The sequence below is a fragment of the Dreissena polymorpha genome, chromosome 6, assembly GCF_020536995.1.
Source record: "Dreissena polymorpha isolate Duluth1 chromosome 6, UMN_Dpol_1.0, whole genome shotgun sequence".
NCBI lineage: Eukaryota > Metazoa > Mollusca > Bivalvia > Myida > Dreissenidae > Dreissena > Dreissena polymorpha.
Genome location: NC_068360.1, coordinates 97,875,073 through 97,947,161, shown reverse-complemented (window position 1 = coordinate 97,947,161; position 72,089 = coordinate 97,875,073). Strand labels below are relative to the sequence as shown.

The 72,089-nt window shown below is 33.0% G+C and overlaps 4 protein-coding genes and 1 long non-coding RNA gene across 10 annotated transcripts in view; 2 read left to right on the top strand and 3 right to left on the bottom strand.

Annotated features, from left to right (window-relative positions):
* The window catches only part of LOC127836662 (nephrin-like), an 11,555-nt gene extending 7,101 nt beyond the window's left edge, over positions 1-4,454 (top strand). Inside the window, exons 5-13 of the mRNA XM_052363349.1 lie at positions 80-376; positions 598-879; positions 1,013-1,312; positions 1,429-1,746; positions 1,890-2,186; positions 2,764-2,871; positions 3,317-3,362; positions 3,488-3,540; positions 3,875-4,454. Of these exons, the coding sequence (XP_052219309.1) occupies positions 80-376; positions 598-879; positions 1,013-1,312; positions 1,429-1,746; positions 1,890-2,186; positions 2,764-2,871; positions 3,317-3,362; positions 3,488-3,540; positions 3,875-4,047 (1,874 nt within the window). The 3' untranslated portion in view covers positions 4,048-4,454. The remainder of the gene's footprint in view (positions 1-79; positions 377-597; positions 880-1,012; positions 1,313-1,428; positions 1,747-1,889; positions 2,187-2,763; positions 2,872-3,316; positions 3,363-3,487; positions 3,541-3,874) is intronic.
* Positions 4,455-16,612: 12,158 nt separating this feature from the next.
* On the bottom strand, positions 16,613-20,141 carry LOC127836677 (uncharacterized). 3 transcript variants are annotated; one of them, XR_008028864.1, is made up of 6 exons: positions 19,902-20,141; positions 19,483-19,777; positions 19,093-19,395; positions 18,384-18,871; positions 17,825-17,932; positions 16,613-16,809 (listed from the first exon to the last, which is right to left on the bottom strand). It is a non-coding gene; the product is annotated as an uncharacterized LOC127836677 (long non-coding RNA). The 3 variants fall into 3 exon arrangements; XR_008028865.1 differs by having other exon boundaries at positions 16,614-16,809; positions 18,574-18,871; XR_008028866.1 differs by having other exon boundaries at positions 16,614-16,809; positions 18,605-18,871.
* An 8-nt stretch (positions 20,142-20,149) lies between these two features.
* LOC127836665 (immunoglobulin superfamily member 10-like) lies at positions 20,150-23,787 on the bottom strand. 4 transcript variants are annotated; one of them, XM_052363354.1, is made up of 5 exons: positions 23,623-23,787; positions 22,889-23,220; positions 22,029-22,328; positions 21,362-21,655; positions 20,150-20,894 (listed from the first exon to the last, which is right to left on the bottom strand). In XM_052363354.1, exons 1-5 carry the CDS (start codon positions 23,667-23,669, stop codon positions 20,887-20,889), a joined length of 981 nt encoding a protein of 326 aa, XP_052219314.1. In that variant the 5' UTR covers positions 23,670-23,787; the 3' UTR covers positions 20,150-20,886. The 4 variants fall into 4 exon arrangements, with proteins under 4 accessions (XP_052219314.1, XP_052219313.1, XP_052219316.1 ...); XM_052363353.1 differs by having other exon boundaries at positions 20,150-20,574; XM_052363356.1 differs by having other exon boundaries at positions 20,150-21,655; positions 22,003-22,328.
* Positions 23,788-29,349: 5,562 nt separating this feature from the next.
* On the bottom strand, positions 29,350-38,157 carry LOC127835926 (hemicentin-2-like). The gene is made up of 6 exons (XM_052362347.1): positions 38,028-38,157; positions 36,992-37,288; positions 36,526-36,768; positions 31,099-31,206; positions 29,863-29,915; positions 29,350-29,385 (listed from the first exon to the last, which is right to left on the bottom strand). Exons 1-6 carry the CDS (start codon positions 38,155-38,157, stop codon positions 29,350-29,352), a joined length of 867 nt encoding a protein of 288 aa, XP_052218307.1.
* Positions 38,158-40,292: 2,135 nt separating this feature from the next.
* Positions 40,293-53,451, top strand: LOC127835925 (synaptogenesis protein syg-2-like). Its single transcript, XM_052362346.1, has 14 exons — positions 40,293-40,300; positions 45,980-46,070; positions 46,207-46,518; positions 46,794-47,120; positions 47,266-47,559; positions 48,105-48,401; positions 48,606-48,887; positions 48,996-49,295; positions 49,402-49,719; positions 49,851-50,150; positions 51,113-51,226; positions 51,714-51,759; positions 51,946-51,998; positions 52,537-53,451. The coding sequence occupies exons 2-14, from the start codon at positions 46,013-46,015 to the stop codon at positions 52,725-52,727; spliced, it is 2,892 nt and encodes a 963-aa protein (XP_052218306.1). The 5' UTR covers positions 40,293-40,300; positions 45,980-46,012; the 3' UTR covers positions 52,728-53,451.
* Positions 53,452-72,089: the final 18,638 nt, after the last annotated feature.

Here is a 72,089-nt window from a genome sequence, read left to right as displayed (position 1 = left end):
TTTTTGCTTTCCCACAATCTTATATAAGCTGATAACCATAAGATATTCTGAACACACTCGAAATGGTATTTACTTACAGATCCGCCGTCAATTCCTAAGTGTGCAATCGGAAATTACTCAATCGCGTTTAGTACTATACGGGCAGTTAAAAATGAGCCATTAACAGTTAATTGCACCAGCCAGAGCAACCCTCCTCCCATGAGCTATACATGGACACTGCCTGCGGGTGTGAAACAGTATGGACAACAACTCACCATACCACAAGTAGTGTCTAGCGGTAATTACACACTGGATGTCAACAATGCCATGAACGCAACTTTCGAACCGCATGTGATTGCTGGACATGCCAATATTATCTTAACACATCACGTATTATGTAAGTTAAACAAACATATATCATCTTAATAGCAATAATTTACAATTCGTAGAAATTGTAATTGTTCGATAATACTATGAACATGTCCAGGGCAAGAGAATGTACATGAATCCGTCAAGTCTTTAGATAAATCAACGTCTAAGACAGAGTTATTTTATTCTGAACTAGAGCCGTAAAAAATATGACGGTGTCGAAATGCGCTGTGCAATAATACATTTCAGATCCAGTGAGTATACGGTCTATTGCGAATACAACCGTTTTGTTGAACCAGGCATTGTCAGTCATGTGCCCTTACACACCTGGAAATCCACTTGAGACCAGTTTCACGTGGATACACGTTACTACATCACGCGAGGTAGGACGTGGGCAAAATCTTGCCTTGCCAAACATGCATATATCAGACGAGGGCCTTTATAAGTGCAAAGTAAACAACACAATGACACCTACAGGATGCTGTGCACAGCAGGCTTATGACGAAACAATGTTTTATGTTGATATACAATGTAAGTTAATGGTTAATACGTGTACTTCTTTTCAAAACAGTTTGCATTATCAACAGCTTTTGTTTAACTGTATATTCTTATACGTATAATTACAAATATTTATGATAATTTGAATGATCAAATTACTTTGTAGACGCCGCAAATATAAGAAGGTTTTATGCCACCGGATTTGAGAATGCACCACATTTTACGGTAAACGAAAGTCAAACTGTGATATTACACTGTGATTCTGAGGGCGACCCTTTGGCCTCTATGTTACTTATAAATAATACACGCGGTGAACAAAATGTACTTATTGAAAAATATTCTAACACAATATCCGTATCGATTCCTAATGCAAGATGTGAATATGATATGGGAGCCTACCAATGCAGAGCGAACAACACGCACAATAAAGAGCAGCCTGTGCGAGAGATTGAGATCAAGATCAGATGTAAGTCAATTTTATATAACACTTAAATTGGTTTAATGTTTCAAAGTACCGGTATAATGTTGATAAGCATGTTTGATTAACTTAATTATTACTATTTAAAATTTCTGTGTTTGAAGGTTCACCGAGACCTTCGCCATTTATGCCTCCTGTACCAATGGTATGGACGAAATCAAACAGTAGTGTAATTCTCACTTACACTATTGTGGCGTATCCTCCTCCAAGCGCTTCAGATGCATTTGTTTGGCGGAAGCAAGTAAACGATAAATGGTTAGCCATCAATGATACCAGCAGACTTCATAGTCACATTTCCGACAATAGACTGCAGACAAACCTTTCAATTTTTAACGTGCAGGAAGATGATTTTGCAACCTATATGATCAAAGTAAACAATGACGTTGGCGCCACGGAGCATACATTTGTTATTCAAGCGAAAGGTAAACCATTATTTCAGTATTTAGGAATTCTGTAATTATGGACATTATTTACTAGTTTGTAGTTGCTTAATGCTTAGCGAACATTTACGCATGCATTCATTACCATCGATATTTAATAGGTATTTTATATCTATAATTTACAGAAAAGCCAGCGATGCCAAAACAATTCAGTGTAGTTGAAGAATTGGTAACAGACAGGTCTGTAACAGTTGAATGGATACCAGGATTTAATGGAGGCGAATATCAATTGTTCGTTATAGAATATAAACAGCAAACGATCGAGTATTGGCTTTACAAAAATGTATCTGAACTTATCAGTCGAATATCTATTGACGGATTGGAATCCGGGACCTCTTATCAATTCAAAATGTATGCAGAAAATTCAATTGGATCTTCAGGGGAAACCGATGTGATAACTTTTTTAACAAGAGCCAAAACTGGTATGTATAATTCAATGTGTATTATTATAAAATGAAGTGCATATCATGCGTGTAGACCATAGTCGGAAATATTTTATAAAAATAAAAGATTTTGTGTGCAGTTTTGTCAAATATAAAGCTACTAAGAATTAAATTATTAATTGAATGTTTTTCATCCTATTTTGACTATATCGAGAACATTAAACACTATATCTGACAGATTATTAATTATGAAAATAATCCACGTCTTATAACATTTAATTGGAATTCTGCATTAAATATTTTTACAGATGCTCGGAGGTGCTCAATTGCCACAAACAATTTGAATAAATTTTTAAATATGTTCAATGATGAATAACATTATTAATTGAATGAATTGATTTGACAGTGTCAAAATAATTACACTCAATATGTATGTTTTGTCTCTTTGTGTTTTACTTTGAGTGAATTAGCTACCGATATTGAAATACCGACATAATTTTGAAACTGTCTGGTTATCAAAACAAAAGACATGCCTAGTGATTTGAGTTAGCACGAGGCTACAATACAACAGCACCGAATATAAGTACCAACTAATAATATGTGTGTATTTAATTAGATCACGAAGCCAATCCATCTGTCGGGGCTGCAGTTGGAGGTGCTGTAGGAGGAACTCTTGTAATAGTCATCTTAGTGGTTCTTTGGAAATGTAGGAACAAGTTTAAACGTAAGTATAATCTGATTTACAATTGATATTATTGTGTGGAATAATAGCATTGCACAATCAATGCGAATATATCGGGTAAATAGTAGGCAAAATGCTTCAATAACATATAACAAACTCAGTTGGGTTACTCTGTATTTCATCTCTCAATCTTATTTACCATCCTATTGAGCACTGGTTCAATGCTGTGATCAAAGTGTGGATCAATCAAATGCTGATATTGAAGTATTTTATTCATCAATCGCCAACATAAATGTATCAGATAATACTAATATACTTTTTGACCACTTTTTAGGAGCGTCGAATCATCCTTTAATTAAACATGTTCAGTAGTGATGGGACTAAAATATTATTTAAAGTATAAGTTATACATGCGCTAACATTTCTTAACTATGGACTCAGCACTGTGTTTATGTCGAAATAAGTGTACACTTTCATACGCTTTCAGGAAATCCTGACGCTGGTGCTCATTACGATGATTTATTCAAAGGACAGTATGTAGTCTTTTTTTATATTTTGCGCTAGTAATGAATTCATACTCCGCTTTCTGTAAATTATTTTCCAGAACTGTACAATTGATTGTAAGCAATTATAAGAATCATGATATTGTTTGCTACAGGACAAACGTCTCTGCGCCCAATACCAGCTCCGAATATGCAGAGTACAAAGTCGGTATGTTTGTATGTTTGTGAATAAGTTTAAAGATGTCATTGATGTTGTTCAAATGTGTTTGCTATGATAAACCTGTCATTTTTTAAATGTTGATGAAAATTCAATCATGTATTAAATTCTTGCCATATCTAAGTGAAAAAATGTTGTCTTTGAATTTAAGCATAGTCCTATGAGATTAATTATTCTGATCATACTATACAAATCTTAATCGATTTCACATACAGTCCAAGAATCAACACCCTACGCCACAGTACTTATATAGATCAATGAAATGCAGTCAGCGCCTTAATAATAATTAACGCAAAGCGGTTTTAACTGAACTGTTTTATTTCAGAATCCCATCACATAAACCAGTACGAGACACTGGCTGAAACTTCATTTCATCAGTATTCGGTCATATCAAGTGGCGACACAGAGGGGATCAGTGTTCTTAACCGTGAATCTGAAGTTCCAGATAATGATTGTGCAGTAGGGAGAGAAGACAGATTCTATGTTAATTTAGTATAATCGAATACTAAAAATTGAACAATGTTGCCTGTTTTATCGCATAAGTAAAATTAGCATATTGAAAACATGCATATATAATTTGAAGTGCCAGTGACATTACGCGTAATGGGAAAATCGTAAGTGGCATTGGGATATATTGTTGATAATTGATATGATATTGTTAAATAAACGCACTATTCATAATGGAACATAAAATCATAGGTCACATGCCAATTGTTATATTATAATTTGAAATTGGACTTGTGTTTTCATACCAAAACACTTCGTTTATTATTTTTCTGAAAAAATATATGTGAACAAAATTGCATTTGCTTGCATGTAGTGTGCCCTTCCATTTATATACTCAAATGTAGAATAACATTGATATTTAAATAATATATCCACACGTGTGTGTATTGGTATTGCAATATAGTGTATGATGTTAAATTAATTTAGCACAATAACAACAAACCAGTTTGAGCTTGTTCGGTGTTAAATTTGGCAAGTTTTTAAAAAGAACAGAACAGATATTTCATTTAATTTGTACATAGTACATCATCATATACACATATTGTTATATGACAATTTATAACATCACGTATATCAGTATAATATATAAACACGAATTAATGGACATTTCAATATAACATAACACAGCATGTAAAGAGGATGATCAGTTTTCATTAACATTTGTAATTTCGTTTCTTATTTCCAAGCTTTCTTTAATATATTTTGCAAGTTTAAACAATACAGATTTGTTTTCAGTTTTCAATAGCTCAATAAATTTGAACATTGATGGTCGTACATAATAATTTTTCTCAATATATTTCTTACGTATATTGCTAAAACAAGGACAAATAAGAGTGAAATGGTACTCGTCTTCAATATCGACGGAGTTACAACATTGACAGTTTCGCTCATTTCTTGGTATTCTATTCCTACCGAATCTACCAGTTTGAACTCTTAAAGAAGATAATCTTATTCTAGTGACAAAGAACCTTAAACTACTTGGCAATACATCTAGATATAGTTCATGTGACAGAGAATCTTGACAATTTTGTAACAAATCTAATACACTACTATTTTCAACAGAGCTATGCCAGTCTTGTTTATAAGTATCAATCAATCTTTGTTTAAATATATGTGGAAATGTTTTACAATCAAGATAATCACCATTTATAAAGCAATCAGCAAAGCCATATGTTTCTAACAATTGTTCAACATTTGATACTCAATTATTATAATCTTTTGAACAATCAGATATACTTTGTCGATAAATCGTTTTCATAATAATATCAGTATTCATTAATTTACACCAATACTTTATTATCCTAATATATCGAGTAATATATAACGGGTACCTTCCTAAGTCACCATATACACCAGCGTTACAAGTACTCATTCTGACCTTTAACACACTTTTACAAAATTTGAGGTGTACACGCTCTATTTCTTTAGATTTAGTTGCGCCCCATACCTCGGCAGAATAATTCAATATTGAATCTATTAAGGAATCAAAGAGCTGGCATTGTAATTTGGGTTTAGTATCATATTTTCTACAATTATACATAAGTAATGTTAATGTTTTTAATGAATTATCAATTAAATGCTCTTGATTCATAGCGAAATTGCCAGTGTAACTAAAAATTGTACCGAGATATTTGAAGTTATTTACAGTTTCTAACAAGTTTTCATGGTAACTCCACTTCTCATTTGGAAGTACTCTGCCTCTTTTTCTAAAAACCATAACCTTGGTTTTTTGAGTGTTTACCTCAAGACCCCAACAGTTACAATAATCATATAAACTATCTAAGCTATTTTGTAAGTCTTCTGGTGTTTTACCCAAAATTGCCATATCATCAGCAAATAACAATAATATTAACAACATATCCTCAAAATATAAACCTGAATCTAAATTACTTTGTAAATCTAGTTCTAGGTCTTCCACGAATAAAGAAAAAAGCAGAGGCGAAATTACCTCCCCTTGACGTAGTCCAACAGCGTAGCTGAAAAAGTCTGAGTACGTATTACAACTGCGAACGCAAGACTTAACCTTTTCATACATATCCTTAACAATACGTAATAATTTACCTTGAATACCACATTTGTATAATTTAAGCCAAAGGCAATTTTTGTTAATACTATCGAAACAAGATTTTAAATCAATAAAACCAACATACAGACGCTTGTTATTATTTATATAGTGTTGTATTACTGAGTGGAGAATAAATATCGCATCAACAGTTGATTTCCCTTTTCTAAAACCGAATTGGGCATCAGATATAACATTATTATTTTCACAAAACGTTTCAATTCTTTTATTTAAAATAGTTGTGAAAAGTTTAGAAAAACAACTAACTATTGTTATTCCCCTGTAATTCTGTGCATTTTTTGTACCGCCTTTCTTATGAACAGGAACGATAACTCCTTCTATCCATTTGTCGGGAAAGAAACCAGACTCTAATATGGCATTAAATAAATCACACAGGTGAGCACACAAGATGTCTATACTTTCAGTAAAATACTCGTTTAAAAGGAAGTCTGGCCCTACAGCTTTGCCTTATTTGAGAGATTAAACAGCACATAAAACTTAACCAGCAGTAATAGGAATATTTAACTCATCAAAGGGGCAATCATCATTATCAAAATTATTTTCTCGGCAAAACACATTTGCTTCTGCATTATAACATACAAATACATCGTTACATAATGATGAGAAGTATTTACAAAAGTCATCTACAGAAACATCATTTCCAACAGATTTCTTATCCTTTTTAAAATAACTCCAAAATTGTTTCGGTTTACAAAACCTAAGTTTTTCCATTTCAGAGCATTTCTTTTTTAAGTAAGAATTCTTCTTTTTCGTACTAATAATTTGTATTCTTTTTTACAAGCGTGTGTATTTACTACAAAACTTTATTATTGCATAACTATGTAGATTTTAAAGCAGATTGTGTAGTCGCCTTCATAGTTTGTATATTACTTTTCATTAACAACCTACACTTGTCTTGAGTAGTTTATAAAGGGGCCCACTGTCTCCACATTCCTTGTTGTTTACCATACCCGATGTGCCGTCTTACCGTTTCATTTACGCCGTGTTTGTATTGCTATAACATTATTTGTTTCCTTGCTTTGCAACACAAGCTTAAACTATTCAATACATTTTTAATTCATACTTTGGCTTGAAACAAGGTAAATCAATTATGTAAATCAACACAAAATAAGCCGCTTTGAAACGATATGTGTATTAATGGGATTAAAGGGCATACGCTTCATGTTTTTTTTTCAAGCCCTTTGGTACACAACGGGAAATATCGCATGAATTACAATTCAGCATATATATATATATAACAATGTTTTAATTGAAAGAAACTACGCGATTTACCATTTTATCAAATCGATCCACCTCATTGCTTGAAACTTTGATCTCATTAATCGTATCTACAACAACAAAAATCGTAATAACAGCTATAAATTGTATCCCTAAAAATGCAACAATCATTATCTTGACTTGCGAAAGGGCATACCAAATATGTTTATTTGAAACACTTATTGTGTGTATTACCCTATAATATACGTAATGTCACTTGATAATCAATGTTTTATTAGAAAACATAATAAACACATTTCATCGCTTTTAATATGCAGATACAAAGCTGAATCGTCAAGTGCATTCCGGTAATATGATCAAGATATAACTAGTTTTATTGTCCCACCTTTTGCACATTATTTATGCTATGCGGTTGTTGTTGTTTCTTTCACAATATATAATAATGGTATTACCAATAACTTACATGTATTGGATATTTAATACATCTGCGCGATTTTGAACAAACATAAAACAATGGGCGTTTGTTATCCTCTTCATGTACTTTTACAGTGTAATGCCAGACACAAATTGTCAATTCAATGAACACACCTAATGGTACAATAGCAAAACCGATATTAAAGTTAAATCATAGTTGTCATGTTCAGCATATTGCATTAAAATAATCGTTCTTTAGCAACTTCCAAACACAAGGAGTACGTTGACGGTTCGAATCCCTCGTACAAATAAAACATGAATAATCATTAAAACAATTGTTTTATAAGCCTTATATGCACATGTATAAAATAAAGAAGTGAAACTCCACTTGCTCCAGCAGTATTGCATTCATATTATACACACGTTTGTGGTCTTTTATTTATGGCAAGTTACCAATTGCTGAAATAGTACGGCACAATACGAAAAAAAAAAATACACACATAGTAAAATAAAGCTGGGGTCACCACCTTGGAACGGTCAATGCTAAGCACTTGGGGTTTAAACCTGTTTTAGAGCGCTTGACCTCACACTTGATCCAGCAATATTCATGACACTTACAAGTATACAATATAATATAAATATAATTTAACCTCATAGCATTGAAACTCAAGTTTAACAGTAATAAAAGGGAATTAAAACGCATTTAATTTAATTACCTCTTAATTACTCAATGGTAGGAACGAGACCAAAGCAACAGAGTTACAACTTTTGTAGGAACGATGAAATGAAATTACGATCAAGTGTCAAATACATCCCTTCTTTTTACAAAAAGATTTAAGAATATAGCATCAAATATTAATATTTCAGATCATTATCGTACCAATACAGGAAGACGCAGCAATATTGGGTGTAAACGATCCATATTGCATAGCTTGGTTGTTTATGTGACTGTAATATACTATGACAATAAATGATAAAGAAAATGAAAATAATACTTAACATGAATAACCGTAAAGACTGAGGCTATACTTTATCAAACCGAAAATCATACTAGTCCTGATAAAAAGCTGCGTGAGCTATACACGCGTATATTATTCAAAATACATCAAACGAAGCTTAAAAATACATCGATTTCGTAACGCCCGTCAGAGAGAAAATATTACTTAAATTGAGCGGTATAAACCCGATGACCTATGCATGTTACATTGTAGCTGAGACAGTAAAAGTATAACGGATTGCGTAATTCAGAAGCGATGACACAATAACAGACCAGTAACGATATCAAATATTAATAAAGGGGCAGTACTGTTAAATCGAATTCCCAATAAAACAAGCTGTGTTAATTGAACATTCTAGAAGCAAACATATACATTTTAAGTGCAGAAATATATATATAATGAATCGAAAGCTTACAAGTATGTGTATTTTTTAAGTACGTCAGCATCATATCCTTTTGATAAAAAGGAGTTAATTAAATTAAACAGTTTAATATAATATTTGCTTTAAGATATTTGCATTTACGAACACGCTTCGAAACACCTCCATAAAATTATGGGTGGGTTAAAAAAACATAATAACACTCTAAAAATGTGATATTCATAATTCCAAGTTTTGAATATTGTAAACATTGCGCTATATTGTTATAATACCCGATAATGTAGCAATATGTTTGATGTAATGTGAATCATATTAAAACATAGAAACATAGGTCGTTCTTTGTGCAACATGTTTGATTTAATTGTGCTCCTACAGGCGTTACACATATGCATACATGTTTTACAATAGCTTATAACAGTCAAACTCGATAAATCTATCGTATATAATTATTTTATTTATTTTTGTTGATCAGTAAAGTCATCGTTCATAACAGGAAAACTGGCAAATTATGTAACTGTGTGCGATCTTACCTCGTGTTACCATGAACAATCATACATATGTAATCGTCTGTGTGCACATAATAATTATCATGGATCTTCCGGGACAGGTTGGATTTGCAGTAGGTGGAACACTAGCGGTATACACAGTTTGTGATTATGATACTTTTAAATAAATCTAAGCGTATGAATCTTTTGGGTAAAATTATGTTTATTCCACTAAACTAGCACTCAAAATAATATACAAATATATAGGTTTATTAGTAAGCGGAATAATTCACTAAAGTAGTTTATGCCTAGTTAAATTACTCTCTATTTGACGCCCCCCTTGCACACCATAAAGTATCATATTACTATCAACATGTGCTTGTTGTGGTCCAAGACCAGTTGTCATTTTTTCCGCTGATATTATTACATGCGACTCAATCAATGATAATTCAGAGAATGCATTTTACAGACAAGGTAAAATAGTTATATGTTGAGGGGAAGATCGTATAAAACAAAGATATATTTTATAATATGCAAATAAGATGTTCGTAAATATATTTAAAAAACAAATTGACGTTTCGTGTATGTGTCCCTGTGCCATAATACACATATGACAACTATGAAATATGTTAATGACGTTTTCCTGATATACGACATACATATTACTTTGTATATTATTTTCAATTAGTATATGCATAGCAGAAACATAACGATGTAATACAAATTGCATAACTGAGTTTATTTTCACAATACTTGCAATGTAACGTTCGTGTCTGTATACACACCAAGAATGTAACATTGTTGCTTAACTCCCTCGTCAATATTCTTGTTAAATACATTGATAATCAAAATTGGCAGCTAAATTTTATTTTCTGCATTCATATTGTTATAAACAATTGTCATATTATATTGTTGATGAATCGTTTATTTAATGTATCAACCTTAAATACATCAATTACATGAATGCACATATACGCATCAATAATATCAATTAGTAGCTAAATAACCCATTTAATAGTCTTATTGTAATACCTTATAGTAGTGTGCAGCACTGTCTCAACTGTTAATTTAGTTGTTTAAACCTTTACATACACCACTAGTATACATTTTTTCATATTAAACACATCAAGAATATAAAACAGTAACTGGAATGAATATCTAATATTACAATTCTTAGACGCGATAATAATATACAACAATGGCTGAACTGTTATTTGAGTTCTGCATACCATTATTCACATTCAACAATTGTGATATTATTTGCAATCACCATTCACATAACACTAAATAAACATGTCACAGTAGATTTGCTCGGAGGGTAATTGCAGCCTCCATATGTCTTGCGACTTCGAATATGCTGGCACATTTGTATCAGACAATCTTTAATAAATAAAAGTCAAGTTGAGGGCAATCGCAACCAACAATCTTTAAACGCACGTTATTAATTGCCATAGGTCGCCATACGTGGAGCAGACAATTACAAGTACACATGTATGCAATTCGTTTTCTATGTTGTAAACATTGTTGTGAAAACAGAACGGACAAATCCTAAACATGCGATCCGTTCAAACAGAACGACCATTGTTTATCTTAATCTAATTACCAGAGCAAAGAAAGATGTATATTGGACAGGAATTGTTCGAACAAGGTAACACAAGTATTTTATATCCAAGCGCTTTCGACAATACGTCCTCTTCAGGGGTGTATAGAGATATGACATTACGATTTGTCAGTGCGAATGCACAACCGCACCCTTGTCTTAAAACCTGTATCTACACGAAAGAGCGATCCGCTGTTTAAACTATATGCTGTAGACTTGCGTCCGGATGGTTTTTGTGTCGATTAGATGGTACAAATTTCACTTTACTTGTTGGTATTCAGTGTTGTTTTTATATGTATGTGTCGTTTAATTTGCTATCCCCGCAAAAAAAATAGGAGGGGATATAGTAATTGGTCCCGTCCGTCTGTCCGTCCGTCCGTCTGTCCGTCCGTCCGTCTGTCCGTCCTTCAATCCGAAACTTTGTGCACAGCATAACCCCAAATCTATTCAATGGGTTTACTTTAAATTGAGAATATAAACAGATGGCAACTAGGAGAAGTGACCAAGAACCATAACTCTATCTACCTTAGTTTTTTAAATATCTCCCTTCATATAATTTCAAAGTAAATTTTTGTCCGGAGCACAACTCTAAATCTACTGAAGAGATTTACTTGAAACTTGAAATATAAACAGATGGAAAGTAGGAGAAGTGCATTGACTAAGAACCATACAGTGACTAAGAACCATAACTATATTTACCTTAGTTTTTGAATTATCTCCCTTTATTTAATTTCAAAGTAAATTTTTGTCAGGAGCATAACTCTAAATCTACTGAAGGGATTTACTTCCTCCGAAAAAAAATCGGACGAGATATAGTAAATGGTCCCGTCCGTACGTCTGTCCGTCCGTCCGCCTGTCCGTCATTCCGTCCGAAACTTTGTCCAGAGCATAACTCTAAATCTGTTCAATGGATTTACTTAAAACTTTGAATATAAACAGATGGCGAGTAGGAAAAGTGCAGTGACCAAGAACCATAACTCTATCTACCTTGTTTTTTTAATTATCTCGATTTATATAAATTCAAAGTAAATTTTTGTCCGGAGCATAACTATAAATCTTCTGAAGGGATTTACTTGAAACTTGAAATAGAAACAGATGACAAGTAGGAGAAGTGCAGTGACTAAGAACCATAATTATATCTACCTTAGTTTTTTAATTATCTCCCTTTATTTAATTTCAAAGTTAATTTTTGTCCGGAGCATAACTCTAAATCAACTGAAGGATTTTACCTGAAACTTGAAATATAAACAGATGGCAAGCAGGACAAGTGCAGTGGCTAAGAACCATAACTCTTTATACAATAGTTTTTTCCCTTAATTTAATTTCAAAGTAAATATTTGTCCGGACCATAACTCTAAATCTACTGAAGTGATTTACTTGAATCTAGAAATATAAACAGATGGCAACTTTGAGAAGTGCAGTGAACATGAACCATAACTCTTTCGATCGTAGTTTTTGAATTATCTCCCTTTATATTTTTTATTTATTTTTTTTATTTTATATTTTATTTATTTATAATTTAAAATTTTAATTGAATTAATTTCATAGTACATATTTTAGCATTTCAATTTTTAATATCTCCCTCTATCAAATTTTACAATTATATTTTAATTTAAACACTGAGGTATTCACTGTAGAATGAATAGATGAGTTTTCATGAAAAATACTGTGATCAAGAACAGTAACTGTTTATAGTCTTCTTTTTTAATTACCTCCCTTTCTTTTATTTCCATATATTTTATTCTGTACAGCAAAAGTCTAACACTATATAACTAATTGATCCTTGAAATATAAATAGATGACACAGGTGCCATGTTAAATATTATTCTACTCTCTAAAATAAATGTCGTCATACAAGCAAACACATTTCGGCGGAGATTTGGTACTTCTGTGACAAGGTCTTGTGTTTATTTATTTCCGAATACTACAATTGTGTGTTAACGACTGGCGCCCGTGTTGTTAATTATATCGATATAATAATAATATAGTAAACTTTGCAGTAAACTTTTTGCATGCAGTCTTGTTCCATATTTATGTGTCGTTTTGTGTTTTTTATTTACGCTAAGTAAAACTGCGTGTTCACACTGAAGCCCGGGATGTCCATTATATCGATTAAACAATAATCGATAAGATGTTAAACATGGATGTGAACTTTTCGCAAGGGTTGTTTTATTATATGTATCGTTTTTATGTTTTCAATGTCGCTGAACAGTGTTGAGTAGGGAGGCGGAAAACTACAACGGGCGAGGCATGGTATGGTATTGCGCAAGGGGGGGGGGGGTTCGAGGGTTAGGGTTAGTGTTAGGGGTCGGGTTAGGGTTTGGGTTAGCCTAAACCCAACCCTAACCCTAACCCGACCCCTAACCCTAACTCTTACCCTAACCCTTTTTTGGGGTTATCACCCCTGACCATGCCTCGCCCGTTGTAGTTTTCCGCCTCCCTGTTGAGTAGCCTTATCCAGTATGTTTCACGAAGTTTTCATGTTTCATCTGACCAGTTTTCGCTTAAATGTGCTGCAACGGGCGATTTGTTAACTTTACGTGTTTCCAATCAGACTTATGCAAGTTTATGGGTTTACTCAAAGCCATTTTTGGCTCACTTGTTGAAAGTGTTTTCGTTGGCGTTTAATCATAGTTCTTAACCATAATGTAAACTTTGTGGAGTTTGTGTAAGTATTCTAAAATGCGTTTTTCATATCGTCTCAGTTTACCAAATACGCGGGATATCGCATTTAGTTATTTCTCCCGATCGATTCTGTTTCCCGCAATTTCACAGAACTCGCTAACTCTGTCAAATTGTCTTTAATGCTACAAGCCGTTTCAGCGACATTAAACAGAATTAAAGCTGTGGTTTTAACCGGTTGAAGGGATCCCAAACTCCACCCTAAGCCCAGAATTAACACATATATGATGATACAACCGACATTTTTATAATCTTCGTATACTTCATTCATAATTTTAGTTTTTAAAACGTATTTAAAACGTTACATGTATGTTATTGTATATATATGTAATTTTGCTGTTTATTCAACGTTACATTTTGAAAACATAAACAATTTGCAAAACACACTTAAAGTGCTGGAATATAAGAGCCAAAGTCTGGCACTAACCGGTGTTTAAGGCATTTAAAAGGCTTAATGTCACCAAAACAAATAACATATTCAGCGTTTTTTGTATTATAATTTCCGCATGAGATCGAGGACCGACTACATGATCGAAATACTGGTGTTGATGTCTTGTATTATTCAATCAAAGGTTGAAGTTATTGGCCATGAGATTTCATGTCGACTTGGTCGAGTAGCATAATGCTGGTGGTGTTGACATAATGGCATGTTCATAAAGAAAACAGTTAAACAGATTATTGAACACTCAGACTGTAACCATTATTTCAACAATTACATACATGACATCCAAATCAATTACATCATATTTAATGAACGCAATGATATTATGAGTAATAATAATTGTACATGGTTCATATGTTTTGATCGTCAAATTGTCACTGGTGCTTGAATAGATTCCAAAGACTAGCTGCACGCTGATGGATTGATTTTGTTTTACGTTTTGTGTCTGTATTGAACGGATAGAAACTTGTCGTCTCACTAATAGAATGATCCCTCGTAAAAATACTATATACATAATAGTTAAAACAAATTTAGTATATGCAGAACATGCACATTAGTGAAAGCACATTACAGTATCTATAAAGTACACTTTCAACAAACACGTGCACATTAATAATGTGTTAAGACCGATCTTAACTTTAAGATATGATTCAAATGGTGTTTAATTAATTCAAATAACCATAACCACCATAGATCTAGTAATATCTTTGAACTACTGTTAATCATTTAATACATGCCGTTCGTGTATATTCATATGGTTTAACGAAAACAATGGCATAACGATATAAATAACATAAGTGTAAAAATATATTTGAGTTGTATCCCTTTAATTGGTAAACGCTTTTATTTTTTAACGGATTTTACTCATACATATGATTACTATATGCAATTAAATATGGTCTGTCCGTTACTGTTGTATTCGCTTGTTTCGTTAAACATTCCACTTAAAATCCTTAACTTATTATTTAACTTTAAGATATGTTCTATGTTCATATTTATAAGAAAAGAGTAGTTATTTCATTAACGAAAAACGGTTTGATAACAACAAGCGTTGACTTGTTGAATTTAAAAGCTGCATTCTTATCGGAAAATTAAATACATGTATGTTTATGGTCAGTTAAATTTATTTCTATATGTTTCAACATTAATAAAAAATATTAAACAAACTAAATTCAAATATTTCCTGTATTAATACAATACACATTCAACACATTCTTCCAATTAACTATCATTAACAATTCTTATCAAACAACGTTCAATGTGTGAATACTTTAATGTGCGCTATACAAAATTTTTGATGTAATCACTCCAATTACACAATGAAACGATATTTATGTTTCTAAAAATGACAAATTAGCATAAGCGTTTTCCTGATTCATGATAGCACGATCAGTTTAGGAAACTTGAGTCACACGGTTCCTTACACTATAATCCTGTTTGCCGCCAGGTGATAACAACGAATATTCGTGGAAAGAAGTTTCAGCCAATGTCTCGTACTCGTTTGTGTGCTGAGATTCTGAAATGAAACAATGGGTTGCATTCATTTCGAAGTGTTTTGGTAGCCTTCAAGTGGTTGGAAACCCAACACGATCGACATTCACTTGTTATTATTTATATTGTGTTGCATGTTTTATCCTGTGTTTAATAGGCAAAGTTACACAACTGTTTAAAATAACCACTATAAATGAACTGTTTTTCATATATTATTATAACCAACACTCTAAAACTGAAAATATGCATCCACAATTTTCATCATTTTATGTAATGCGCGTTCATAAAATGTAATAAGTATTTCATGTGGCCTGTATTTTCGTGGCATAAATAAAAATGTCGATGCTGACATGGCAGAGTCTCCAGTCTATCATAAAGTTCATTGCACAATATTATACAATATGTCAGCGATATTTAAATCTTGTTTGTTTACCAGAACATAGTATAGTGGCCAATATGTGTCTAAGTAAGCGGGTAAAGAATAACCAAATTAGTTATGTATATATTGACTATTCAAATTTAATAACTGTGGAAACTAGCACTGTATGGTGATAACAACACGGGTGCATTAGATGCCAATGCTATTAATTAATTAGTTAATATTTATATAAAAACGCACGATAACGCTGTTCTACGACATGAATTATGATCCATATATTTGTCCTCGCATCAACTACACAACTTATTATCACGAAGATCTTACCGACTTTGTAGGTTGCATATTCGGAACTGGTATTGACAGCAGGGACATTGGCTCTGGAGCAAGACATGTCCTGATTTATATTGCTGCATTCATCACGCAGAATAATAAACAACTTAACTACGCAGAACAATGTTAACGTACAATGCCAATGAGTTGGAAACAAATATTGCAAACTCGAATGTTCATCCAAACAAATACAAAATGTAACGTTCTGTCTATTGAACAGGTCATCGTAATGAGCACCTTTGCCAGGTTTACCTGAACATGTCAAACAAAATGTATATTGAAACAATTACACAATTGGAGCTGAGGCACATACATAAACAATTGGTTTGGTATATGCGTTAACATAAATGAATTACACTGTATGTAGAATTTCCACAAATGAGCATCTTACCCTAAAAGCAAAAAGCTGAACATTATATTCAATATATTAAGCGGATCTGCTAATTTTGTGGTTATTGGGGCTTTCCCGATTCCGCAAATAATTTCTATTAAAATATCTTTAAATACATGTTAAAGCAAACCATGTTTTAATTTGTACAACGAGGGTTTTATCTTAAATTTGTGTTGGGAGATAAACATACTACAATCCATTTTAACACAGTTCGGCAAAACAATCATACAATTTGTAAAGATAACCTGTTTACTACTTTAAACAAATAAATATTGTTTTAGCAGTCAAAGCTCAAAAGCTGCCCATAAAAGACTAGTAAACCATGACTTATTTTTAACATATTTGAACGCGTCCATTTCTTTAAATAAATCAAATTAATTTCAAAAGACATCACAAGTAGATGTTCTTTGCAATATATACCAAGTCGCCATTAAAAGAATTAATACAATTCACAATTGTTCCTTTTATTTGCATTAACAATTTCCTAAAAATGGGATAGTGACTCATGTAAAACAAAAGTTTAAAATGTTGGCCTCACGGTGATTCTCCGCTTCATGTATTGGATAAACTTTAAGTTATTGTTACATAATTATCGCACAGACTTTTTAAAGAAACGGTTAGGAAAAATATTTAAATGACGAACATGTATTGATGGCCGTAAGATAGGTCATTCATTGTGTCCACACTGTGATCAAAGCATGGTACCAGTACTTAGGAGTATCAAACCAAATATTGCGGCGGGGATGTAAAAGGAAGTTTTCACTATGCATTTAAAACCTTATTGAGCCAAGTTACTAACTGTTCAACAAATATATAAATTTTAGAATGCTATTTATTTATACCATATAATCAACGGTAATTCCATTATATACATACGTTTAAACGCTTTTCTCTATTTCCAGAGTATCAACAAGATGACTGTCAGGAGCGTTCCGCTTACAGCACCTCCCGCTGCAGCCACGACAGATGGAGAAGATCGTTGATCTAATTGAATGAATAAGCAATGAATAAGCAAAGCGAGTTGATATTTAAACATGTATCTCCCCCGATTAATCTTTTCTAATACAGTTTCTCGTAAAACATACAATAATAAATGTTGGCCTAAATTACAAATTAATTGCGGACTCGGGAATGTCCAAATAACCATTAATATTGCAAATCCAACTGATGTGTTTAATTCATTGTAAAGGCTTTATTTAAAATGTTCTTTTTTAATGTCTAAATATTACATAAAGCGATATAAATTATTTATTTTAGCGTATTCGATAAATACTTGTATTCTTATGTGTCTAAGCTCATATAGTGTTATATGTTTGGTAAACTTTTTGCCCATCCTTAAGTAAACCTTTGAATATGTGTTTTCACCTCATGAAAATTGTACCGTGTAATTATGTGGTTTATAATTCTTACATGTATTTGAAGTAAGAATCATTACATTTCTGGCTGTTGGTACGATGGCCCTGCTGTAAATACCAGTTGAATATGAAGCCTACTGACACGATATCATCTTAAATATGCAAATGCGTGAAATTGTCGTCCAGTTGTTTATCGCAACAATTTAAAATATGTAATTTAATAATATTTTATACAGATCAAACTATCAAATGCAGTAATTTAAAACGTACCTGAAATAACATACTTTGTTGTCACACTTACATCGGTATCATTCGATTTTCCGATTATATTCTTAAGCATACATTTTTATGTCATACGTGGTGCCCGCAACTAATTCATCAATACTCCATTGAGTAACTGTTGAAACTATGTTAATGTAAGTCTAGATTTCATCTGCTGCCTTTTTGTAACAGATTACGAACCGTTGGTCTTCACCCCCATTAAATCCAGGTGTCCATTGAACTGCGACGGAACTTTCAGTCGCAATGGCGTCGACGACAAGAAATTGTTGCGGCATAGAAGGCGGCTCTGTCAAATACAAGACCATTTTTCTGTTATGTGTCAAGCATCATTACCGTGGACTGTTTGGCAATATTATCATAAAGCGGAATACCATTAACGTTCATAACTTACAAATAGTTTGCAGATACCCTCGTATTACTTGATAGTCTATTCAATATTTCATAAAACCATAGTATCAATACAATTTTAGAGTGCCGTGAACCGAACCAAGAGTTCAATAAGCATACCAAATGTTTGCTCTGAAGGTCCGACGTTATTGTTCACACGGACCTAAAAGTTTGTAAAATTGTCAATTTGAAGTTGCGATATGGAAAGGTTTGTCTGCAGCCTGTCGTTTGATATACTCATCTGAAACCTGCTGTTATTGTGCAGTGATTTCCATTCGCTATCTACCTGCTTACGCCAATCATATGCTGAAGCGTCAATTGTGGGAGGATAGGCCACGACAGTGAACGATAAAATAGCTGTTTCATTTATCCTTCTATATACTGTGGCAACAGGTGCAGAAAATGGTAAAGATCTCGGTGAACCTGATTGTATGTAAATAACAAAAATTATGCAGCGAATTTATATCATAACTTTAGAGATAAAAACTGGAATATAGCAACTTTACGTACATGTTATTCTGATATTTATTGCTTGAACCTGTTGAACTGTTTAATGGATGTTCTCTCCTGTACACTGGTAGACTCCCATATCAAATTCACATCTCGTATTCAACACACGAGCGGATATTGTGTTATTGTGAGCTTCCACCAATAAGAGCTCTTCACTTTTAGTAATATTAACGATTTCTATTTTGGCTCAAGGGTCGCTGTCAGCTTCACAGAGAAGCGTCACAGTCTGACTTTCGTTGAAAGTTATACTAGACTCGAAAACAGACCCGCCAGAATAAAATCTACTTAGCAGGATCTAAAATATAAACACATGTTTAATAAAATATATGTACTTAATATTGTGTTTCGCACTTAAGCCACTGGTGTTATACGCATTCTGTCTATGAGATAATCTCATGTACTAAACTTTTTTTACTTACATTGCACATCCGCGTAAAATGTTGTTTCGTCGTATGCCTCCTGAGTGGCACATACCGTAGGGTTCATAGTGGTGTTGACTTTGCGTTTGTAGTAGCCTTCGTCTGAGAGTTGCACACTAGACAGAGAATGATTTTGATGAGATCCATTTGCTGAAGTATTTCCGCGGAACCATGTGAATCTCGTTTCCGCTGGGTTTCCATGCGTGAAGGGGCAAGTGACTGACAATGTTGTGTTCACTAAGACCGCTGAACAGAGCATATGCTGCTGCTGAAAAGCATAGTGTTTTTTATAGAGTGTATTATTTGCCAAAGAAACAAAAACGATGTTTTACTGACTTTGGACTTTTTTAAATGCAAATTAATAGAACACTATACAAAATAGCAGGCTACTTAAGACGTTAAGATAAAAACTAGACTGATTTGTTCCATTGATAATCCCACTAAATGTTGTGTTCATTTCATTATTGGCAATGCACGTGTAAGTGCCACTTTTTTCTACTGAAGTTGTTGATAGAAAAAAACACCAATTCCACTATTTGCCGGTGTCCATAAAAACGTTGAGCCCGGTTCACTCTTCGAAGTACATCTGCCACAGACGGAATGACCTCGGATCACCTTCAGATCATTAGTTTCAGAATACGTTGCGCAAGTTTGAAAAGTGAATCAGGAGCATCTACGTATACGAGATAGAAGACTTAATGTAATGGCATTATGTAGTGGAAGAGTAAACGGTGAACATGATCTGCAAATGACATACACAAGCAAAATAACCATATAGCATATTCCTCTTTCTGCCATTACAAACTCACAGCTTAATATCCGAGTTATATTCAATATTGTTCTGAGAATCCACTACCGTTTATAACATATGCATTAAGGAAAAAGCTACTCACATTAAACCTCGATGGAAACATTCTTAGATCTTAAAGTGTTCCTCGTTTTTTCCCCAGTTTTTTTGCGTCACAGTCTATGTTGGTAAGCCCTTCTATTCAACTAGTTTATTAAATCCTACTTTATATAGATATTCCGTTCGATTAAGATACACTTTCGAAAGAATCATATTTTAATGCAAGAAGAATATGTAATGCGACTTTTTTATTATTTATGTAATAATTTTTATAAGATCAGTTCAACAATCATTTACTTTCGGATATGTTGCTACGGTAACAAAGCGAATACAATTATTTTTGGTATGAACAGTTACCATAAAATATTGTTTAACACCATATACTTTGATTTCGTAGAATATACGATTACATGCCTCTTTTGCAGAACGTTATAGGGCAACTGCATTTCTTATCTAATTGCATCAATCTTCTGCTAAATTATAATAAAGCGACACATAATACTTGGATTAGTAATAATAATACAATGACGATACGGTCATTACACATTGTACTGTAATGAATATATAAGTTTATAATTACCATATATCGTACATCTTATCATTAAATACTTACTTAAAACATTCACGGTTAACACTGTTGTATTTCCAGCTGCTATCCTCGGTCCATTCGTTGGATCCAAAACACTGGCGGCACTGCATGCTATTTGATCTTTGTCGTTATTTGTTGCAACGTTAAATGTTATGACCGAGCTGCTTATTAGAGAGCCGTTAAATAAGGTCCACGAAAAGCTCGGCTCCGGATTGCCGGACGAGGAACATTTTAGCGTCATAGAACTGTTTTGTATCACAGATATACTTGATGGTGCAAATACCGTGTTGTACTTTATTGTCGGCTTAGTTGGATAGCCTAAAATAATACATGCATTCACACATGGTGTTACTGTTTGTTATTTTAATGCAATGCCCATTACAGAGAATTTACTGAAAGCTATAAGATATGTGTTGCACGTACATGCTCAATTTATGTTTGGGGGTGACTATCACTTGATAACAACATGTATCCCATGACATGTATTGATATAATTTGCAAACTACATTATTTGGATACCATAACAGCATACCACGTTCATTTGTACAGTCGGTGTTAATTCATTATGACAAGCGCATTTTATGAACGAGAAAATGATACCTTACATGAGGAAATATTATACTAAAGACATCAATTACTTTCAGCAAAATGTAAAATACACATACTTTACAATTGATTCTCAGAGTCTTACTGTACATGATTTGTCCATATCCGTTAGAGACGTTACAGTTAATCCTTGCATCATGATAGTTTGCGGAAGGCGTCATTGTAAGATTACTTGTTGTCACATCAGCAACTGTTGAACTGCTGTTATATCTAGTAAGGTTCACACCATTGCTGTTGTCAGAAGGAGTTCTGTTGTCCAAGTACCACGTGATGGTTGGTGCTGGACGTCCTACTGATGATACACAGCGGATGTAGCTGATTTCCACATTGGTTAAAACGGATATTGTAGGTACATCTGGGATCAGGGTTGAATACCCTACGGGAACTAAAACCAATATAGCTTATGAAAGTACCTGCAGTTTTAACAAACAAACGAACAAACAAACAAACAAACAAACAAACAAACAAACAAATAAATAAATTAAATAATTAATTAATTAATTCACTAATTAATTAATTAATAGATAAATAAATAAATAAATACATACATTCATAAATACATAAGTAAATAAATACAATTAATTAATTAATAGATAAATAAATAAATAAATACATACATTCATAAATACATAAGTAAATAAATACATAAATACATAATTAAATCAATATATCAATCTATCAATCTATCAATCAATATATATCTGTATATATATTATTTATTTTATATATACGAAATATTCAAAATATCTGCATTTGCATATACAACTTCAGTTTACTAACATTACCAACTGTCACTAGTTGAAACTTTATTCACATCGTAATACCGATATATATGTTAATATGTAAACAATTTACTTCTGAATCAAAATTTACTCATGTTTGTTCATGAATATGTAAATGTGTGTTATTATTCAAAATAAACGCACAAATAAACATTGTATTTACCTGTTATTATTATTGTTTTCTCATCACTGAATCTTGCTTGTTTGTTTTCTGTAACCGAACACTTCCACTTGTCCCCATTATTGATTATGTTGAGTGGTCTCAACGTGCATATACATGTTCCACTGCACACACAGGTAGTAAATACATCTGGTATGGGCGTTTGAACAAAGACACACTCATTGTTCATTGTAGGATAATTGATGAGGTACTTTCTCCTGCTGGTTGACGCCACCATCTTACAACTGTTGCTGTCAGATGTGTGCAGCTTAATTGTAAGGCTTCGTTTACCTTTACCAATGTTGCGTTGTATGTCAAGACTGGAGTTTGAGCGCCTGGCAAACAAAAACAGTTCAATTTAAACATAGGAATGCCCGAACATTAAAGATAAACATGAAGATCGATATTAGCGATGACATATTTTTATATCAATCTATTAAGTTTATATGTGTCAGATATTTTTTTTTTATTTCGTGTCAATGCATAATTACGCACAGTATCTTATGATATTTACATGTCAGTATATACTTCTGTTATGTTTAAAGTAGTATTTATATACACTATATTTTGCAATAGTTCGTGTGCATCCCACTACATATTTATCATGGTGAAACAAGCGATGTATATTCGTATCAGATCATTATATATCATGCTTTTGATATTATGATAATAAGACATGTTTACGCGATGAATTATATCAACGTTTATGTTGGTATTTGTATGCGTAGAGTTCTTACCAATGTGACTTGCATTTGACAAAGTTGTCAAAATTATCAATCCACATTTTAAACACATTTCAATAAACACGAATCTTAACACGTCGAACCACTCAAAGCTATACACGTTAACCGTTCAGTGTACCAGTCCAAAGATCAAGTTAAATCTTAGTAATCTCATTATAGTTAAATTTAAAAATTCTAACACAGCACAGAAAAGATCATTCGTTTCTATTAGGAGAGTCCGACAATGGTATGAAAATTAAAAAAATCCATAAATTGATGATTTTAGTATGTTCAATGTTTTCATATAAAGCTGTACCGCAAGCAGTTACATTATTTGACAAGTCATTTTGAGAAGCCTGTGGGTAATTTACGAATCGAGAGCCATAGATTAACTTACGACTAGTAAACCCATGACCGAGTAATTACTCATTAGCAAGTTATTGAGTAACGACTCGTAAACAACTGCTTAAGATACACCTCATTCGTAATCAGATGAGATAGTTATGCTTTTTTGCCAGTGAGAGGGGTATAACTCGTAAGCCAGTGAGAGAGGTATGACTCGTTAGCCAGTGAGATATTAATGCCTTTTTAGCCAGTAAGAGGGATATGACTCGTAAGCCAGTGATAGATGTATGACTCGTAAGCCAGTGATATATGTATGACTCGTAAGCCAGTGATAGATGTATGACTCGTAAGCTAGTGATATATGTATGACTCGTAAGCCAGTGATATATGTATGACTCGTAAGCCAGTGATATATGTATGACTCGTAAGCCAGTGATAGAGGTATGACTCGTAAGCCAGTGATATATGTATGACTCGTAAGCCAGTGAGAGAGGTATGACTCGTAAGCCAGTGATATATGTATGACTCGTAAGCCAGTGATATATGTATGACTCGTAAGCCAGTGATATATGTATGACTCGTAAGCCAGTGAGAGAGGTATGACTCGTAAGCCAGTGAGAGAGGTATGACTCGTTAGCCAGTGCGAGATGGATGCCTCGTAAGCCAGGGAGAGATGTATGACTCGTAAGCCAGTGAGAGAGGTAGGACTCGTCAGCCAGTGCGAGATGGATGCCTCGTAAGCCAGGGAGAGAGGTATGACTCGTTAGCCAGTGCGAGATGGATGCCTCGTAAGCCAGGGAGAGATGTATGACTCGTAAGCCAGTGAGAGATGTATGACTCGTAAGCCAGTGTAAGAGGTATGCTAGTAAGCATGTGAGATAAGTATGCCTCGTAAGCCAGTGAGATAGTTATGCCTCGTAAGCCAGTGCGATAGTTATGCTTCATAATTTAGTGAGATAGTTATGCCTCGTAAGCCAATTAGATAGTTATGCGTCATAAGCCAGTGAGCTAGTTATGCGTCGTAAGCCAGTGAGATAGTTGTGCCTCGTAATCGAGTGACATAGTTATGCCTCATTAGCCAGTGAGCTAATTATGTGTCATAAGCCAGGGAGATAGTTATGAGTCGTAAGCCAGTGACAAAGTTATGCCTCGTAAGCCAGTGAGATAGTTATGCGTCGTAAGTCAGTGAGATAGTTATGTCTCGTAAGCCAATGAGATAGCTATACGAGTTAGCCAGTGAGATAGTTATGCGTCGTAAGCCGGTGTGATAGTTATGCATCATAAGCCAATGAGATAGTTATTCTTCGTAATCCAGTGACATAGATATGCCTCGTAAGCCAGTGACATAGTTATGCATCGTATGCCAGTGAGCAAGTGAGATAATAATGCGTCGTAAGCCAGTGAGATAGTTATGCGTCGTACGCCAGTGAGATAGTTATGCCTCGTAAGCCAGTGAGATAGTTATGCGTCGTAAGTCAGTGTGATATTTATGCATCGTAAGCCAGTGATATAGTTATGCCTCGTAAGCCAGTGAGATAGTTATGCATCGTAAGCCAGTGAGATAGTTATGCCTCGTAAGCCAGTGAGAAAGTTATGCATCGTAAGCCAGTGAGGTAGTTATGCCTCGTAAGCCAGTGAGATAGTTATGCCTCTTAAGCCAGTGAGATAGTTATGTCTCGTAATACAGTGAGATAATTATGCCTCGTAATCCAGTGAGATACATATGCCTCGTAAACCATTGTGATAGCTATGCCTTGTGAGCCAGTGAGAAAGTTATGCGTCGTAAGCCATTGATATAGTTATGCCTCGTAAGCCACCAGTGAGATAGTTATTCCTCGTAAGCCAGTGATATAGTTATGCGTCGTAAGCCAGTGAGATAATTATGCGTTGTAAACCAGTGAGATAGTTATTCGTCGTAAGCCAGTGAGATAGTTATGCGTCGTAAGCCAGTGAGATAGTTGTGCGCAGTAAGTCAGTGAGATAGTTATGCCTCGTATGCCAGTAAGATAGTTCTACGTTGTAAGACAGTGATATAGTTATGCCTCGTACGACAGTGAGATAGTTATGCGTCGTAAGCCAGTGAGATAGTTATACGTCGTAAGCCAGTCATACAGGTATGCCTCGCTAGCCAGTAATTGAATTTAAACTCGTAGCCAGTGAAAACATTTTTATCGCACGTCAGTTAATGACCTTAAAGCAAATAATTGAGTCAACCAGTTGGAATTGCCATACCTTAAGATTTTGAGTTTACAAAAATCAATGCAACGTTTCGTAACTTAATTTTGTGTTATTGAACATATGTGCAGTATTTTTTTGCAAATGAAAATACGATTGTCTTTATGCTCATTCCTCTACATTCAACGCCTTTAGTTTTGTTTCTAAATAAATCATTTAAATTTTTGTTTAAAAATTCAATATATCGAATCGAAATTTGGCTATTTTATGTCTCCTCTTGGTTGCCAAAGTAAAAAATGGTATTCAATTAGCTCTAAAAATATACATCTGAAAGCAGGGCGAGTAATTCACCAGTCTACTTCTACCCTTATACGGAAAACTACCTAACACAAAAACAACCGATCGATATGATATTTGCACATTTCCGCACTTTTGCATTCGAATGGTTAGCGTGCTAAAGGCGGAAGAGATATTACCATTTTATTGGCGGTTGAACACAATCATTACTTGATATGATCCGGATTGTTGTATACATTCAATGGGGTGGTTTTAAATGAGCTGGTGGGCCGATAGCAGCCATGACCATGCTTTTCAAACCGTGCAAACTGCGTAATTCGAACACTTAAAACTCTACTATTGTGTTTAAACGAATAGCTCACCGTTAAGTGTGCTTTATTTACCTAATATCAACTGAACAGATGTCCTTAGGCAAGTAAAATTTAAAGAGCAAACGTCCATGGTTTTACAAATTAATCATCAAGGTTAGGATTGCTCATGTATGCCCATAAAATGTTACATAAACGATTTGACGAAATCCTTGATATTCAAAAACAACTAAATATTAAGAATGTGTAAATTAAGAATTTAAATAAAAACAGACAAATGTGTATAGTTATCCCGGGAAAGGGAAATAAGCAGATAATACACTACCTAATGTAAATCTACATTTATCTGCTCCTGATCATATTAGGCATTTATGTTTTAAAGAGAGATGTTCATATATTGAAAAATTAACATTCACTGACAAACAATATTGAATGCACTAACACTTCAAAAAAATACCATACAAATAACATACCGCTATGTTAATTAAAAATCATCAATTGAACGCATTTCTACAAACATGTTTCATATATATTTATTTTGAGTTATTAAAGAGTGAGCCTGACGACCCATATGTACCCGTTAATTTTAATTTTGTTTGATAAATACCGTATTATTTTCGAGTGTTTTTTGTCTAGTTAAAAGTAAATGGATCAATTTGAATAGATCGAATCCAAAGAGTAAATTTAAGAATAAAGCATATGAGAAATGAGCGAAAACGGATAGTATTCCATATGAACACAGTGTAGCTCCAGACCAACCTGCGCATTCGCGCACTTTGGTCCGGAGCTACATTGTCCGCTATAAAGTCACTCAATTTTAAGTGAGCTCATACGCGGACATTAACATTTCTCGTCACAATATACGGATGCAGTGCCATATTTGGAGCTACGCTGTTCGGATATATCCCCATTTGTTTGCAAACAATTTACAATAAGCATATACATATATATTGAGTAGAACATATCATATCGGTATATGACTTGTTCTCTCCACAGAACAGCTAATTGATTACCTACGCAATACAACAAAACAAATTACACGGACTGATATTGTATTCAATCGGGATACTTTATAGTCAAACAAACAATTGTTTCATTGTTTGGAGCAAAACCACAGAATGTAAGTGTTCATAAAGTACTAAAATGCGTTCATACGTTAAACGATGTTTGTTTGTTCCCAAATCTATCATGAAGACAAGACGGATTAGTGTTTTAATATATCTCTTAGACAAGTGTGGTTATTGGTAGAACTTTATAATAAAATATTGTATTATACCATACGGATGTTAATAGTGTATTAACAATACACACTATTTTAGTTTCCCATAATTACAATATACCAGTTTTAAATTGGTTTGTTGAAACTCTCGTGTCAAATATGGTCCCCCATTAAGTTTTAATATAATGTAAGTTGACTTGCACGAGCAGCTGAAAATGATAGCAAGTTCGTGATCGTCCCTGTTACTTTTGAATCGTTGCTTTATTAATTGAAGGGATCTTATATTAATTTAGTTGAAATTAAAAAAAGAACTCGTCAAAGACATTTCCCTGCAGGACTACGGTTTCTTCTGCCGAAACTAATCGCTCATTTATATTTCGCGGAGAGTTTAAAAGTAAGGAAAGTTGAACTATTTTGTTTAAAAAAAAGTCAACTTTAAAATGCATTGCCTATACCTTTGCAAACACAATTAAGCGACAATTGTTCGAGTACCTGCATTTAAATCAATACAAATGCACAGTCATTACCTTGCAAGGAAACTAATGATGACAGTACTGAAGTGTTGTCGATGATGTATGAGCTAGTTTTGTAGGCACATAAATAAGTTATAAATAAAGCATGTTCTGAAATACACAAAATCTTTATTTATTTAATTTTATCAAGACATTTAAAATATGGCAATAACCTTTTATTTTATCAAACGATAACATTCAACACATTATGAAATGTAACAGTAGCCCCTATATTAAGGTTCTAAATTTAATAGTAAATAGCAAAACTTTCAATATGTCCTACTGTAATAGCAACATTTTAAACAATGAAAAGCAACTCTGTCAACCACTAATCAATTGTATTATTTGTCTCCCATTTTACATTAGCCCAAATATTGTTTGTAAGATGCATGTTAGACAAAACATTTTAAATATTTAAATGCAAAAAAGCAACGTATTGACAGTGATTGAAACTCTTATATTTTTTAACAAATTTACGAACATGCAACACACCATAAAGGCGTATCACAAAAGCTTACATAATGATAAGAATCTGTGATACAATTGTGTGTTTTCGTGTAATTAACGTGTTAATTAAATTGAAATGCATTTGTAGGAAAAGCCTAATTGTGATACCATACTCAAGATATTAGAAACGTCATTCGAAAATAATCTCTATATGTTGAAATATAAACAGTACCTGTGATTACCCATTACATACATTCTTATACCAATTACAACCAGCTCATATTCAGAATACATACTTCTCATAGATACATAACACTACATAGGCTATTTAAATATACTTCATTTCTAAGTAGTTAAATAAGATTATAACTACTTTTTCATAATAATTCAAATCCAAGAACAATATGTTACTACGTCTCAGTATTTGATAATACTAAATTCACATAGCTGTTTTCTTCCTTTGCACAATTATTGTCTGCAACAGCAGATGCACGGTTCATGACATTATGTTGTTGTGTGCCGCCAGGTGTTAAGACCGAATATTCTTGAAAAGAAGTTTGAGCGAGTGTTTCGTACTGGCTTCTGTTCTGGGAATCTGAAATGAAAAGCCGGTTTATTTTTTTTTTCTGAAGTGCTCTTCAAGACCCCAAAATGGGTTGCTCTTACTGTACATATGCGCATTTGCTATATTACGTGTCGTGTCGCGGCTTTTTTTGTCTTCAATTCGAAATAGGCAGATTGCCTGAAATCGATTTTATGGTACCACATTGTTCCGATAATTCTTTAGATGTTTCACTATGCCTATTTCTTCACATTTTTCTCTGAGCTATATTGACTTTACTTTGTTATCATTAAAGTTATGTTGTAACATTAAATCATCGTAACGATTTCACCCTGGCATACATATTAAACAAACGTGACATGGCATGTATTTGCTATTTAAAGAGCATACCAACACGGTAGGCTTCATACTCGGAGCTGGAACTGACAGGAGAGACGTTAATCCTGGAGCAAACAATAGCACGTTTCTCGTAGGTTGTTCAAGTCATGTATCCAATTTGTGAATAGAAGTTATATAAAATACATTTGAAATAAGGAGAGGTAATTACTAAACATGATAGTAATTTTAAGTTTATTTTATAAATATCATAGCAAGTTAATGAGAATAGTAAATATTGAATCCAGATGATAGTGATATCTACCGGGAAAAAAATGAGGTGAAACTTATCTGAACCGAACCAGGCTGACTGTTCTGTTTCCAGAGTTGTTCGGACTTTTTCAAGTGTTTTTATTATTAAATATCATTTTCAGTAAACATGTATCATAACCAAACAAATAATCACTATTTTAAGGTTTATAATTGCATATTTTGCATGTGTAAGTTGCACATAAAAAAATTGTTGATCAAACAAGTTCATGTATCCGGATAACAGTCAACAAAAAGTTTAAAATGATCTGTATAGAAATTAGTCTGCATGTATAAATTATACAAAAACACTCATATATTCAATAATGAAGACTTTCGTAGTCATGCACATAAACTGTTAGTTTTGACCACCATAACATATCAAATTTAGCCACTTGCGAATCACTTTAAAGTTTTAATTACAACCACAATAACCATAGGCGAAATGAACTGTGTGGTGCCACGATACGTTACGTGATCGGATAAATAAGTTTTACTTATAAAAGTTATCGAAATTATAACGTGCCAAGTTCATGACATTAAAAAAAATACACGTAGGGTATGTGGGATTTTACAATTGGGAAACGGGGAAAAGTATGGTATAATAATAATTATTGTTACATACTGTGCATTGAATAAGTCATCGTTCTTTGAACCGCTTGCTTGATTGCCTGAAATGTACAAACACTTATTTAGGCAAAACACTCTTTGAGAGGGGATATTTATACTTTGAAAACTGATTTTATTTGCCATATTTTCTTAAAGAAGAATAACTAGTAGTTGAATGCAATGAATTAATAAACTTAATATCGGTTGAAAACGTGTTGTTGCTCCGTAACGTCAGAGTACATGTTTACATATTTACAATTCTATATTACCGTGAGGAGGCAAATATGGACTTATTCAACTTGGTCTATTTACCTTACAAAGTTATTATTATTAATCGATATCCTCTCTTTACATTATACAATGCTATTGCACAAATTTAAAGTTTACACATACCTTTAGATTTCTTCCATAATATAAACATCCCAAACACTATGACTATCACGACAGTTCCACCTACAGCCCCTCCCACTGCAGCCCCAATCGATGGAGAGGATCCATTATCTAATTAAAGAAATAAACAAGTGTATGTACGTTTTCGATGTCGTTTTTAGTAATTAATCATTTGCTATTGTCGGGAGTGGTCTGCAATTGCAATTGATACTTAAACTATTCATTAATTCAAACTTTCCAAACGCAGAAATTGAAGTTCAATAACTTAATAATGTGCATATCTATTTGAATATATATGTTTAATATTACAAAACTGTTTTACGTTTGAAAGGTTGTATTAAACATGACATCTCTGATACTATATTATAGTTTATTTTCGATCGGTTGAACTCAAAATCGACAGGCGTCTTCCTTTCCTTATGTAAATACCATACCAATTGTTAATGTTACATGGTGACATGGCACAGCATTCTGTAGATAGGTGAAAGCAATATACCGCTTCATCTTCGACGATGGCAAAATTAAATTTTATAAATGCATCTAAGCAATAGGCATTATGCAGCATCAGCATACAATTCGAATGATTATTACACCTTTTTTTTAAAAATATAGCTAGCAAAATTAATAATTATTGAAATAAGCAATAATTCAAGTAATTAAACAAGAGCTGTCGACTTGTCGAGTGCTTGACAGTATAACGTAAGCAATCAGGGGTAAATTGTTCAGATTCAATAAGGTCAAGGTAATAGGGTCATATTCTAACTGTAAGAGGACCATAATTCAAACATAATGATCGCTTATGTTTTAAAGAAGTGGTACATTATAGACGATTCTGAATTCAGGAATATTTTCCACAATCTATTGAACATTTGTAAAGACATAAAACAAACTTATAAGATTTTGTTTCAAGTTTAATAGCAATATCTTGGGTGGGAAGGTTGGACGAGCTTTCAAAAATAAAATCATACAAATAAATAAATATATGTTTAAAAACAAAACAATTTATTTTTGTGTGGGGGTGGAGAAGGGGAATAATGCGGGTGTGTGGTTATTAATTAGATGATATTTCAAAAATAAAAAAAATATAACAAAAATATGTATTTTGCCTTGATATTCAATGTCATTCAAACGTCAATGTCAAATTCAACTTGTCAGTTACAGTTCCCTTATGAATGTAAGAAAGTATTTGAAGTTTGAAAGCAATAGCCTTGATGCTTTAGAAGAAAAGTGCATCTAAACAAATAAATTAACAAAATATTCAAAGTCACTAAGTCAAAAAAGGGCCATAATTCCGTCAAAATGCCAACCAGAGTTATGCAACTTGTCCTGCACAGTCCCCTTGTGATAGTTAGCGAGTGTTCCATGTCTGAAAGCAATAGCTGTGATACTTTAGGAGTAAAATAGACCAAAACACAAAACTTAACCAAATTTGCAATATTCTAAGTATAAAATGGGCCATAATGCTGTGAAAATGCCAGTCAGAGTTACGTAACTTTGCCTGCGTAGTCCCCATATGATAGTTAATAAGTGTTGCATGTATGAAAGCAATAGCTTTAATACTTTAGGAAAAAAGTTGACCTCAAAACAAAACTTAGCAAAATTTTCAATTTTCTAAGTATAAAAAGTGGCATAACTCTAAAAATAATGCTGACAGAGTTATGCAACTTGACATACACAGTTGTTTTCTATATATAAAGAAGTATTTTAAGTTTGAGTTAATTATCTTTGATAGTGTTAAAGTTTTTTGACTTTATAAAAAACTTTAACCAAGAACAACGGGGCGAGTAGTATAGCTCTCCGAAAAGACGAGCTAAAAAGTGATTGCTGCTTATTAGTTTTAGTAATATAATATGGCAATACTGTTTTGAAGAACCTTTTTTTTTTTTTTTTTTTTTTTTTTTTATTCAATATCATACATACAATGTAAACATGTATATGAGCATACAACACAGTGATTGTACAAAGCAATAAAGTTCAGACATGTTATACAAGATATGCTAATATATATATATATATTTTTTAGAGAGAAAAGAAAAGAACAACAGAGAAATAGTTATGAACAATGATGAGTTGTATAAAGTCGGAAGAAAGCATACTGGACTTGTGTGTTTTGTTGTATATTCACAATGATCTTGTCCGATTTAGAAAAAAATAATAAACAAAACTATTTTAGAGGGATAAACTAACATTAGAGTGAAATGTATATTAGTGGACAAAACATTATGAGAATTTAATCCGATTCCATTTTTGTTCAAAGATTTGTAATGTGTCATTACTGAGGGCTATTTCTTTCTCAATCTGGATTTTTAGTTTAAGACTATGGACAAAACAATTAAAATTTGGTACTTGTTTTTTGTACTTCATGTTTAAGATAAAATATTTCATCAATATAACCATAAAATTCACAATATTATTACAGTCTATTGATTTCAATGAGTTAATTCCGAAACTTACATCTAAGAAAGATAGTTTTATGTTTAGTTGATGTTGTTCAAGAAAAGATATTAATTGATTCCAAATAGGCTGGATGTGTTTGCACTCCCAAAAAAGATGTTCTATAGTTTCAATGTTTTCACTGCAGAAGTCACACAGATTTGAGTTAGATAATTTGCATTTATAGAGATATTTATTTGTAGCTATAATTCTATGGATGTATTTATATAGAAAATTTCTCAGTGTGCTTTCAATTGTTGCTTTATATGGCATGGTAAATATGTGTTTCCAATTTAGTTCATTTTCTCCAAAAAGGACTTGCCATTTATTTTTGATTTTGGAGTTTTCTGTAGGGTTTTTAATTTGTAGTGTGTAAAATATTTTATTTGTTTTGTTTTTTCTTCCAAGTATGTTTTCTACAAATGTTGTTTGAGTACATGGTGTATTATTTGTATTGATTTCAGATTTAATATGTATAGGTATGCTTTTGATTAGTGTGTAGTACTTCAGAAAATTATTTGAAGGTATTCCGTATATGTAGCATATATTATCAAATGAGTAGAAATCCTTAATTCTGTAGTCATATAATTGGTCGACATATTTAATGCTTCGTTCAAACCAGTCTTTATAGAAAAACGTCTTATTGTTTGACGTTATGTCTTTATTATTCCATATTTTTGAAGAACCTACTGAAAATAATCTAGTGGCCTGAATTTGAATATTTTACGGATTGGTGTTGCTTCCTTAAACAACATAAATTAACAGTATAGTCTGCATTGCGTTTTTATGTATAAATTTAGGTATATGTGTTCATAATAAAATGAATAGTATTCATAATTTTGTTATTCATCTTTAATAAATAGTTGTTGAAAGTCCAGAAATATTATCAGGAGAACAATCTTGTTCCCACCAATTAGTTATATATACGAGATAACCATTTTCACATGCAGTATAGAGAATTAGATACAATACATTACTAAACATGTTTAAATGAGTAGAAAACGTTGCCGGGCCTTATTCATAGATCAAAACCAAAGAAAAAACACAGATATGTTAATGAGCATTAACACATTAGCCGTGTTATTTAAATTAGAGTATTACACTATATGATATTTCTGTTTGAATTACAATTAATATACTGAGTTTCATTATACGGCGATTGTCTACAATAAGTCGACATGTTTTCAAGAATTCGCATTAGGATATTACGTCGGATTCAACGGTATGTTTAAGTCAAGTGCACAAATTCCACTTCAGCAATACGTTCAACAGTATAACATTTAAAATAAGTAGATTTGTCATAGTGAATGATGCCCTTCAAAACCATGCTTGGAAACAGGCAAAGCCCCCACTCGTTGAAAAGGGCTTATTTTCACAAATTCTGTATTATTATTACCATTACATACACATAAACATTTTTCAGCCAAGAAAATATTAGCGCAATGCGTCTAGCAGTTGAGTCCACAAAATAGAAACGGCTTAAAATCGAAACCTGTATGCCTTCCCTTTACGATCACATTAACATGAAGGTGCCTCGGCAGACAACTTGTAAGATAAATCCGACATGCCGATCGTCACACTCACCTAATGTAGACATTAAGAAACAGTGTGCTAACCTAAAAATGAGATTAAAAAAGTAGTATGCATACCAGATTTGGCTCGTGTAGTCATTGTTGTAACATTTGTTTCCGCTGATTTTCCAATTGAATTTTATGCATACATTTTGAATTGATAAGAGGTTCCAGCAACCAATTCTTCAATCGATATTCGTTCGATATGTTCTAATATAGTTTTGTAAGCCCATTTTTCACCCGTGTGTTGTTTATATCCAATAACGAACCATTGATCATCCCCACCGTTAAATCCCGGTTTCCATTCAACGATGACAGAGCTGTCTGTTATCGTATTTTCTGGTATACTGAATTGTTCTGGAATAGCTGGCACTTCTGTTTATAGTTACGTTCAACAGCCTCTTTATGCCCATCTTTAATGGATTAGTGTGTGAATATGCGATCGAAATAAAGGCATTTCAATATTTTAAGTTATAGCAAAAAAAAGAACTACGAAATACATCATATTATTACCCTTCGCTTGAATAACAAATGTCTGCTCTGTGAAGCCAATGCTGTTTTCCACATTGACCTTATAGGTTGCAAAATCGTCTTTATGTACTTGCACTATGGAAAGGTTTGTCTGCAGTCTGTCTTGGGAAATTTGAGTATTAATTCTTGTATTATCATTGACAATTGACCATTCATTGTTAACTTGTTTCCGCCAAACCAATGCCGATGAAGCTCTTGGAGGAGGATACGCAACAACAGTATACGTGAGAATTACACTACTGTTAGTCTTCGTCCAAAATTTACGTAGCGGGGGCAAAAAAGGAGAAGCTGGCGGTGCACCTTTAAACAATAAGATGTAACATTGGACGACATTAATTTAATTGCACTAAGAGAAACACATTAGTTTATATATGCCTTATCGCAAACGCTCATATTCATAACACAAGTACGTATGTTTTATAATATTGACTTACATCGGATGATGATCTCTATTTCTAGAACCTGCTGGACGGCGTTGTGAATGTTGTTCCCTTGGCATTGGTAGATACCCTTGTCAAATTCGCATCGCGCATTTTCAAGAGAAGCAGATATTGTGTTATTATATGTTTCAGTTAGTAACTCGCGTCCGTTTCGAGTATTATTTATTAGAAACATGTTAGCCACAGGTCTGATCAAAACAGTAATTCTCACCCCAAATGGTATGAGTATTAAACACACTAAGAAATGATTACCGAATGATTACATAATACCACCACATGATAGTCATATGCATTATGTTAGTGGATTTGGAATAAAGACGCGTAAGGTATATAATTAATACATAGATTTATGTATTATACTTTAATCAAAGTAAATTATACATGCATACAAAGTAAATTATACTTACATAGAATGTTAACCAATAAAGAAGTTGCATTACTATATTTTGTAGTACTTCCGCTTGTTGGCTGCATGTCACTTGTGGCCGTGCAGGTGAGCGTAACTGCGTTCATACTTTGCATACATTTCAGTTCAATAACTCCGTTATAAATAACAGAGCCATTAGTTAATTTCCATGATATGTTAGGCGTTGGATTCCCAGAAGAGGCACATTCCAGCGATACAGAGCTATTTTGTATCACAGTAATGGTGTCAACAATCACATTCTTGTACAGAACTTTTGGTGTGGATGGGGCGACTTTAACGAAGCGAAAGTAAACCGGAAATAGAATAAGAACACAAATATCTGCGCGAACAAAGCATATTTGATTAAATAAAACTTACTTAAAAAACGAAGAAATTTTTAAAATTCAAATAAATGTTAATGTACGTAATAATTTGATATAATAAAAAGTATACACTCAATTATCTGCGTTATGATTATTTTAAACTAACGTTCAAGTACAATACTGAAGAATTACCCAACACGTCACTACGGGGTTTCCTCTCTGATATGATCGACCCGTACCCATTTGAGACCTTGTAGTAAATGATAGCCCCGTGCTGTTCCTGTGAAGGAATAATTGTCAGAGTGCTTGTCGTTCGGTCTCCTGCTACATAACTCAAGCTTTCCTCAGTGATATTTACATCGTCGGTGTAACCCGAGGGTGTGTCTTTGTCCATATACCAAGTAATGATGGGGGTAGGACTACCCTCTGATGATTCACATTTGATGAATTTGATTGGTACGTTGTGTAACACATAAATTGCTGGTAGGTCTGGAATCAATGTAACACTGATCACAGGCACTAATAAACAAATATTATAATTAATTTGTGACGTGCTGTAATTTTTAAACAGAAATGTCAAAGATTATTAAAAGAAAACGGAAAAATGAAAAGAAACAAAAGGAGAGGAATATATTATGCTAAACATATCAAACGCCTAAAGCAATGGTACAATGAGTACAAAGATACATGTTTGCGTCATTTTAACAGTAAACAAACAGAACGTTTTGACCCCACGATTTTCCAATATTGTAACAATATTTTTTCTACATGTTCTTTACAAAACCGGGTATATAAAAGTTGATCTATATTTCTTTTTCGGTTAATTTATCAAGGCAATACACATATGTCCAAAGTTTGATTATTATAAGCATGTATATGTTGCAAAAATAGCCAATCAACATGTTGTATTAGCGTTCGTTATGTCTACATTAACACTATTTGTCGTTCTTATACGGTTTTATTAAGTAGTCAACACAAACAGTTAGCAATTAGTCAACGAGCAAACACAAATCTGTAATTATTTACATTTTTTGCCGGAGAAAATGATATAGGAAATGTGATAATAAATACAAACATGGATTTTTAATAACCTGTTACAGCAATTGTTATTTTCTGACTGTACACAATTGCCTGATTTTGAGTTATCGAACAAATCCATTTGTCTCAATCGTCATTCCGTGATACTGATTTTAGGGTGCAGGTAAACGTGGATCCTGCACAGTCACACCCAGCACACACGTCCGGTAAAGTTGCAGGAGCAAACGAGCAAGCGCTGCCTGCTGATGCAACTTACAGAACATAATCAAACTGACCATCCACTGGCTTGAGCCACCACCTAACACACGTCGCTGTTGCATGAGTGCATGTAAACTTTAATGCAGCATTTGCATCTACGAATGACGCATTTGAACGTAATTCTGGATTTTGAGAACCTATTAAACACAAGCGCAGACACAAACCTTTAAGCTATATTTAAAATGGTAATTTGATACATGAGTGCAATTTGATAAATACGGGTAAATCTTTTTACAAAACAATATCCATGATAACTTATTCAGATTAAATACTAAATTACATTAAGCCAAGAGCTTATGAAGTTTTTTATGAAAGACGGCCATAATTGTAGTAGTTAATAGTTATTTACCTATAATATGTATATATCCAATAAAAATCAAAACGTTTAATCTAAACATGTTTATATTTCACATAGCCGAACACGACAAAACAAGGAAGTCACCCAAAAGCATACACACTTTTACAATTACAGAAAACGTTTGGTGCGGATTTAATAAAGTTGGTTTTCGGATGCTATAGTTGTTTGTTGATATGAGAGTTAGTTATATTTATATGGTGTTGTCGAAAGCTACGGCACAAGGGCAGTTCAACAGTATATTTAATACTTGATTAAGTCTTCTTCTTTGGGCAATTTGTCACTTACTGTCTTCTTATATATATGCAATATTTTAATACTACTGCTAACCTTGCCCTTGTATATATTTATTTTTAGCACAAACAACCAACATGTGCTGCATGTCATTGTAAACAACTAATTTCGACTTCTAATCGGCTAAATATGAGGCTATGCTAGTTTGTAACGTATAATACCAAAATAACGCTCGATGTCACGAGAGCGACTGTGGTGAATGTTTTAGGCGATACAGTTGATGTACATTTGCATAGACCCATACAAGGCAGCGGCATCTTAGAATTCAATTTACATTATACAATGCAAAACCTATTATAATGGTTTTGATACTGAACATATTTAATTTCTTCTTAAACGGATTGCTCAAATGCAAAGTTGTGCAAATGTACCTAATTGGGTGTGACGTCATGCAAAAACATATGCTATATCAAAGAATGTGTATTATTCAATATCCGGAAATTTGGGAACTGAAAAGTATAACATTTTCCGAAGCCACTAATTTATTATTTATATGTTTCGGCTTTTACTCCTTATTTCAACATATCTCTAGTTAATGGTTTATTTAAATATACAACATGTACACCCAAAGTAACACGTCAAACGCATCAAATAAATTGTTAATAAATTCTTTATTTAATGAACGGATGTCATCAATATCGTGAATATGAACATATGAATTATGTTCAAATATCTCCTATAAATTGTATTCGAATAGATCCACGATGCGATTAATTATCATTAAGCGAGAAATATCACTCGTAAATAAAATAATAAATAGCCATATCTGGTTCATCATAATCATTTAAGTCAACTTATTGATCTGATGACAAATTTACACATTTATCCCATCAAGAACTCATAATATTAATTAAATGCCGATAAAAATAAATATTGATTCTGAAACAAGATTCCGTAAATGACAGGTCGTGCACCCATGTTCAACTTGTCACTAGAATGTTTTATAATATTTAGGTAGCTTTGATAGCATAACAAACGTTCTTTATGCAATGTGATACTTTTGTAAGATGTGCCTTGCATGTGCGAAACGAGCCTGTGTTTAATTGCATTTCTTCTGTTAAGATCGACCAGTGTGCAGTCGTTTTATTGTACATACATGCTTGCAAATCAAATATGAAAACACATACGTGTTCGCTCATATTTTCCAAACAAGAGAATAATATAAAAAGAAAAGCAATATTGTTCGCATACTTCTATTTGCACTTGCACCACAAGGAAACTACATCTGCTTGTGATTAAGAAGTGTCAGATCATCATTATTGGTGCATGATTTTCATTCAACCTGATTGAAAATGTTCTCAAACATGCATTTGTGAACTTAACAGTTGATGTAATGAGCCGTTGTTTGAGACATTACATTTATACAAGCAATACATATTAAGTTCCTTTGAATAAAAAGAGACAAGCCTGTGTTAACAGTATTTTATGTTTTAATAATGTTTCTTTAGTTTCATCAATCCTTTATTGGATTGGAGCGGTTTTATGGTATTCATAAATTACAGTTAATACATTTGTGTACTTTAATTGTTTCGTTGGGAGTAAAAACAAAGAGGCAGGTAAAATAATAGTGGCTATGATTTACTTCTCTATGTGATCATTTTATCGTTAAATGTGTTTACTTCACTATAAGTACTACCTATTTAAGGAAAAGCGCGTTTTCGATTTTATAGTTTTAAAACACAAAACAAAACGTATTCGCTTTTCTGTATAACAATCGCATAGCAGAGTTGTCGTTTGCAGATCAACATATACTATGGGTGCGTACTTAAGTCAATATTTGGTTAATGTAACCTTAAGGTATCTAGATCATGCAAATTATTGTTTGCAAAATGTAGTCTACACTTTGTTAATATGAAGGTGATACTTATCGAGGAAGCTAATGATGATTTATAGTATGTGCGTTACAGACTTAATTAGCTCTTAAACTTCAGGAATATACATTAACAAGTTCAATAAGATAAAATCAAAACAAATGTTATGAAGCTTAAAGAAGCGTTAAAGGGGCCTTTTCACGTTTTGGTTAATTGACAAAATAAAAAAAGTTGTTTCAGATTAGCAAATTTTCGTTTTAATTATGATATTTGTGAGGAAGTTGTAATACTGAACATTTACCATGCTCTAAAATATCCATTACATGCATCTTTTGACGATTTGAAAACCTGAAAATTATAAAGCGTTGCAACGCAAAACAATTGAATAATTTGGAAAGTTATGTTGTTGTCGTTATATTTTGTGAAACTGCGATGATTACTTATATTAAGTAAAAAATACATCACCTCATAGCATAAGCACAGATGGCCGAGTGGTCTAAGCGAAACACTTTTTACTCCAGGACTCCAGGAGTCAGTTGTTCGAGCTCAGTCGATGGTTACTTTTGTTCTTTCTTTTATTGTATTCTTGGTTTTTTTACTGGAGATTTTTAGGTCCAATGTTTAAATTTATCAATATAAAGCATTTAATGACAAACTTCAATATATGCCAAAATCTGTGAAAAGGCCCCTTTAACTAATCAACTGCGATTTATGTAATTTTAATTCAACTCCAAGCTATGTGTCGACTTATTTAGCCGCCTTCTCTGTTCCGATATTTATATACTCACTGACCATGGATCATATACTCGGTTATCATTACCCGATAACCACAAACCGTCGTATTGCTTAATTCCTTGCAAGGTCAAAACATGATACCAACAAAAAGGGGTGCCTCTACCCGATATATCAGAATCCGAGACCCGCAAACCGTTTTGCATATACCGACAAGTACACGTGCGCCACATACTGTGGAACCTATAATCGGTACATAAGAACCAGAGACATGCATACCACTTTGTCAATACCAACTTTATCCGAAACGAGGCCTCCTACCCTCATGTCCATATCGACGTTGTCAAGAGACCCACATATTGTTTTACAATATGTTACCACAAACCGGTGAGCGTGTACTCGCTATATAAGGACCCAAGACCCCAAAACCCGATGACTATACCATTTCGATCAAACCCCAGACCTAGATAACCCGTTGATAACTATTTAATTACCCCTGGCCCACATAACCCAATAACTATACACACAATATAAGAACTCGAGACCTACATAACCCGGTGACTATATATGCCACATAAAAAAAACCAAGACTTACATAACCTGGTGACAATACACACTATATCAGAATCAGATATCATATAAACCGGTGATTTTATATACTATCTAAGAACCCGAAGCCAACAGTACCAGGCGGATATACCCACAATATTTATATATATATATATATATATATATATATATATATATATATATATATATATATATATATATATATATATATATATATATATATATATATATATATATATATATATATATATACCAGAGAACCCGATGATTGTGCACACTAGCTGAACCCAAGACCTACAGAGCATGTGGACTATAAACAAAGTATAATAAACCTAGCCCACATTACCAGGGGACCATACATACTACATCAAAATCCGAGTCCAACAGGAGCCGGTTAATACACCTACCATATAAATTATTTAAAGAATTATAACTGTGTTTTCCGATGCCTGATATATACTTTCTTCTTGAATGTACTTATCTGTATGTGTGGTTATATATGCAGAAATAATAACCCCAGATTTATGCAACATTGATCTGTCGTAGCGATAAATCATCTAAAAACCGCTAATTAGACGTGTCAATATTTGAATTTATGAAAAGCACTTCATTTACGATATCGCGACCAGGAAGATGTACCGCTTTTGAATAAACGTAACCTTGGGTTGCGATTGTATTACCTGTCGAAATTCAAAAGGGTATTCTCACCACACTGAAATTTTAACTTAAAGAACGTTAAATAGTAATTGCAGATAACCTCTTCATTTTCTTCATAAATTAATCTTAAAACTATTGCATATATAACTTTTCTTGATTGAGTGTTGTTATGATCAAATTCTATCCCTCAATCGGTATTATTGTAGTAAACATGCGGTCACTGTCCCTGACATAGTATAAACTTATCCATATATGGATATATTGACATGTGCGGTGTCAATAAGTTTTAAAAATGCTAAATCAAAGGGAAATACATCTAGATATCATTCTCTGCTTTAGGTTTCAAGTGTTGTCTGCCGTGGAAATCGCAAATTTAGAATACATTATTTCATGTTTAATACCAATATTGGAATAATTTTTGTGGTAATAAGACATTCCAGGGATGATTGTGTGCCCTTACCATATGCGAATTACCTCCTTGGACCCCCGAACGAAATCAGACATATTATACGGCAATCTGCCAATTCGTTGACCCTACCCCTACCACTTTTCTTCTAAATACCATACACCCGCACTAAACTTGCATCAATGTTTTTTTTTAGTGTCATACACAACGGATGTATTGGGCACAATTGCCACTTGCACTATACACAATGATTTTTGGGATGCACAAGACCTTTATCCTAAATATATGTTGGTTCTAAATATATGCGGAAGAGTATTCAGCCATACCGCACTGATTCGCCACTCCAACACGGATCGTCAGTCCGCCTTTTCCCGTTGTTTATGCATGTTTGGTAAATAGTTTGATCATAGGCCACACAATCCGCACACGATGGTAACATATTTGATAACCGTAATTATATGCAGTGTAATTGAAAATAATATCGAGATTCTCAATTGGTTATACGTATCGATTGTTCGTACATTTTCAGCTAAACGAAACATGAAACGCTTATGGCGAGCTTTTGTTATCATCCTATATTTTGCGTCCATCGTGCGTCGTCAACTTTCTTTTAGCTATTTTTCACTCTAGAGGCAGCAGTTAGATGTAACAGAATATATACCTTGACAATAAATGAGCCGACTGTGAATATGGATTATGTACGTCTAAAACCTAGGTCACCAGGTCAAATCTTAGTACAACATTGTAACCCATATACAGGCCACATGTATCACTCACCATTTATGAAACTTGGTAAAAACATTTCTCTATGCCGGCTTTGAATCTGGGTTGTGTGCGTACAACAGCTTGGCAAATATATCAAATCTTGAGGCCACATTTTTATTTAATTTTGATCAGATATTTAACATTTTTAACTTCTAGATCAAGTTCAAATATGGGTCATCTGCGTCCAAACAAAAGGCAACCCTTTAAAATATTAGAAGAACTTGTCACAATTCTAGAGGCCTAGAAACTTTCAGGACTGTATGAACTTAACGTATCGTTAGGAAATTAATTGTTCTGTTAAGAAATGACATTTTCTGTTTTGACTGAATTATGGTCCGTTGTATTTTTATTATTTGTTGACTAGTTAAAGGGGATTTGTCAGTTTCCTAACTGGTGGTTTGGCGGCATTAGTACCCAATCTTCATGCGATAAGATCATTTGTGGCAATAATATATCGGCCAAATTTTAACTTCATCACATTGTCGAAACCTCGTCACTAGATCAATTTAAAGAAATATGAGTTGAAAACTCAGTGCTACTTATTTGGCTAAATTTAAAACGTGCTGACCTTGTTCTCTTTGTAATAATCTTAAAAAATAGTTAAATCTAAACTTCGTTAAACTTAATTAACTTGTTTGTAATCATGATGCCACATCAGAGTTCGAAAATGGTTTCGATTTGTTGAAAAACATTTCGGCCGTCGGTCTGGGCAGTCTTTCGTTCTGATTAGGCTATAGTAAAACCTTAAAAACACTCTTGAAGTCACGTTGGTTGGTGATATCATCATGAAACTTAATACAAACATGGGTTCTAACGACATCTTAGCAGATTTCAAAAAAATAAGTCTTTAAACAATTGGTCGCCGACGACGGAGTTGTTTGTCTTAAATGGCTATATTTCAACCTTAATAACACTAGAAGTTACAATTTTAGTCCAATCAACATGAAACTTGAAACTAACGAATACCTGTTTAAATGTTATCTCTGCACATTTGGAAATAATATTTTTCCGATGAAAACCATTGACTCGGGGGGGGGGGGGTGGCATTTCCTTATATGGCTGTAGTGAAATGTTATGAATATTCTAAAAGCCATACCCTTCGTCAAATATCATGAAACTTTCTTGGAACTTTTATTCTGATAATATCTCGTCCAAGTTAGAAAATTAGTGTTTCTGTTGAAAAAGAAAATCGCAATAAGTATGGCAGTGTTATAGTGAATCCTACTACGCAATAAAATGTGAGCTTCGCCATCGCCGTCGGCGTCGGCGTCCATGTAATGCTTTGTATATAGTCCACGTACAAAATCTCCAAGTCACTGTTTCTACTACAGGTATAAGTTTGACACAGAAATGTTTAAGGGTCATAGCTAAGGTTAATGAACAAATTAGGTGCAGCATCTCCATATTTCTTTATTTATAACAAATGTTAAAATATAACGTTAACTGTTGTTTCATGTCTTTATGAACATTCACTTACTATGTCCATCTTTTAAGCATGATTCTGCTCGTTTTGTTCTTATAATTCGGGCGTGCAAATTAAAATACAGGTTGATGTTTGCATGAAACATAGCTCTCTAACTTTAAATGAAATTCAAATGAAACATCAGATATTTTGTTTTGGCAATCAGCATGCGAGGTAAACCACAATGCCTATAACTCTGAACTGCAATATCTTACAAGTGCAACTCCTTGGTACGTTGAAAATTATGGTTAACTTCTTCATGCAGTAACTATTTATATTTATGTTTGCTACAAATAGCAAACTGGTGGTTGTGGTGTTGGTGGTGTTGTTGGTGGTGTAGGTGGTGGTGTTGGTGGTGGTGGTGGTGGTGGTGGTGGTGGTGGTGGTGGTGGTGGTGGTGGTGGTGGTGGTGGTGGTGGTGGTCGTGGTGGTGGGTGTGGTGGTGGTGGTGGTGGTGGTGGTGGTGGTGGTGGTGGTGGTGGGTGTGGTGGTGGTGGTGGTGGTGGTGGAGGTGGTGGTGGTGGTTGTTGTTGTTGTTGTTGAAGTTGTTGTTGTTGAAGCTTTTGTTTGCTGATGTTGTTCTATTCGTAGTAGCAGAAGCAATAACAATATAAACAGCAGAGTGCAATATTATTATTCTGGCGTTTAGCAATCATAACGTTTATTTCAATTATATTATTTAGAAGAACAAAATTGAAGTTATTAGGTACTGTATTTACGAGGTTATCTTTTCGTTATATTAGCATCTACTAGACGTCTTATATCTGATATATTTGTATAATTGATTAAGTATGAGCATATCTACATGTATTTGAATTTTTATACACTTAAGTCACTTTGCGAAAACTGTCAACAGGGGCTCAAGATGAAACTATCATTACTGACCATAGCTATGTGGTTGACAAATTCACTACATGTAAAAGGTACGTATGCATTATTACAAAGATACTTATGTGTTCAAGAGATCATTCGGATTATCAGTCGGCACATTTCTGTTTTCCTATATTGGATACACTGTCCATTACGTTTCATTACCGTTTTCTCTTATTTATGTTCCAGAAATCAGTTCCTGTAATATAACCATGTCACCGAAATCGAATCTGGTGGATCTGGGATCTCGTGTTTCTCTGACTTATCAGGTGTGTTCCTCAACAAATTTTATAAATTTTTATCATAATGGATCGCATGTAGCAAGCTATGCGTTTGGGGAATCTAGTGTGGTGAACAAGAGTTTGTATCATTTAACATACGACGCTGTGGAAAGCACGTTTAATCTGACAATTATGAATTTTACACGTTCATCTGTTGGCAATTATTCGTGTTCCATCCCTTATACAACGAACAATGCATCGCTAACTTTAGAACACTCAGGTATATGTTTACATTATAAATTCCAGTCGACTTGCTATACATTTTATTACTTGGAACATAACCATTCGACGAATGTCATTTACCTATGGCTTACACGTCTTAGTGTAAAAAGCTTAAAACTGTTTAGAATTATGGTTATATATATATATATATATATATATATATATATATATATATATATATATATATATATATATATATATATATATATGTATATATATATATATATATATATCGGAATAACATAACTCTATATATTTCCTCCTTATCTATAGTTCCGGTGACATTTGTAACGTTGACTCCTGCCACACCGACGATTTCCGTGTTACAAAACATTACCACCAACGTCATTAAATGCATATCGTCTGAGGGCCGCCCAAAACCATCTATAACTTGGTATTTAGACAAAAACACGCCGTCGGATTACACCGATGATTTAAACCTGACATTACTTAGCTTTAGTGAAACAATACGATACGTAACGATGAGTACTCTTACAATTACCGCTACAATGGCAGATCATGGTTCAAGTATTTATTGCAAAGTCTCAAACGGATACGGGCATATCACATCAAACGCGCGGCTCAATATCAATGTGTTGGGTAAGCGGATTATTGTGAACTGACTGATGTAATCGTAAACAACCATTATTGGTTATTACTTTTTCAATATTTTTGGACACCCATTTTTTGTTTTAGTATCCATTATAACATGTGTAACATCAGTATTTTTTTCTCTTTTTTCAAGTTGTTCCATCAAGGCCGACCATTCTACACAAATCAGTTATTATCGGCGACAATATTTCCGTAACACTCAACAGTACTGTTCCGCTGGAATGTAACTCCTCTGGAAATCCAACGCCAAATATATCATGGCTCTTATCGAATGGTTCCGTAATTAACAAAACATTAATTGAACTTAAATGGGAGAATAGAGTAAACACAGACATGATCACCTGCATGGCCACAAGTGTTATGAAGCCAGCATATGGAACTACACAAACACATTCTAATACAACTGATTTACGGATTAACATTTTATGTGAGTATGTTTCACTCTAATTAATGTTTAACGCATAAATATTAATAATACTTTACCAGTTACTCAATTTGTATCGTTTAAGTGTAATTGTCTCAATGAGATGACTTACTCACTGAAAATAATACAAATATATTTCAAATGTTGTTGAATCCTTCAGTCGTCCTTTTAGGAATATGTATCTGATCTCCCTTAAGTGAAAATTATATAATATAATTATATTTTGTTTGAGTATGATTATTTTGTTCGTGTGATCGCATGATAAATGACGTCTGTTGTTATATTAATATCTGTATTATAAAACTTACGTCAAACCATCAGTATAGGTTCATAACAAAAAAAAAGGTATACCTTATCCAAATTTTTCGTGTAATTAACTCATAGTTATGTTGACTGCCTATTATCATTGTATTAGCTTTAATATCTAATAAATGTTAATGTTAATCCCTTTGGAGGACACACGAATTTACTATTCCATAATTTATTTAAACATTAACAGTATGGATACCATGGATAAAAATACCTTGAACATAGTTGAATTTTTACAGACTCGCCGTCAACCCCAACCTGTTCAATCGGAGATAAGTTTATAACAGTAAATACCATTCGGGCAATAAAAAATGAACCAATAAATATAAACTGTACAAGTAAGAGTAACCCCCCTCCCACGAGCTATTCATGGACACTGCCAGGCGGAATAAAACAAGATGGACAACAACTCTCAATACCACGCGTACTGTTGGAGGGTCCTTACACACTTGATGTCAATAATGTTATTAACTCAACATTGCCACCACAAGTCATAATTGGGCATGCAAATGTCATATTTACACTTGACATATTATGTAAGTTTCAGCATGTATTCTTTGTATATTTATCTTAAAGTAGCATTTAATACACATTCTATGTGCAGAACCATTGATTTCCCTCCTGTTAGTCACATAATAAATCAACGTAATATGTAGAGCTATTATACTATGACTTAGACGCGTCCATGCATGTAACGATGCTACATTGCGATGTACTCGTTGCGTAATTAATCACTTCAGTTCCGGTGGCCGTACATAATATAGAGAATAAAACCGTTTTGAGAAACCAGGCTTTATCTGCCACGTGCCCTTACACACTTGGAAATCCACCTGAGACGAATTTTACATGGATACACGTGAATACATCTCGTGTTGTTGGACGAGAGCAACGACTTGCGTTGCCAAACATGCAGACCACTGACGAAGGCTTATATAAATGCAGAGTAAACACCACAATGACACCTACAGGATGTTGTGCACTACCGGCATACGATGAAACGATATTTTATGTTGATGTACAATGTAAGTGAATGGTAAATACGTATATATATGTACGTAAACGTCTTTTATAGTGTTATTGACGTCTCATATATTTAAACTTTTTTATATTTTGCATTATCTATTTTGTAGACGCCGCCGATATAACGAGGTTTTATGCCAGCGGATTTGAGCATTCGCAAACTATTACGGTAAACGAAAATGAAACGGTGATATTATACTGTGATTCTGAAGGCGACCCTCTGCCTTCGATGCTACTAATAAATAATACTCGCGGTGAAAATGATTTACTGAGTGGAAAGTATTACAACACAATATCCGCATATATTCCTCATGCACGATGTGAATATGACATGGGTATCTACCAATGCAGGGCGAACAACACGCACAATAAAGTGCGGCAGGTGCGAGAGATTGAAATCAAGATCAAATGTGAGTTACTACATGTATTTGTTTTCTGTTTCTACGTAACGGTATTATGTTGCTAACCATTTTCAATTAAAGTATTGATTAATAATTAAACTTTCTGTTTATGAAGGTGCACCGAGATCTTCTCCCTTTATGCCACCGGCACCTAAAGTTTGGACGAAAATTAACAGTAGTGTAATTCTAACGTACACTATCATGGCGTATCCTCCGCCAAGCTCTTCATCGGCATTTGTTTGGCGGAAGAAAGTAAATGAAGACTGGTTTATTGTTAATGATACGAGTAAACGTCATATTCAAATTTCTCAAGACAGACTTCAGACAAACCTTTCAATATTTCAAGTTCATGCAGACGATTTTACAAACTATACGGTAAAAGTGAACAATGACATTGGCACCACAGAACAGACATTTGTTATTCAAACGAAAGGTAATAATATGATGCAGTTCTTTTAAAGTCAAAACTTGAGATATTGTATTTGCGTATTTCAGATCGACTTTTTACACATTATGTCGTTAGAGATGGATAGATAAAAGGTGTTTTACAATTCATATTTGCAGAAGAGCCAGCTATACCAGAGCATTTCCGTGTATCTGAAGATCCGGTAACAGACAACACTGTAATCGTTGAATGGAAACCGGCATTTAACGGCGGGGAAAATCAATGGTTCGTTATTGGATATAAACAAGAAACGGGCAAAAATTGGACTTACAAAACTAAACTTGAAAACATCACTCGAATAGCGATTGAAGGACTGGTTGCCGGAACCTCTTATCAATTCAAAATGTACGCAGAAAATTCAGTTGGAAGATCACAGCAAACAATTGTTTTAACATTGGTTACGCGAGCAGCCAAAGCTGGTATGCATTTTTTTCCATTATCTCTGAATATACACGTGAGGTAAGAATTCCACTATGCATGTCGATTTCGACCTCATTGCTTTGCATTTGCCGTTATAAGGCGGTGACGCAAGTTGAAAATGTTTATGATAATATTAAGATGAAGGCGTTCAATGAATAATTGAGTATAGGTAAATGACGAATTTCGTGTATATAAATTTCATAACGTATAATTGTAGGCATTATGCAGATGGCTATTTCATCAAATCGTATTGTTTTATCATGCAAAATAAAGCTGTAAAATATTATCATCAATGCCACTGCACTTAAAATCTTGGTAAGTGTTTAAAAAATATCGCCGTATTTTACTGATAAAACTAATAAACTAATAAACAACCATATCGTGTTTTATTAGAAAAAATTAATGTGTAAAACAGATTCTATCAATAATGAGTATGCGCGCTAAATATATTTTGAGAAGGTTTAAATAATTACCAAAAATTTATGCCGACAATGCATGTTAAATATTAATGAGATATATATGTAAAAGTTAATTGAACCCAGTATCGAAGAAGCGTGGATATATTTCTTGCACCTCATCGGTTGGTCGATCGGTCGGGTGTTCGGTGTGTCCGTAGACCATACGTTCCCACACGATCCTAAAACAGTTTGCCCTATAACCATTCTTTATGATAAACTGGGGTGCTTGATTTAAAAAAACAATAGTTAATTCATAAACATTTAAAAATGATTTATTACATAATTTATTTCATAATGTAATTAGAAAGGTTAATAATTGCACTTAATAAAATAGTTCAATTGTATTTTTTTCTCTCCGTGTTTATTGGCTACCGATATTGAAACACTGTCAATATTTTAAATACGTCTAATCACCATAACATGAAATATGTCAAAAGATGTGATTTATAATAAGGCTGTAAAAAAACACATATCAGACCACACTGTTTTATGCATTTAATTAGATAATGGATCATCTTCACCTGTCGGGGCTGCAGTGGGAGTGGCTGTCGGTGGAATTCTTATGATAGTCATCTGCATAATTCTTTGGAAATGTAGAAACACATTTACTTTTAAAAGTATGTATGTTCTGTAGTAATTGTATTATATATATATATATATATATATATATATATATATATATATATATATATATATATATATATATATATACATGTAATAGGATTGCACAATTTATGCATGAATATATCGAGTTAACAGCTAGCAAAATGCCTCAATGAGTTATTATATACCCAGTTGACTTACTTTGTATTTGATTTCACAATCGTGTGTACCGTTTTATTGTGCACTGTTACAATGTTGTGATCACAGTGAGGACATATCAGTCAACTGCTGAGATTAAAAAATTTTACTTATCCATTGACCATAATTGTATCGGATAATAATAGTATACTTTTTGATGACCTATTTTGGAGCTGAGCATCATCCTTAAATTACACACTTTAAGTGGTGATAAATAATTAAGTATAAGTTATAGATGTAATACTTTTTAAGTATGTTTTAAGCACTGAGTGTGCGTCGAGTCTAGTGTTTATCCGTTTTCAGGAAAGCCTGATGCTAGTGCTCCTTACGATGACTTATTCAAAGGACAGTATGCAGCCATTTTGATATATTTGATACTGCGCTTACAGTTCATTTTTCTTCAGATTTGAACATAATACTGCGCCTGGTTTTAATTATTCGTCAACATTTAATTAATTCTACGTCTAATGTTAATTATTTCCAGACGTGTGCACTTAATTGTAAGCAAAAATATGAATCATATTGTTTGCTCCAGGACAAATGTCTTAGCTGTCAATACTAGCTCCGAATATGAAGAATGCAGAGTTGGTATGTTTGTCTGTTTGTGAATAAGCTGATAGATGTCATTTATGTTGTTTAAATGTGTATGCTGTGATCAAACCATCAGGTTCTTTGTGTTGATGAAAGTACAATAATGCGTATAATTATTGCCATATCTTATAAAGTGAACACATTATAGGAATTTTTAAAATGTATACATATTTTTATGCATGTCATTTATGTTGTTTAAATATGTATGCTGCGGTCAAACAGTTTGGTTTTATATCTTTATGAAAACACCATAATGTGTATAATTCTTAACTTTTCGTATGAATTGAAAAACAATCATCAATATGATCTGTTTTAATGTATACATATCCATACGAGATGAATTATTCTTGTCATTATATAAAAAGTGTATTTAATGTAATTGATTGCATATACAGAAAAAGACTTAACATACTTCAAAACATTACAAAGATCGATCATTGAAATGGGGTCAGTGCCGTTTTACCAATTTAAATTAAAACCACTTGAGGACTATCAGAACCGCTTGAAATCAATTAAAGCCATTGTTGTATTTCAGAATCCCAGCAGAGGGACCAGTACGAGACACTCGCTGAAACTTCGTTTCATGTGTACTCAGCCATATCAAGAATCGGCACAGAGGGGATTAGTATTTTTAACCGTGAATCTGTAGCTTCAGATAATGATTGTGCAGTAGGGAGAAAAGACAGATCATATGTTAATTTAGTATTATCGAAGACTGAAAATTAAACAAAGTAACGTATTTTCTTGCATTTGTAAAATAACTAAATTAAACAGTTGCATATATAATACGAAGTGCTAGTTACATACGTGTATATGTGAAAAGCGCATTGGCATGGGAGCATATGACTGATATTTGAATTGATAGTGTTGAAAACACGCACTATTTATAATGAAACAAATAAGCAGTGTTAATATAACAATTGTAATATTATATATGTACAATTAGAATTAAGTGTTTTTTTGCAATACACTTCATTTGTCATTCAGAAAAAAATGGCTGTGCACTTGCTAGCATATATTGTGTGTCCTTCTATTTATGTAATGAATTTCAGAATAACACTTAAATTCGAATTATTTACTAAAACTTGTGTATATTTGTAGATGCAAGTGCATGTTTTTAATGACTAGACGCAATTATAACACCGCATCAAAACCTAACCTCTTTTTGCATAAAGTTTATTTTTCTTATGCATGTTGAGCTTTTTATGTTTATTTTTGAATTCATCCACACATTATTTTCCTAATGTTAAGCTCTATCGATAAATTAACACACCATGTGAAATGGATTTTAAACCAGACGCACATGCGGTATCGAATGATAAACAGATGATTGGCATTTTATGTTTCTTTGAAACAGTTTTCTTCAATGTTTGTAAATATAGATGACGAATAGCAAACCATAACAACTCTGCATTGGCATCGTGTGCTTTACAAATATATTAGATTTTTATTTATGGTAATAAAACGTGAATTTATTAAAGATCATTTAATTGTTAATATTTTCAGATTTAATTTCATGGATGCATACAATAATTATATGAATTTACTTTTCAACATGGACGACAAAATACAAAATATGCCCCTATCTCCTATTTACAGGTTCAATTTTCGTCTACATTTATCTGCTGCAAGTTACGTTGAGCTAATAAGACGGTGTGTAAATTGAAACATGGCATAACCTATATAAATAGGGGATGTCATATAATCTTAAATTACCGCGCGATTTTGCCTTAAACTGACAAAAGTCGTTTGTTAAACTCTTCGTATACTTTTACAGTGTAATGCAGGACACAAATTGTAGATTTAATGTAAACACCTAATGAAATACCAGCAAACCTGAAATTGAAGTTTGATCATATTTGTGATGTGTAGCATATTGAATTATCATCTTGTGCTTTAGTAACTTCTAAACACAAGGAGCACGTTGAAGGTTCGAATCACTCGTACAAATAAAACATTAATGATCATTAAAACAATTGTTTTATAAGCTTAATATAAACATGTATAAAACATAATAAATCATGTTTAGACTCAACTCCTCAAAAATATTTAACCCTTTAAACCGATGGTATTGATAAATCCAAGTTTTTAATACTGTAAGCATGGCCTTATATTGTTATTATACCCGTTCATGTAGCAATCTGTTTGATATTATGTGAATCAAATGCATCATATCGTTCGTGAAAAAAATATAATAAACCAATCATTATATCATAAAGATATCGAAAGTCATGAATAAATATATGTTGCATTTATACATTACCTGTAATTAACGCCCTTTTTGTTATAAATAATAAATGTCGATGATTTCCTTCATTTAAAATAATATGTATGTTGTCTGCAATTCAAAATGATATGATCAGTAGTAAACCTGCTTCGTAAATGATAGTACAATTTAGTTAAACACTTGCAATTTATGTAGACGCTGCATTCTGAGGGAATAATAAAGTATGTTTATATGAGGTCAATACACTCTCAATAACATGTTCCAGTATGAATAGAAAATATGTTTAACAACAATGATTAAAATATCGATTATGTTAAGCTTACAGACACTGACCATTGCAATTCAATATATTGTAGTATGTAAATACAAATGCATATGCCCTATAATTATCATTGAGGTTACCATTTCAGTAACAATGGTACGATGTTTATGGTTTCGATTATCACACATTCACATAGGCGTTTTAGTCTCTCACTATTGTGCGTTCATTTACTGAACTTTCAGGGACACGGCTCTTTACATTGTAATCCTGTATACCGCAAGGTGATATAACCGAATGATCGTGAAATGAAGTGTCCGCGTGTTTGGCGTTCTTAAAAGGGATCTTTTCACGTTTTGGTAAATTGACAAAATTGAAAAAAGTTGTTTCAGATTCGCAAATTTTCGTTTTAGTTATGATATTTGTGATTAAACAGTAATATTGAATATTTTACCATAGTCTAATAAAGCCATTATATGCATCTTTTGACGATTCAAAAACCTGAAAATTATAAAGCGTTGCAAGCGAAACGATTGAATAATTTGGAGAGTTCTGTTGTTGTCGTTTAATTTTGTGAAACTACGAAGATTGCTTATATAAAGTATAAAATACGAGACCGATATTTAATTGGCAGGATGGCCGAGCGGTCTATGTGGTTTTTACTAAAGGATTCCGGGGGTCACTGGATCCAGCCCTTCTCCGGGCTACTTTTTTTTCCTTTTTTTAATTTTATTCTTGATTTTTTACTGGAGCTTTTTAGATCCAATGTTTACATTTATCAATATAAAGCATTTAATGACACACTTCAAAACATGCCAAAATCTGTGAAAAGGCCCCTTTAATTTGTGTAAGAAAGAAATTACTAAACACCGTAGCATATTTTTGACACGGGTGGAATAAAAAGGAATCAACTTAACAGTGGTTTCATATGTTTATTCTGAATTTTATGGCAAGAACGCTTTCGTAAAATGTTTGTATTCGTGAACACCTTATGAATATTATAAGTTATATCATTGTTCAATGAGATCTTACCCTTTTATAGAACTATTTTACATTATCTGTAATATCATTCATTGCGTTTCGTGTGATAATATCAGCGGATAAAAGGCCCGCTGTTATAAGTTCACACTTTGACCACAACTGGAACACCTTGGCAAGAATATGATAATTTATAAAGTGTAAGAATGGCGTCAAACAAAGAGTGTTTTAACAAGGCTTACATTACATTAGTGCATTATTCCGCTTATTTATAAACCGATACATTCTTAATAGTTTTCAATGCTAGTTTTGTGGAATAAATAAAACTGAACCCAAAAGATTCATACGTTTACATTTCTTTCGAAGTATCATCATCCCAAACTATGTATACCGCTCGTGTCCAACTTACTGCAAATCTATTCTGTCCCGTAAGATGCAGGATAATAAACGATTACGTATGTATGTTTTAAATGGTTATATGATGTTAAATCGCAAAAAGAGGAAGAAGTTAACCAGTTTTCATGTTATGATCGTTTGACTAAAACTAGACATAACGGATCAACATAAATTACCTTTTTTAATAGCTCATGGTGAGCTTTTTTGATCGCCTTTTGTCCGTCGTCCGTCGTCCCCGGTGCGTTGTGCGGCGTCACTATTTGCTTTGTTAACACTCTAGAGGCCACATTTATTTCCAATCTTCATGAAATTTGGTCAGAAGATTGGTCTCAATGATATCTTGGATGAGTTCGAAAATGGTTACGTTTGCTTGAAAAACAAGGCTGCCAAGGGGCGGGTCATTTATCCTTAAATTGCTATATATGGCTATAGTAAAACCTTGTTAACACTCTAGAGGCCACATTTATTGTCCTATCTTCATGAAAATCGGTAAGAAGTTCATCCCAATAATATGTTGGACGAGTTCGAAAATGATGCCGGTTGGTTGAAAAACATTGCCGCCAGGGGACGTGATATTGTTCCTTATATGGCTATAGTAAAACCTTGTTAACACTCTAGAGGCCTCATTTATTTTCCAATCATCATGAAACTTGGTCTGAAGATTTGTCCCAATGATATCTTGGACAAGTTCGAAAATGGTTCCGGTTGCTTTCAAAACATGGCCACCAGGGGGCGGTAAAGGCCACATATATTGTCCGATCTTCATGAAAGATGGTCAGAAGATTTGTCCCAATAATATCTTGGATGAGTTTGAAAATGGTTCCAGTTGGTTGAAAAACATGGCCGCCAAGGGGGCGGGGAATTTTTCCTTACATAGCTATAGTAAAACTTTGTTAAAACTCTAGAGGCCACATTTAGTGTCCGATCATCATGAAACTTGGTCAGAAGATGTGACCCAATGATATCATAGACATGTTTGAAAATGGTTCCGGTTGCTTGAAAAACATGGTCACCAGGGGGTGGGGGCATTTTTCCTTATATGGCAATATATCGCTTTTGTAAAACCTTGTTAACACTCTAGAGGCCATATTTATTGTTCGATCTTCATGAAACTTTATCAGAAAATTCTTCCTAATTATATAATGGAATTGTTTGAAAATGGTTTAGGTTGGTTGAAAAACATGGCCACCAAGGGGGTGGAGCATTTTTCCTTATATGGCTATAGTAAAACCTTGTTTACACTCTAGTTAAATATTTTCGAAAGATTAATGTAGTAATATTTATTTCGCAGAACATTACTTAAGTAAGAAATAACTGTTCATAGCTTAAATTGTTTGAATTCCAATTATGAATGCACACTTAATTACTCCAACTGACCCTTATCAGCTGCCTGTACACAAATCAATACACATCTCTGAGTGAACATTGTTGTTCTATCTTTAGATCAGCAACTTGATACCTTGTTGTGCTGTTTGTGTTTTAAAATGGATTTATTGATTTTTTAATTAGAAAGATAATTGCAAGGTGAGTCTGAAAATAGTTCATATGTTTGTTCAAAAACAAGGCTCTCAGGGGGGTCGCAGTTTTTTGTATGTCTACATTTGTTCATAGAGACATTTTTAGTTCAATCTGAATGACACTTGCTGAGTACAAATGTTGTTATCATATCTTGCTTTAATTTACTCAATTAGTTTTAATAATATCTTGTTAAAACATGGTGACAATCTTTATGAGCATAATATTTTTTGCTCATGGTGAACTTTTGTGATCACCTTTTCTTAATTGTCTGTCTCCCGTTGTGCGTCATGATTATTTGCCTTGTTAACACTGTAGTGGCCACATTTATTGTCGGATCTTCATGAAACTTTTTCAGAAGATTTGTTCTTATGATATCTTGAACGAGTTCAAAAATGGTTCAGGTCTGTTGAAAAACATGGCCCCCAGAGGGCCATTTGTTGTTCATTCTTCATGAAACTTGGTTACACTATTTGTTTCATTCATATCTTGGGCTGCAAAGACAAGGCCATTTCATTTTATCTCAGGTGAGCGACTTTGGGCCTTTCAGGCCCTCTTGTTTTGTTCAGGATATGTTTGTATTACTAGTCTTATTTCCAATTTAAAGGGTATTCTTGGGCAAATTAGGATTATATGTTCGGCATTAAATAAGTTTTTTTCTCATTTTTTTAAGATAATTTAAAGTTCACGTGCCGCGATTTAAAAAAAACAACATAAAACCCCTTTATTTGTCGAGTTTAGTGCGTATTCAAACTATTTCGCACTAAACTTCAATTCACTAACGGTGTTGTTAGCGAGAACGAAAATGACAACGTCGCGATTTTTCACACATTGCGATCTTTTCGCCATTTTCATTTAAACAGGAAGTGACGTCACTTGTTTCCATTGTTCATGCTCTCAATAACTAACCGGCGTTATATGGCTTCGGATGTTTTATCTCTCGAAACTTTTGTAAGAAAAATTGATGGAAAATGGAAGATGATAGTGATTATGATGAGCTTTCCGTTCAACCGTACATGTACCGAGCCACAATTTAGCGACAGTCAGTCAGATTTATCTGATTCTGACTCGGACAGCGAGGTCGATGCTCAAGACGACCACCTGGTTGGGAAAACGGATTGGTAAATATATAACTTTTTTCATGCACGTGTCGGGAAAAAAATATTTGATTGTTATTCTTCAGTACAAGATTGTTGAATATGACTATGTTATACAAAACACTGGTTTATAATAAAAAATACAACGGATACTTGCACCAGTTCTGATTAGGAAGGAATGTGAATATTTCTAATTACATGAAGTTAAATTTAAAACACTGTTTCTATTCATAATACAAGAGTTTTAGTGTGACCATTTATATTAATTTATTGATAAATACAACTTCCGTTATAATCACGTGATAATCAAAACGATAGCATGGTGTAGGTCCAAGTGGGCAGAGTGGGACATTGGTGGGACATGGAGCTGCACTCCTTGGTTAGCTTAGCTGTAGAACTGGTCTGATAGTAATACATTTTATACAGTTTTATGTCTGTTGATATAATTTGGCTTGGGCTTATCTCTTATCTGAAACCATACTGTGTCTGCAATAATCAACTGTGATATATCCATTTCAACAGCCAAATAGCCATAAACTCCATGACATTAATGCCACTTATGTATGGACTAATACACAACATTGGTAACTGGTGTCAATTTGACTGGTAGCCATGGAAATATGAACATTCTTGAAACATTAGAAACTAAGAAATCAATCATAATATCTATGTATATATTGTTTTCTGAGGCTATTAAAAACTGGACATTCAAGTAAGAAACGGAACTCATCTTCGAGAACGTTACAGTGTTTACATAAGGACCGCTTGAGAAGTTGAAATAATGGTCTTTATTTATTTCGTATTTATGATAGTACGCAAAAAGTACATGTAATGTTGGCTAATTCAAGGTGTTAACCTTTGATCGACGTATTCTATGCTTAAGGTTTTGCATCTTATTGTATGAACCAATGGCCATGATGTCAAAATTATGTAAGAGCGACTGTCCGGGTTTGTAAAAAATAATGAAAGAGCGATTGTCCGGGTTGTAAAAGTCATGTAGGAGCGACTGTCCGGGTTGTCACAAGAAAGTAGGAGCAAACGTCCGCCTTGTCAAAATTAGAGCGATTGTCCGTGGGAGCGATTGTCCGGATACCCATTTCAGAGGAATACCAAGCTGTTCAATGTCTATAAAATCAATAAATTGTACTAGTAATTACAATCCATGCACAAAACCCATCTCAATTTACATTTTTATCTGAATATTTCAATATAACATACTGAATGGTGTAAGTAAATACTTTTAATATGTTTACTAATACTATTCCAATTCCATTTTAAAATGTATAATAATAATCTGTGTAAAAGACGGTTATTTGTTTGAGTTAAATATCAGTATAAGAAAGTTACATAATTTTTTTTTACCAACACTTTGATTCTCTCATACTTTCTAAAGATATGGAAATATTATTGAAACCAGTCCAAATGTTATTTTTTATACTTTCATTATTTTTGGTTAGTTTGCTGTAGCTATATAAATTTATCAAATGGAATTTATTTGTCCTTTGTTATAGCTGTTCAAATGATTAACCTATTTGTCCTTAATGATAAGAGAAGGGTTTTAATGTATTGTTTGTTACTAAGCCATTAGTACATGCATGCGTATAAAATATTATTAATCCATTTCTTACGAGTAACATCATCCTTGGCAAAACCGAAAAGTCCCTTGTTTCCCTTTTCCGCACGTTCTTTTTCACCCGAAAGCAACACACTGAACCATGTCGAATAACGATTGTCATGCTAAACAAACAACATAGAAAAAGCACATGTTTTTAATAAAACTGTATTAACATAACACGATATTGAGTATCAAAGTCGACGTAAAGCGCGACCTGTTCACGCTTCAATCCTTAATAACAATGGACGAGTTTCCGTGTCATGTGCGTTGTGTAAAAGTGACGTCACAACTAAAAATAGGTGGTGTAAATACCCGTGCGGTTTACGGAAAACAAGATCATCGTTTTTAGCAACATAATACTTTTTGCAATTGATCTTAATGATTCCACTCGTTTTTGAATATACATATTTATGAAATTTCATTTTTCGTTTTAAAATCGGCATTGGACCTTTAAGCATTAAGTAATCAAAAAGGATATGCACTGTGCATAATAAAATATTCTTATTGTGTATGAGCATTTAGAGTATGAATGACAATATAACGATAAAGTTAACTGTCTTTGATGTTTATCAAAACATGAATTCAACAGAAGGTTATACTATTATTATTTTGTATGATTTAATTTTCTTCGTATTATAATAATAATCGTATGCACTCAAGTGTTATTAAATTGTTTCAATTATTGTGATTGAATGGAATAACTAGACGATATATATTTATCGAGTTGGACTGTTATAAGTTATTTTAAAACACGTATTCACATGTGTCACGCCTGTACGAGCTTTATTAAATTAAACATGTTGGACAAAGAACGCAATGATCGTTATAACTCAGTAAGCTTCACATAATAACAAATAAGTTGTATTGTACAATTCAAATATAGCTCGCTTTTTCAATGATATCACCATGGATCATTTTGATCAGCAAACGGAATTTTATTTAAATAATGTGACTTTTTCAGAGGTTTCAGCAATCCTTTAATGCATACCAAAACAAAATTCGGTGTATTTTAAAGGTGTGGGTCTTTGTCCGTAAACAAAGAAATTGCTAGTGTTGTACGGCACTTCATATTTAAACTTTCGATGTAGCCGATTTGGAAGTTTTAAGATTGAAATTGAAAAAGGGTCTAGTGTAAGTGTTACATCGTTTAAATTAATACTGCTTTATGATCTTATATAACACGTATGTTCTGCTGGAACGAGTTTGAAAATGTGATGTCCTGATAGCTTGTTGGGGAAATTCATTAAGCATTCAACCATTGTACCGTATTTAGATTTGTTAGGCCTTCACCGATTTAAGCTCGATGGGAGGCCCCCACAAATGCGTTCATCATATTTAATGTTTAGCGTTCGTTTTGAATCTATTATCTGGTATCTCCAATATCGTGCAGGCAATCGGCCATTCGACTTAAACAAGACCAACAGAAAGTAGCAACTTTTTTTCAAATACCTTTTATCTCAACACTTGTTCTAAAGTAGCCCTATTCAAATGAAAAAAAAGACCTTTTTGATAATTATTAGAATCTGTATCACACACATTTACACATAGTTGTCTATAGTTAATACTATTCAAATCAAAGTCACTCTGTTTTTTTTTAACTTGTACAGCAAAATGAAACATATTCAATAAAAATGGTAAGAATTTGAGCACGATATAAATTGCACATAGCATCACAAAAATTTAGAATTTAAAAATAATCATCAGAAAGGCATTGACCGAAACACATTATTATTCGTTCAATCTGTCAGAAAAAATGTTTGAAACATATCGATGTTGCCTTAAAACAACGTGTTTAAAAATTTTACTTAAATATCCTTTTGCTGAGACTTAATGCAAATATGCAACACTACACTATTGGTATTCATAATTATTTTTTATGGCAATTCGTGTATGTGTAATGAATAATCTCTGGCTATAAAACAAGTATGACAAGCAGTAATCAATTTAAATGAGGTTTTCCTTATATATGAAATATATAATAATATGTCTATAATTTTTAATTAGTATACACATAGCAAGTATACAACGAAGTAATATAAATTGCATAACTCGATATACACACCAAGGATATGACATTGTTACTGAACTGCCTTAGCCAATATTCTTAACTTTTTGGTACTTAGTGTTTTGTTTATATGTATGTCTCGTTTTATGTGTATTTATTTTTCTCCGATAACTAAAATCGTGTGTTATTGACTGACACCGTGATGTTAATTTTATCGATATAAATAATATAACATTAACATTTGATGTTAACGTTTTGTATTTAGTCTTGTTCCATATTTATGTGTCGTTTTTGTCGTTTTTTTTTATTTACGCTGAGTGAAACTGTGTGTATACACTGTCGCACAGAATGTCCATGTTATCGATTTAACAATAAACGATAGGATGCTAAACATGAATGTGAATATTGTTTTATATTTATGTGTCGTTTTTATTTATTCCATGAGGCTGAATAGTGTTCAGTTGCCTAATCCAGTGAGTATTCACGAAGTTTTCGTGTTTCATCTGATCATTTTTCATTATCTTCAATACAGCAGAGGACAATGTTATCAAACGTGTTATCAGGTTCGCTTAAATCTGCTGCTACGGGCGATCTGTTAACTTAACGTGTTTTTCAATCAGACCTTTGCAAGTTTATGCGTTCCTTATACCTTATACGTCTCCAAACTAAACAACAAACACAACGCTATAAATTGAAAATACAGCTTGTATTTTGGTCTATGCGTAGGACCAGATGACACATTTATAACGTATGACAATAAACAAATGTGAACATTTCACATTTTGATATAGATTTCATAACTCATGCATGAACTAAAGCGCATATAGTTTACACAAAAAGACTATATCCCTGAATATAATCATTTTCATGAGAAAACTTGTCAATATTTTATATCCAATAAAATTTCAGGACAATTAATGTGTTTTCTGGTTCGTATCGCAAAGTCGAATTGCTATTCCACGAGAATATTTACCCGCCAATACAAAACACTGAGCGACCCCCTACAGGAGACTTTCGTATGCAAAGGAAAGTAATTTTCCCCTAATTTGCTGCACTTAACTAGGAAAATTATATTTTGAGCAAAGCCATTTTTGTCTCACTTTTTGCAAGTATATTCGTTGGTGTTTTATCATATTTCTCAACCATAACGTAGAGATTGTTTAGTTTGTGTATTTGAAAATGTAATGTTCATATCGTCTAAGTTTACCACATACGGGGGATATCACATTTAGTTATTTCGCCCGATCGATTCTGTTTCCCGAAATTTCACAGAACTCGCTAACTTTGTCAATTTTATTGTCTTTAATTTTACAAGCCGTTTTAGCGACATATAAACATTATTAAAACTGTTTTTTTTACCGGTTGAAGGGATCCCAAACCTCACCCTAAGCCCAGAATTAAAACTGAAATGATGATACAGCTGTAAAAAAAATCTTTTCGTATAGTTCATTCAGTTTTTAAAACGTTTTTGAAACGTAACATATAGAGAGATATATAGATATTTATTTAAGCTGTGTATACAAAGTTAGATTTTTAAAACATAAAAATATTTACATAACACACTAAAAGTGCTGGAATATGAGAGCCAAAGTATGGCATTAACCGCTGTTAAGGCATTTGAAAGGCTCAATGTCACCCAAAGAAAATAACATATTTAGCGTTTTCTTATATAACAATTCCCGCACTAGGTCGATGACCGACTAAATGATCGACATAATGGTGTTATATTATTCAATAAAAGGTTGAAGTGAATGCCCATGAGATTTCATGACGCCTTGATCGAGCAGCATAATACTGGTGGTGTTGACATTATTACATGTTTATAAAGAACATAGTTTAAAAGATAATTGATTATTCAGTCAATAAACCATTTGTTAAAATTCTTTAAAAGAAAGCATGCAAAACAAATACTTCATATTAAATGAACACAATACATTTTAATAGTATTTAATTTTACATGGTTCATATGTTTTCGTCGTCAAATTGTCATTGGTGCTTGAATAAATTCTAAACACTAGCTGCACATTGAACGTTTGATTTTGTTGTACTTTTTGTGTCTGTAGTGAATTGATAGAAACTGCTCTTTCCAATACGTGTAAAACTCTCTCGTAAAAATACAATTTCCATGATCGATAAAACAATTATTTTATATGCAAAAATGCACATACTTAAACACATTAATTACTATTTAATTACTCAATTGCATTGAAGATACAAGAGTAACAGAATTACAACTTTTTGACGAACGATCAAATAAAACTATTAACAATTGTCAACTACATTCCTTCTTTATAGAAAAGATTTGAGAATATAGAATCATAGAGTTAATATCTCAGATAATCATCGCGCAAATACAGGAAGAAGCAGCAATAATGGGTGTAAAAATTCCATATTACATAGCTTGGTTGTTTATGTGACTGCTAAACAAATTCAAAATAATTAAATCAAACAAGAAACGCCTATCAAAGAGAAAATATAAATAAATGGAACGTTATAAACCCAATGACCTATGCATGTAGATTACAACTGGGAAAGTCGGTCGTATGACGTCACAAAAATCCATAATGACATAATGACGTGAACAAATTCCAAGGGCAGTACTAAATAAAAATATTAATGGGGCTGTGCTACTAATAAAACAAGTTTAGGTGATTTAATATTAAGAAGCAAATGAATAAAAATTGGTAATTCCATTAAAGCGACATTATTGGAATCAAACAGTATATAGGTGTTTAGACAACTGAAGACAGAAATGATTTGATGTACGATTTAAGTCCAAATGTAGTTTACGTGCAGATTTGTTCATACGACACAATGACACAATTTTATTCAACAGTGAAAAATGCCTATAATGTAGTATTCATGCAGATTTGTTCATACGACACAATGACACAATTTTATTCAACAGTGAAAAATGCCTATAATATCACTAATGATTCCAAATTTTAAGGGAAGAAAGATATAGTGAATCGAAAACCATCAAACACGTGTTTTTAAGTACATAAGCATCGTATCCTTTTGATAAAAACAAGTTTATTAAATTGAAAAGTTTAATATGAACATTTGGTTTAACACATTTTAATTTGCGGACACGCTTCAAAACATCTCCGTAAAATGATGGATGGGAGATTCCATTATTTAAATGCCATTTTAAAGAAACATTATATTTTGAAATTAAATCACCATACTTAGAGTAAAATCTAGCAAATTTATTTCTTAGGTTATGAAACAAAAAGCCTTGTTTTAGCAATTTTTTAGTTAATATTAGATTACGATCATTAAAATCGAACATGCTCTGGCATAACGTACCAACTGCGAAATGTAAATACCATAGGAAGGTCCTTTAGGGATGTTGCCATCTAGAAACGGAAAATTCACAATTTCAAAGTTAAAATCGTCCCGTTTGTCGTATAAACTAGTTTTGATCAAATTATTATTAATAGTTAAATGTAAGTCTAAATACGCAGCGTCTGTATTGGATATACACGATCTATTTAAGACTAGTTCTTTTGGGTAGATTTTGTGAATATATTGTTCAAATAATGGATTATCTAAATTAAGTATGTCATCAATGTACCTACTAGTAAGGTTAAAACAATTAATCAAATTTACTTGCTTAGTTTTAGATAATTCTAACATAAATTCGCTTTCATAACAATATAAAAAAAGGTCAGCTATAAGTGGCGCACAATTAGTACCCATAGGAACGCCAATAATTTGTTTAAATATTTTACCATTAAATTCAACAAACAAGTTATCCAAAAGAAAAGTAAGTGCTGCACAAAAGTCAAGACCAGTCCAAATGATGTAATTATCTAATATCTGATTAGTAAAAAAAGCTGTTTTAGTGTTTAAAGCTAGATACAAACATTTCTCTCTAGCAAAAGTTTTTTCAATCAAAGAAACAAGTTTGGATTTTATTAAAGCGTGAGGAAGCGTTGTATATAGTGTCGAAAAATCATAAGTACTTACCTGTGACACCTTATATTTTTTATTTTCAATTTTATCAATAACTTCTAAGGTGTTTTTTATTGACCAAAATAGGTTTATATTACTATTTTCATAAACTTTATTACAAAATTTAGCTATATGATATCTAATAGCACTCAATGCAGATGTAAGATACACTGATAATTGTTTGGTGGTACAAGACACTGAATTAGCGATAAAACGACTTTTATATGGCGTCTTATGTAATTTAGGTATCCAGTAAAGTGATGGCAATTTCTTGTCAGTAATATTGACTATTACATTTAACTTTATGCATTGGGCAATATAGTCGGTAATAATTTCATTAGGTTGCTTATTGTACTCACAATATGATGTAGTTTGTGAAAGTTCTTGTGAAATAGTTTGAACATAAAACACTCGTCATATTATGATAACATTATTAGCAGCCTTATCAGCAGGAACTAAGACGAATTTAGATTTTAAGTCTTCAAGCAATTTACAGAGATTTTGTTTATTAAATTTAGGTGAATGTGGTAGGGCCAAAGGATGTGTATCATAAAAACATATTTTATTCATGGCCATACTAAATATTTTTGTTTTCCAATCATTGAGTGCAGTAATTTCAGCATTTTCCTTCCTGCACCATTTAGTGCAATAATCATGTAAGGATGTTACGATATTCTTAATGCAGTCATCAAAATCAACAGGAATAGGCAGTCTGTACTTAGGGCCTCTGCGTAGCAAATTTCTAAGGTTTTTATTTTGAATGAAATTAAGGTCCCCAGTAATAACATGTCCAACTGGACCATATATATATTTAGAACTAGTACAGTCACATAATGTAGGACAATTTCTTATTACATTTATATCTGTGGAAATAGAATTATAATTAAAAAAGATACTTCTTACAGGTTTACTATATTTGTAGCAAATAAGTGGTGATTCAGTATTGCGGAAATAAGGGGGAATCAAACGACGTACATTTTTATCATTGAATATTTTAGGAAGGTCAATTAAATCAAGACCTTTGTTAGAAAACTCAATTTTGATACGATTTCTAGTTTTGTTAAGTACATTTTCAATAAAAGGTTTAAGATAGTAGTCAGTGAAAGATTCAATAATACAAGCACATTCATATAGAGGGTCAGATTGAAGTAAAATAAGTTTACATTCCTTATCAATATGCGCCAACGAAGAAACAGAAAGAGAGCAAAGTGCACTTAGTAATTTATGTTTACCCCCATTTTGTAATACTGTGTAGCAATCATTTAAAGAAAGCAAACGTTTAAATTTACGCCTTAAGTTACCATTTTTCCTAATGCCATGTGAACGTTTATTTCTTAGACGTTTACTAAACAGAGAAAATGAATTAATCGATTTATTTTTAGAAATAGTTCCAACATTTAGAATATTATCATTTAATCCAAGTGGGTAAGCTGATTGCAAACGTTTAATCCATTCAAATTCTGACATGCACCTTGCTTTTAATTGGCACTGACTTGAAGTACTATTATTAAAAATAAGTTGCTCCACAGGTTGAATTGAAATATTTGTTACGCTATGACCTGTTTTATTAAAGTGCTGGTAAATGAAGTTATAAAATTTATTGTTATTTTTAATTTAAAAAAAATGTTCCCTAAAACGTGTTTTAAGTGATCTACCCGTCTGCCCAACGTATTGCGCACCACAACAGGGTACATTTCAAGTAATAACATAAACCACATGCATAGAATTTCATGAGACATCGGATTTAATATTAACTGAAAATTTGCGGTTATTAACCGATGAAAAAATAAAAGAGGACATATTTAAAAACTTGCAACATAAACACTTCCTGGAGTTGCACTTATTTATTGTAGGATACCGATTACACGGAGCTAAATTACGCTGCGAACTAGAACCCAGCCGCATTGTACCTCCAATGAAAGATGTTCGAAGTAAACTTAATTTGACTGTAGGTTTAGAAAAAAGTAATTGTCTATAATTTAACGGCAAATGAATACTACGTGTAATCGGAATTCTCAATGGTGAGAGAACAACTTTCGGGTTTTTTGTAATCAATCTGTCCATAGGTTATTTCTTTGGCGAAACCACCTATCTTATAATCACATTAATATACATTGCCAAGTCAACATACATAAAAGAGTAAGAGGCAGCTTGTCAGATAATGGTCTGTAAAAATTCAGTATAACCTGCAGAACTCTCAATTGATGAACATACACGTTTACTTTATAAGTACAGAGAATGTATAAGAATCTAAGTATAAGAAAGGTCTTAAACAAGGTTTCTTAAACAATAATAAAAACACAATACCGCAACCAGCCTCTGAAGGCTGATAATATAACAACATCGAAGATATGTACGGGGATACACGCTACTGCATCCACGCAGCACACATCAAACTGTTGTGCAATGCAATATAAAGAAGTGAAACTCCAGCTGCTGGAGCAGTATTGAATTTTCATTAAAAACAATTAGTTGGTCCTTTATTAAAGGCAAGTGACCGATTGCCAAAACAGTACAAAACAGCACAATACAGCACAATACAAACCAACATAAACACAAAATATGAATAAAGCCGGGGTCACCGCCTTGGAACGGTCAATGCAAAGCAACACTTGTAACAAACACATGTACATTAATAATCTGCTACGAACGATCATAAGTTTAAGATATGATTCAAAAGGTGTTTAATTAATTCAAATAACAACCATATATTTAGTAATATTTTTGAAATACTGTTAATCATATTATACATGTCGTTCGTATATTCATTCAGTTTTACGAAAATAATAGCATAACGATATCAATAACTTAAGTGTAAAAATATATTTGAATTGCATCCCTTTAATTGGTAAACGATTTTATTATGCAACGGATTTTCGTCATACATATGTGTACTATAGGCAATTAAATAGTGTATTATCTGTTACTGTTATATTCACTTGTTTCGTTAAATATTGCACTTAAAATCGTAAACATATTATTTAACATAAGATATTTTCTATGGTCATATTTGTAAGAATAAAGTAGATATTTCACCAACGAACAACGGTTTGATAATAACAAGCGTTGATAAGTTGAATGTAAAAGCTGCATTCTTATCGGAAAATTAAACACATGTATGCTTATGGTCAATTAAATTTATCTCTATATGTCTTAATATGAATACAAAAATGTTAAACAATCTACATGAAAATATTGATTGTATAAATACAATGCACATTCTGGGCATACTTACAACTAACTATCATTAAAATTTGTAATCAAACAACGTTGAATGTGTGAATACTTTAATGTGCGCTATAAAAAAATTGATGTAATCACTCCGATCACAAAATCAAACGATATTTGTGTTTCTGAAAATGACAAATTAACATGGGCGTTTTCCTGATTCACGATAGCACGATCAGTTTCAGTAACTTGAGTTGCACGATTCTTTACACTATAATCCTGTTTGCCGCCAGGTGATAACACCGAATACTCGTGGAAAGAAGTTTCAGCCAATGTCTCGTACTGGTTTGTGTGCTGTGATTCTGAAATGAAACAATGGGTTGCATTCATTTCGATGTGTTTTGGTAGCCTTCAAGTGGTTGAAAACCCAACAGCATTGACATGCACTATAAAAATGCGCATTAGTTATTATTGATATTGTGTTGCATCTTTTATCCTGTGTTTATTAGGCATGAGAAACGAGTATCTTATATTAAATCAACATGATAGTTTGGTCATTTAAAGTTACACAACTGTTTAAATTAAATGGTACAAATGAACTGTTTGTAATATATTATTATACCCAACACGCTCAAACTGAAAATATGTGTTCACAATTTTCCTCATTTTATGTAATGCGCGTTCATATAATGTAATACGTATTGCATGTGGCCTGTATATTCGTGGCATAAATAAAAATGTCGATGCTGACAGAGTCAGAGTCTCCAGTCTATCATAAAGTTCATTTCACAACGATCTTACAATCTCCTGTCCGTGATATTTAAATCTTAAATACCAGAACATACTTTTAAGTGGTCAATATGTGTCATTGTTAGCGGGTAAAGATTCAAGAGATAAATAAAGTATATATTGACTATTCAAATTTAAAAACTGTGGAAAACTAGCACTGTATGGTGATAACAACTCAGGTGGCATTAGATGCCATTGTAATTAATTAATTAGTTAATTTTTATATAAAAACGCACGATAACGCTGTTCTACGACATGAATTACGATCCATAAATTTGTCCACGCATCAACCACAGAACACATTTTCCCTAAGATCTTACCGACATTGTAGGTTTCATATTCGGAACTGGTATTGGCAGCAGGGACATTCACTCTGAAGCAAGACATGTCCTGATTTATAGTGTTGCATTCATCACGCAGACTAATAAACAACTTAACAACGCAGAATAATGTTAACGTACAATGTCAATGAGTTGGAAACAAATATTGCTAACTGGAATGTTCATCCAAACAATTAAAAATGGTAACATACTGTCTATTGAACAGGTCATCGTAATGAGCACCTTCGCCAGGTTGACCTGAACATGTTAAACAAATTTAATTTAAACAATTACACAATAGGAGCTAGACACATACATAAACGATTGGTTTGATATAGGCGTTAACATACATGAGTTACACTGTATGCAAAATTTCAACAATGGTACGTTTAAACAAATAAACGTCTTAAACTAAAAGGTAAAAAGCTTAACACTCAAAATATCAAACGGATCTGCTAATTTTACGTTTATTGGGGCTTTCCCGATTCCGCGATTAATTTCTATTAAAATGACTTTAAAATTCACGTTAGAGCCACACATTTTAAATTTGAAAAACGAATTTTTAGCTTAAAATTGTGTTGGGAGATAAACAATCATTATATTACAATCAATTTTTAACACAGTTTGGAAAAAGAACATACAATTTGTTAAGATGGCCTTTTTTACTTTTTAAAAAATGATATTGATTTAGCAGTCAAAACTAAAATGCCGCCCATAAAATAGAGCTAGGTTAAATAAAAAAATGACTTAATTTCAACATATTTGAATAAATTTTTTTTAAATAAATCCAATTACTTTCGAAAGTCATCACTAGTAGATGTTCTTTGTAATATATACCAAGTCGCCTTTGAAATTTTATACAAATCGCAATTTCTTTTTATGCATTTACAATTTGCTAAAAATGGGATAGTGACTCCTGTAAACAAAAGTTTAAAAAGTTGGCCTAACGGTGAATCACCGCTCCACTTTAAGTTATTGTTACATAATTGTCACACAGATTTTTCAAAGCAACGGTTTTGAAAAATATTTAAATTACGACAATGTATTGATAGCCGTAAAATAAGTTATGACATTCATTGTGTCCACACTGTGTCCACACTGTGATCAAAGCATGGTACCAGTACTTAGGGAGTATCGAACCAAGTATTGCAGCGGGGGATGTAAAATGAAGTTTTCACTTAGTATTAAAAACCTTATTGAGCCAAGTTACTTACTGTTCAACAAATATATACATTTTACAATGCTATTTATGTATACCATAACATCAATGGTAATTTCCAGTGTATGCATGTACATACGTTTAAACGCTTTTCTGTATTTCCAGAGCATCACCAAGATGACTGCCAGGAGCATTCCGCCTACAGCACCTCCCGCTGCAGCCCCAACAGACGAGGAAGACCGTTGATCTAATAAAATGAATAAGCAAAGCAAGTTAGTATTAAAACATGTATCTCCCCCGATTAATCTTTTCCAATACAGTTTCTCGTAAAAAAATACAATAATCTATGTTGGCCTTAATTAGAAATTAGTTGCGGACTCAGTAATGTCCAAATATTCATTAACATAGTAGATCCACGAGATATTTTTAATTCAATGTAAAGGCTTTATTTTAAAAAGTTCTTTTTAATGTCTAAATATTACACACAGCGATATAATTTATCTATTTTAACGCATTCGATACAATACTTGTATTCTTATGTGTCTAAACTCATATAGTGTAATATGTTTAATCAACTATTTGCCCATCCTTAAGTGAACCTGT

What these genes read in the sequence shown, in the direction of transcription:
- LOC127836665 (XM_052363352.1), bottom strand. Translation starts at nt 23,669, where the DNA reads ATGTGGATTGATAATTTTGACAACTTTGTCAAATGCAAGTCACATTG. An exon ending in GTCAAATGCAAGTCACATTG is followed by an intron (nt 23,221 to 23,622) that starts GTAAGAACTCTA and finishes TTTGTTTGCCAG; the next exon opens with GCGCTCAAACTCCAGTCTTG. An exon ending in ATATGGACAAATCATGTACA is followed by an intron (nt 21,656 to 22,028) that starts GTAAGACTCTGA and finishes GTATTATTTTAG; the next exon opens with GCTATCCAACTAAGCCGACA.
- LOC127835926 (XM_052362347.1), bottom strand. Translation starts at nt 38,157, where the DNA reads ATGCAACAGCGACGTGTGTTAGGTGGTGGCTCAAGCCAGTGGATGGTC. An exon ending in ACCCCGTAGTGACGTGTTGG is followed by an intron (nt 36,769 to 36,991) that starts GTAATTCTTCAG and finishes GCTTCGTTAAAG; the next exon opens with TCGCCCCATCCACACCAAAA. An exon ending in GTATGAAGCCTACCGTGTTG is followed by an intron (nt 29,386 to 29,862) that starts GTATGCTCTTTA and finishes CTGCTGTTGCAG; the next exon opens with ACAATAATTGTGCAAAGGAA.
- LOC127835925 (XM_052362346.1), top strand. Translation starts at nt 46,013, where the DNA reads ATGAAACTATCATTACTGACCATAGCTATGTGGTTGACAAATTCACTA. An exon ending in ATTTGTTATTCAAACGAAAG is followed by an intron (nt 49,720 to 49,850) that starts GTAATAATATGA and finishes TCATATTTGCAG; the next exon opens with AAGAGCCAGCTATACCAGAG. An exon ending in ATATGAAGAATGCAGAGTTG is followed by an intron (nt 51,999 to 52,536) that starts GTATGTTTGTCT and finishes GTTGTATTTCAG; the next exon opens with AATCCCAGCAGAGGGACCAG.